The 72,089-nt window shown below is 32.4% G+C and overlaps 2 protein-coding genes across 8 annotated transcripts; one reads left to right on the forward strand and one right to left on the reverse strand.

Moving 5' to 3' along the window:
• The first annotated feature begins 1,586 nt into the window (after positions 1-1,586).
• Positions 1,587-14,972, forward strand: LOC107910033 (putative 1-phosphatidylinositol-3-phosphate 5-kinase FAB1C). Of its 7 annotated transcripts, none has more exons than XM_041088816.1 (14): positions 1,666-1,926; positions 2,309-2,362; positions 8,452-8,733; positions 8,896-8,930; positions 9,104-9,696; positions 9,811-9,964; positions 10,065-10,409; positions 10,718-11,452; positions 11,538-11,869; positions 11,951-12,077; positions 12,162-12,311; positions 12,419-13,882; positions 13,996-14,262; positions 14,411-14,972. In XM_041088816.1, the coding sequence occupies exons 4-14, from the start codon at positions 8,907-8,909 to the stop codon at positions 14,663-14,665; spliced, it is 4,446 nt and encodes a 1,481-aa protein (XP_040944750.1). In that variant the 5' UTR covers positions 1,666-1,926; positions 2,309-2,362; positions 8,452-8,733; positions 8,896-8,906; the 3' UTR covers positions 14,666-14,972. The 7 variants fall into 7 exon arrangements, with proteins under 7 accessions (XP_016693255.2, XP_016693257.2, XP_016693258.2 ...); XM_041088817.1 differs by having other exon boundaries at positions 9,107-9,696; XM_016837766.2 differs by having other exon boundaries at positions 1,587-1,926; positions 8,896-9,696.
• A 7,767-nt stretch (positions 14,973-22,739) lies between these two features.
• On the reverse strand, positions 22,740-27,120 carry LOC107907940 (uncharacterized). Its single transcript, XM_016835237.1, has 7 exons — positions 26,995-27,120; positions 25,023-25,126; positions 24,627-24,761; positions 23,808-24,309; positions 23,168-23,489; positions 23,012-23,074; positions 22,740-22,864 (listed from the first exon to the last, which is right to left on the reverse strand). Exons 1-7 carry the CDS (start codon positions 27,118-27,120, stop codon positions 22,740-22,742), a joined length of 1,377 nt encoding a protein of 458 aa, XP_016690726.1.
• Between the last annotated feature and the right edge of the window lie 44,969 nt (positions 27,121-72,089).

The following is a 72,089-nucleotide window of genomic DNA, read 5'->3' on the forward strand; positions in this document are numbered from 1 at the left end:
GGAACATCCCCTGACATCGCGCTGACGTGGACGCGATTTCGAAGAAAAGGGCCCATTCCGATAAATAATAAAATACTGAGCCAATTTCAATAAATTTTTAAAAAAATAAACTTTTTTTGATAAATTACCCGAAAACAAAACCTTATTTTTGTTTATAGTTAGATTTGACATCACATCATCCAATAAAAAAGTCCATATATCTCTATTCCCTTTCTCATTAGCAGTGTGATGATATATTATTAATTGAAAATTAATTTATGAAAAGTTTTTTAAAACATATCAAAGAATAAGTGATTCATGACTTGTCATATCGCTGGGTTGATGAAGGGAATCATATTTGCAAATACACATATTGACCATCTAATATTAAAAAAAGTAATTATGTATTCTTCTAATTTCTTTGAACAAATCATTGATACGAAAGCACAACATTTTACTCCAAATTTATGAACCATTCTATCGATGTATACCAAAAGGGTAATGTTTTCACTTTGGGACTAATTATTTCATCATAAAAGTGAATGATGACACTATAACATCGTGCCAATGCTTCCTTAGGATTTCAACTTGTTGCTACACAACGGATCAATAAAATTCGAACCGTCTGATAAATTTTAAATGGAGTAAATTTTATTTTTCAAAAGGTAAATGTGGAATGGAATAGGGTAGATTGTTTTTTTCTTGGATGGTGGGTATGGAGTAAATATGGTAAATATGAAATTATCGTTTTATCTTTATATATATAATTATTAAAAGCGTAAAATTGTAATAATATTTTATAAAAAAATATATATTTTATGCTTAAATGTTTACTTAACTTTAACAGATTGAAAATATTAAAGATAATTAGCAAAATTTAAATTGAAGCGAAACAGGATGGGATGAGATAGATTCATCTAACATCCATGGAGGTGATATTGGTTTTTAAGATTATATATTCATATTGGAGTGGGATGGGTAGTGAAGCAGAACATGCCAACTGTAGAATGATGGTGAATTTAGTAATATTTACTTGTATAATTTAATTATTTTAGATAAATTTATATTAAATTTTTTAATTTGGATATTCTTTTAAAATTCTTTCAAGTTTGAATTATTTCTTTTTACTTTATTTTTCATTCCATGTTCCAAAAGAAAAATAAAAAAATTATTATAATTATCAAAACATAGTAGGGTTAATTTAGGATTTTGGGGTTTTTTTCTTTTAATATTTTCCCTGTCACTAAATTTCAAATTTTAGAATAAAGGAAATGCAGAAGTGGGGCATTTATTGTCTTGATTTGACAAGAATAATATTTTAATAGATGGGCATGGGTTCTTACACCAGCCATTGCAAAAGTGAAATCAACCCATGTAGTTATGATGATGTGATGAAGAAAAATGTGAAGGGTGGGCGGCTTACTCTACTCTTATCCTTTTGCTTTTAAGTGACTATACTTGTATAAACATGATGTAATTGGAGGGGAATCTACTCACTCATTATCACCTTCTAATTTGGCCTCATTATTTTGTACCATGATCATTTTTCAATAATGTATCATTCAATTCTTTCTATTTAAGTTTTGAATCTATAAAAAAAACACTTCAGCTTTTTAATATTCAACATTATATAAAAAGCACCCAAAGAAAATGCCAACAGCATAATAATATTATAAAGAATGCAGAAAAAATTGAAAAAAGTAGGGAGGAGAGAAAGCAACATTTATAGGCAGAGGCAGGACATAGTCATACACACCTTTGCAGATGCAATCTTCTCACCAAACCAAATGCTACCAAACCCACCTTACCTGTAATAAACTGAATCTGTTTTTTGGGTTCTTCACTTCTTCCTTTAAGGCTGCTACCATTTAGAAAGAGAGAAGCAATGATCGTGGCAACCCATCATACTATAGTTGTCCCTAACCTCAGTCCAATCTATGATAATAGGTATTGTTTACATAACTTCAACCTTTGTTCAAACCTATACTTTGATCTAAACCGGTTTTCATTGCATGCTTCATTTATTCCTTCTTCTCTGGCAATATCTCTGTTGAGTTCTTTCTCTTTTTTGTTTCTTTTCTTAAGGGGAGCTCTTCTTGAGTTAATGCATGTTTTCCAAGTTTGGGGTTGTGTTCTTGCTTGGTTGCCGAAATCAATTAGAGGAATTTTGTATCAAATTTCAAAGTTCCCTTTCTTCCTTCTTCTTCTTGTTATTTGGTGTTTCGATTCTCCCTATGATTTGTTTCCGCATTGCCTGCACTAATGAATTGATTTAATTTGCTATGGGGAAGTGAAATTGTTTTTTGTTTCTTCCATTCAACTTTTACAGGGGTTGATAAAGAACTCTTTAGGGGTTGATCAACTGTTTGGATCTAATTTTGAGGTTAGTTAAAGTAAAATTTTAATATAAAATATATATATTTTTTGTTATCTAAACCTAGAGATATCATGGTAAAGTTGATAAGTTTGATAATAAAAGATGGATTCCTAATTTTAGCCTACCCGAATGTTGGACTGAATTAAGTGAAAAATTTTTGAGTTAATCGAGTTGACGAGCTTTATTTTATCATCTAACTCGATTTAAAATTTTTTTGAATTAAGTTGAGTGAAATGAAATTTGAGTCAAGTCAAATAGTGTGAAATTGTTCGAGTTAAATTAAAAAATTTAAAAAAAAAGATACTTTAGTATGATAAACTTGAATCATTAATTAACCTATATAGGTCCCAAAATTATTATTTTAGAAAAAAAATTAAAATTTTAACTTTCTTTATATATATTTTTAGAATTTTTTAAAAAAAATTAGAATTTTTATAAATATTTTGAATTTAAAAAATTATTTTGAATTTTTTTGTAAATTTTGTTGAGAGACCAATTTGCTCATTTTCAAAATTAATAGGGACCAAAAGGATATTTGCATCAATTTGTTATTCAAATTATTCATGTTATTCAAATTGTAAAATTCAAACTCGATTCGAATTTGAAACTAGAGTTATTTATTCAAATTTGTCAAATAACTCGAATTTATTTTTTATTTTCTAAATCAAATTTTACCCACCCATAAGTCTTAGCAAATAAAACATGATATCCGTCTATAATTTTTAGCTTGAGCTATCTGGGTCTAGAGGTGCTCATGGGTTGAGCCGGGCTGGGCTCAACTAAAAATTCAGGCTCATTTATTAGGCCCGGCCAAGCATAAAAAATGAGCCTAAAATTTTGCCTAAACTTGACCCGGATAAAAATGCTAAAACCCGGGCCCGACCCGGCTCGCCCTTATTAATTTTTTATATTATATATATATATAATACATCAAAAATACTAAAAACATTAAAATAAATATTTCCCAACAAATTGAAAATAAATTTTAAAAAATATGTAAACTTAAATAACACTAAGATAAATGTAACTTAACAAGTAAATGTCTCTAAAATAATAACAAAATTAACAAATGCCTTTAAAACAATAATAAAATTAACAATAAAATAAGTTTTATACAATATCCAAACAATAACAACAAAATAGTAGCAACATAATAGTAAAATGATAGCAAAATAGAGAGAAAACAATAAAAAAATATTCAAAAACAGAAAAAAGAGTAATTTTTTATCCTTTAGTGAATTTAGGTCGGGCCAGGCCCAAACAAAAAATGTTTTACCCGAGGCTTGACCCGTTTTTTAAAAGGGCCTTCGGGTCGAGCTGGTGACTCGACCCATAATCAGGTCTATCTCAATCATCACTCTAGTTAACATTAAATTGATCTCACCATATCCATGATTAGAGTGGTACAAAACAATAATAATGATGCTTTTGTATAACTAGGTCCGAGGATCAGTAAAATTTACCAATCACACCATACTAATGATGTATTTAAAAAATATCATCCCATAAGCAACAATTTATGTAGCTTGCTCGGTAGGGAAAGTACTAAAAAAATCAATTTTTAAAAAAATTAATAAATATTATTATGAATTATTTTTGTTTTTTTTTATATTTTCATATAAAATTTATAAGAAAAATACAATTTAATCCCAAAATAAAATCACATATGATAAACATTTGAATTTAACAAATAAAAAATTTCAAATCTGCAACCTTACCTAAATAAAATTTTATATAAAATTTACACATAAAATTTGTTTTCCACCCTGTATAATAATCTAATAAATTTTAAATCTAAATAAAATTAATCTTTTACTAAATAAATATTTTCTATTTAAAAAGCTTGTTATACAAACATTAAGGATACATTTGGAAAATCACTGGTAATTGAATTTTGGTACAATTGTTTGTAATTACACATTATTTATAATTACACATGTATAACATGTTTGGGTAACCATTGTATTTAATGAGTTTCGATGAATTGAGTGCAATTGGAGCATCTCAAATACACATGTGTTACATGTTTAGATAATTATATATTATTTTATTGGTATCATGTAAATAATTTGAATTCTATTGATGAGAGATAATTTTTCATATATTTTGATCTACTAAATATTTAACTAAATTGCATGCAATTTATTATAAATTATTTAAATTAATTTTAACTAAATTACATAGTATTTATTGTTAATTATTTAAATTTGATTAAGGACCAATCGATGATGACAATAAATGTATGTTTAATGGCAGAGAGAATAGTTTAATAAATATGGAATGCTAGAGTAATTCGATAAAATTGCATAGGATGTTTATTTTACTTTTTAATTTTATTAGTACTTATATTGTAGTATACTCCATTGCTCTAACATATTAGATATGATTAATGTAACTTTTTTAACTTATGAACTTGGCAACTAAGTTCACTTTAGTACTTAAACTTTTTTTTATTTATATTAGTCTTGAAACTTAATAGCTTTCTCAATTTGGTCCTTAAACTTGGATTTTGTTAAGGTGTGATGATGTGACCTTTTTAGATTGTATCGCATCTTCACTTGAAAATTTTAAAAATATTTAGATTTTATATAATTTTTTAAAATTTTAGGTGATGACATAGTACAATCTTAGAGTGTCGCGTCCTCACACTTTAGTGGACTCCAAGTTAATTCATGGAATAAATTGAAAAAAATTACCAAGTTCCAAAACTAACGTAGACAAGTATCAAAGTGGAGTAGTTGTCAAATTAATGGGTCAAGAATTTACATCAACTCTATTATATATGATGTTTTGATTTTAAGCTTTGTTATTTGTTTAGAGAAAAAAATTTCTCAAGTATTATTGATAATTTTTATAATAATTAATATTCTTTTTTAGAGTTTAAAATTATGTAGTTGTGTAATTATAATTTATACTATCAAATATGACACAGTAAATTACGATGTAATTAACCTCTGTTAGTTAAACACATCTAGGAAATTAGAAGTTATTATAAATATAAAAAGACGTAATTACTAAATTTTTAATTACATTTTTATTCAATTATTATGTGGTGTCTAAACATACCTTAAAAGATAAATTACTCTTTTTTAAGAAGAAAGAAAAACTTTTATAAATGATATGTAAAATTCAGATAAGTATCATCTTAAAAGTAATTTTTTATTGATAAAACTTAAAAGTAAATTACTTTATTCAATATTTTCAATACAGAGTTGGTATCACTTTTAACCGAGTCCCAACTAAGTTGTAAAATTACCAAAAGCTCAAAATTTTTATAAAGCAACAAATGTAAGTTTTGAATTTATTTTTGTCTTTTTATATAGAACTTGAAAAATAGATGCACATAATGAGGTTTGAACCCAACCACATTTAATTTTCATATCAGTCTTTTATAGGTTTGTTACATAAAATTTTTTACCTAAATTATAGGTGTGTGAAGTCCCAAACAAGGGAGTCCTTTATGTTTGGTTGGCCAATAGGAATTGTAGAATTAATTCTATCTTCTTTTTAATCAAAAAGCTCATCGATCTTCCACTCACGATCTTCGGGATTAATTAGCTGGTGAACAAAGACTGGTCCATTTTTCTCTTAAAGGTGTCAAAGTGACTTTAGAAGTTGGCTGACGAAGGAGCCATTTATCATGCCATATTAGGATATTCGAACCATTTCTTACATCCCGTCTAGTGCCTAAGCTCAAAACTTAAATACCTTCGTATAAGCTTTACGATCCCCTTGATCCTTTCCGGGTTTTTTTGCTTGAAGCAGTTCTTTGTTTGGGAAATAGACAAAAGTAAGGTTTCATACGGGTAGCCAATATCCTAGAAATGATCTTATAAGCATAGCAACAAAGGCTTATCGGCCTAAACAGCAACACCATTTGGGGGGCTCTTTGTTCTGGTATTTGGACAATGCTGGTGCTATTAAGATCTTTTGGAAGTGTCCCTCTTGTTACCAATTTGAAAATATCTTCTGCAATTAAGTCCCAAAATTATTGAAAGAAGAGTTGGGGAAAACCATTCGGCCTTGGGGCTTTGTAAGCTCTCATCCCAAAAATGCCCTATTTAATTTCTCCTTCGAGCTAAGGTCATTGTTAGCCTCATCCATTATGACTTCATTTACGAATTTAAGAACTTCATCATCAATCACAGCACCTTAAAATAATTTTAGATACGGGCAGAAATTTCTTCTTGTTTTTCAACCCATCCACCGTTTTCAAATTTTTAATCTCTAGATTCTATTTCTTCGTTGATTGAAGACTGTAGTGGCATGGAAAATTTCATTGGTGCCAATGCATTTCCTTCTTTTTCCATCTTTTATCAAGATCCTCTTTGAGCTCTTCTAATTCTCCCCTTATCTCGCTAGTAATCAGGCTTTGTTATAGGGTGTTTATTCATTTATAAATATTATCTATTTCTTGGTTATTACGGAATTTATTAGAGCTCCAATTTTTAAGAGAGTTTCTTATGTTGTTGAGTATTTCCCAAACATTCTCAATAATATTGGCACAATCATTGCCCACAGACCATTTTGGTTCAACTCCAAACACCCTCTTTCCTTGTCAAAGCTCAAAATAGGTCGGATGCTATAGCAACCTCCGCTATTCCCGCCTCGTGTGGAAAGAGAACTCCAGTGCACGTTGCAAAGAATTCTACTCTAATGAAGTTTTCTTCAATTCCATTGTCTGCCCAAGTAAACTCCCCTCCTTATATAGGGATCTTAGAGAAGTTGCAATCATCTTGCTCAAGTGTTGCTCCTTATTTTACTTGTTGGGATTGAATTCCGTTGATATCGCCTAGGCAAGGGACTATTAGTTTAGGAGATTAGATATAAGTTGAATATATTTGTAAAAGGATACATAAGAGCAGAGGTGGGGTCAAAAAGACTGGCCAACCTGACCCAGTAGAAATGTAGAATGGTCAATTTCTTCTGGACGAAGTTAAGGGAAGGGCGTTAAAGCTGGTTAATTAATCACTCAAATCCTGCTTTACCACCACAAGTCTTAATCCTTGTAATCCATAGACTTTAAAATACTAAATTCTATTAAATGATTGATTTTTTAGTGTGTTAATATAAATATGTAATTTTGAAAAAGTATTTGTACTAATGTTTTCAAATAACTGCATTTCTAAAATAGAAAAATTTTCATATTTTAAATTAGTAAAGGTAAATTTGCACTTTGTCCCCCTAAAAATGATAAAAGTTTGATTTAACCTTTTAAAAATTATAAAGATAGAGACTACTAAAATGAAATTATATTTTTACTATGCCCTCCTAAAAATAATTTCTAACTTCGCCCCTGCATAATAGTTCACTTTCAGCTAATAAATGCTATGTTAAGTTGTCTTTGTATTTTTAAAAAATGTAATTTACTTAATTCATTTAATTTTAGTGAATGAAATTTTTGTTGAATGGTAAAAAAATACATTTTATTAGTAAAACATATAAAATATTAAAAAGTTAAAATAATAATAGATAATAAAATGCAGAAGAGTTGTACAACATTGAAGCTGACCAATGAAAAGAGAGCTTTTAGATAGAGGGTTTAAAATAAACAAAAAAGGAAAAAAGAAAAGAAGGTATGGTAATGGTATTTAATATGATGGGCTAATCAGGAACCATTTTTTCTGAATAAAAATATAATACCCATAAAAAATTCCTAATTAAATCAAAAAATTAAAATAAAAGGATAAAAGAATAGAGATAAATAATAATATTATAGTATTGAGAGAGAGCGAGGGAGAGAGTGGCAATAAGAAAGGAATGAGCTAAAGAGAAAATTATAGTAAGAAAGGGAACTGGTTATGGTAGTAGAAATAGTATTATAGTAAGCAAAGAGGAAAACAAAGAAAGTGATGCTGTTAATGTTGTTGCGATACAGAATTTTTGAGCTTATATTTGTTGTGGGAATTTCAATTTTTTTGTTTTATTATTGATATTATTTTTGTGAATTTGATGTGTAAATATTGATTTCATGATTAGTTTGTGTTGAAGTTGTTTGTTTCCTTAAGGAGAATATTTTGTATTTCTTTGGAGGATTTTTAGTTTCATTTCCTTGTTGATCAATCATATAATGTGAAGATTAATATTTATTCTAGGATGATGAGTACTAAATTTTGCAAGTTTTGTTGTGATGGGGTTAACGTGAGGCGTGAAAGTAGAGGAATGAAGTACTGTGATAAAGTGCATCCCTCTCTCTGTGAGAGCTCGGAACCACCGTCCCCATGTTTTGTGAATCCCGAAACCATCAAAAGTGATAGTCTTGCCCCATATCTTGAAGCTTATGATTGTGAGTTTACAATGCAATCGGTAACAAGCAAGAGTATAACTTCTTTTAGTACTCATTCTTCTCCAGTATCTATTTGCCGATCTGCCTGCAGGTATGTATTGGTTTACATGACAATAAAGATGTTGAAACATTTTCCTTTTTTTATGTAAAATAGAAGAAACCCAATCCTCCTAAAGTTAGTTGTTGTTGTTTTTTACCTTATGCTTCATAATCTTTACCCTAGTAGTTAATGTGCTTATTTGTGTATTTACAGGTGTAGGAGTGATGAAGAAGATGCTCATGATTTTGGTAAGCATTTTTTGAGCCCTTCAACTAAATATTGTCAAGATGTTTCAAATGTAGATTCACATAGTCTTAGTGGTAGACATGACTTTTATAGTTGTAAGTCTGTGGGATCAAGTCCTTCAGTTAGCCCCTTTAGGAACAATTTTACTCCTTATAGAGTTGGGATTTCTGTACAGAAGAAGCAAGAAGGGAGCCCGATGGCTCAATATGTTGCTCCCTTTTATCAAGAAAACATGGATGCTTTAAGAAAGCCAAATATAGGGACCGAGGAACCTGATAATATTTATGATTACTCTGATGATTTTATTTTCCAAAATCAAAATGAAAAGTCACAAAAGCTTTTGGATTTTGAAAACAATGGCCTAATATGGTTTCCACCACCACCTGAGGATGAAAATGATGAGATAGAGAGTAACTTCTTCACATATGATGATGAAGATGATGATATTGGGGATTCTGGTGCAATGTTCTCATCAAGTAGTAGCCTTTCAAGTATGTTCCCAGCAAGGGAGAAACAAAATGAGGGAAACAAAGAGCCCCTTAGAGCTATAATACAAGGGCATTTTAGGGCTTTGGTGTTGCAGCTTTTACTAGGTGAGGGTATCAAAGTTGGTAAAGAGGATAATGCTGGGGATTGGCTTGACATTATCACAACGATTGCATGGCAAGCTGCAAAATTTGTGAAACCAGATACTAGCAAAGGAGGCAGTATGGATCCTGGGGATTATGTAAAGGTTAAGTGCATAGCGTCAGGAAATCCCAGTGAAAGGTATTGGATGCTTTAACTATATAAAAATTTCTAAATTCAAATTGTTTTATTGTTGTCCCAATTTGGATTCTTATTATACAAGCTTTTAAATTGTGACTTCCATCATTCTCACAGCACCCTTGTCAAGGGAGTGGTATGTTCCAAAAATATAAAACACAAGCGCATGACCTCACAATACAAAAATCCTAGATTACTTCTTTTAGGAGGAGCCCTTGAATTTCAGAAAGTTCCAAATCAGCTGGCATCTTTTAGCACATTACTTCAACAGGTTTGTTAAAAAAAATTGATCCATTTATACAAGTCAATATTCAATAGAAGGTTTTTGTCTGATTAGCAATTGTATGTTGTAAATGTTTGTGACTTAACAGGAAAATGATCATCTCAAGATGATCATTGCAAAGATTAAGGCTCTTCACCCCAATGTTTTGCTTGTAGAAAAGAGTGTGTCTTCATATGCCCAAGAGTATCTGCTTGAAAAGGAAATATCATTAGTTCTCAATGTGAAAAGGCCATTATTAGAGCGTATAGCAAGGTGTAGTGGTGCTCTTGTTTGTCCATCGATTGATAATTTATCTATTGCACGATTGGGCCACTGCGAATTATTTCGAGTCAAGAAAGTATCAGAAGAACATGAGATTTCCAATCAATTGAACAAGAAACCATCAAAAACATTGATGTTCTTTGAAGGTTGTCCCAGACGCTTAGGTTGCACGGTAATATTTTCTTTTCATTCATATGATTTATATGTTATGTCATTGTGGAAATTTTAAACCATGTAAGCTTCTATCTTCTTTTATAGATGTGAGATGGTATTCCTTATGTCTCCACATATTTCAATTTTGGGCATTTTGATGTTTTAATTGTTTCCATTCTTGGAACTCTAATGCATTTCCATTGTTTTGATTAATTTGTAAACATGTATTTATTAATCTGTAACTAGTGAATTGTATTAAATCTTGTCAGAATTTCTAAAGGTGTTTAGTATGATTCTTTAATCAAATCACTTTACTTCTCTTTATAGGTCTTGTTGAGAGGCAGATCTCGTGAAGAACTAAAAAAGGTTAAACATGTTGTCCAATACGCTATTTTTGCAGCTTATCACTTATCGCTTGAAACTTCCTTCCTTGCTGACGAAGGTGCTACTCTGCCTAAGATGAAAGTAAAACATTCAATTATTAGACCAGAGAAAATGCAGTCTGACAATGTCATTTTAGTTGCCCCTAGTTCCTTTTATCCTTCCAATTTCAATGCAATAGGCAATTCCTTTGCTCAAAATGATGCATCTCCAAGTCTTAATCCAAAGCAAGGAGGTTTAGAATCATTTCCTAATCAGGATGATCAAATTCATATTTCCCCATCTTTTGGTGGTTCTATTCTTGGTACATGCAATGATGATTTAACACCTATTGTTGATATGGATTTGTGTTCTTTGGAACAATTGAGTCGTTTACAAATGCCCCCTATGTTTCCCTGTGATATTAGAGATTTTCCCCAATCTGAAATGCGAGACACTATGACTGAAGAGGAGAGGCATAATATGCATGAATTGGAAAAATCTGAAAAGATTATAGAAGATGAAGCTTCCAGTGGATGTTTTTTAGCCACTGACACACACCAGAGTATATTGGTTTCATTTTCAAGTCGGTGTGTTCTAAAAGGAACTGTGTGTGAACGTTCACGACTTTTTCGAATAAAGTTCTATGGGTCTTTTGATAAACCACTGGGAAGATACCTTCAAGATGACTTGTTTGATCAAGTAAGTCTTTACAAACTTTGAGTGTTTTTAGTTGGAAATACTAGTTCTATGTTTCAATTATAATTTAATATGTTTTTTTTTTCAGGCATTTTGTTGCCAGTCATGCAATGAGCCGACTGAAGCTCATGTCATATGTTATACTCACCGGCAAGGAAACCTGACAATCAATGTAAGGTGCCTTTCCTCTCTTAAGCTACCCGGTGAACGAGATGGGAAGATATGGATGTGGCACAGATGCCTTAGGTGTGTTCATATTGATGGGGTTCCTCCAGCAACTCATAGAGTGGTTATGTCTGATGCTGCTTGGGGACTTTCTTTTGGAAAGTTTTTGGAGCTTAGTTTTTCAAATCATGCAACTGCTAATCGTGTTGCAACTTGTGGTCATTCCTTGCAGAGGGACTGCCTTCGTTTCTATGGGTAAATGTTCTAATGTTTTAAATCTTTATTCCTTTTTGAAGGTTAAGTATGATGCTTATACCTGTGAGTATGATTTTACAGATTTGGCAACATGATAGCAATTTTTCGCTATTCCCCAATTGATATATTATCAGTACATTTGCCGCCGTCAATGCTTGAGTTTAGTGGGGATATTCAACAAGAGTGGATAAGAAAAGAGGCAGCTGAGGTTTGTTATTTATTTCCACTTTGTTTTTATACTAGTGAAATCCATATATTCTGAACTTACTAACTATTTTGTCTCCTTCTATAGCTAATGGTCAAAGTGGAAATGTTATATGCGGAGGTACTGGATGTACTTGACAACATTGAACAAAAGAATAATTCATCAAATGCAAGTGACTTATCAAATCGTATTATGGAACTAAGAGATCAGATTCAAAAGGAGAGAAATGATTACATTGTAAGCGCATTGAATATTAGTTACTAAAACGATTGAGTGTATTTCTCTGATCAGTGTTGTTGAAAAATTAATTTTATTATTTGCTGACTATGGTTTTGTTTTTATAGAGTTTGTTACAACCAACTGTTATCGAGACATCACACCTTGATCTGACAGCTACGGACATCCTAGAACTGAATCGCTTAAAGCGTTCACTTCTAATTGGTTTGCATGTATGGGATCGACGACTTAATTCATTGGATTCTCATCTTAGGAAAGGTTCTGCATTCAAAGGTGAACTTGGTCTCTCCAAGGATGGGAAACTTGATGCTTATCAACAAAACACCTACAAATCCGCAGATTCACTGGAACCTCCTAAAAGTGACGCACGATTGGAGCAAAACTCTAGTTTGCCAACCTTTGAATCTGATGTGCCAAAAGAATTGGACCTTGCATTGTGTATTGAAAATAGAGAGGAGAATGAGGAAACAGATGAAAGCATCCATTCTCCTACATCTACTTTATCTGAAAGAATAGATTCTGCTTGGACAAGTACTGATCTACTTACATTAAAAGTTCAATCTCCAGAAGCATTTCAGGGAAATGAGCTCCAAACTCGTTTGGTCAAGCCAACAAGTAAAATCGATAATCTTCCTTTGAGAAAGGTAGCTTCTCCAACGAGGGTTCATTCTTTTGATTCTGCATTGAGACTCCAAGCAAGAATTCAGAAAGGATTGCACCCCTCAACATTGCATTTATCAACACTTAAATCATTTCATGCTACTAGAGATTATAGGACTATGGTGGGAGATCCTGTTTCTAATGTGACAAGTACCTACTCTTATACATTTCCATTTGAGGCACAAAAGTTGAATTTGTTACTTCGATCCACACCCACGTTAATCAATTGTGCATCTCATGTGGCTGAAGGGGCTCGGCTACTTCTTGTGCAAAGGGGTCCTAGTGATATTGTTATTGCGGTTTATGACAATGATCCCGCAAGTATAATATCATATGCTCTTATTTCAAAAGAATATGAAGAATGGGTTGATGATAAGTCCATTAAAATAGGAGGAGGTTGGAGTGTTGCTGATAGGAGCAAAAAAGATTCTGCAACTTCCAGCTTTTCACCCTGGCAGTCATTTGGTTCACTTGACATGGATTATACACATTTTGGAAGTTTTGGCTCTGAAGATACTTCATCTTCCATTGGTGCCATGTTTACTAATACAAAAAGGTCTCCACATTTAACAGTTTGTTTTGAAGATGACTCTTATGTTGGTGGTGGCATGGTGAAGTTTTCTGTTACTTGTTATTTTGCAAAACAATTTGATTCTCTTAGAAGAAAATGTTGCCCTAATGAAGTGGATTTTGTACGTTCCTTAAGTCGCTGTCAGAAATGGAGTGCACAAGGAGGAAAGAGCAATGTGTATTTTGCCAAATCGTTAGATGAGAGATTCATTATAAAGCAAGTACAAAAAACAGAGCTAGAATCTTTTAATGAATTTGCACCAGAGTACTTCAAGTATTTGTCTGATTCTCTTAGCTCAGGAAGCCCAACTTGCCTTGCCAAAATTCTTGGTATTTATCAGGTTTGCCCTCTTACTTTACCTTTTGAAAGCTTTGTTTTTATGTGTCCAATTGCTTTGTGGAGGGTTTGGTATGTCATTTTAATTGTAACTAATTTTGGCTGGCTTGATGATAGGTCTCTGTAAAATACTTGAAAGGTGGGAAAGAAACAAAAATGGATCTTGTGGTGATGGAGAACTTATTTTTCAGAAGAAGTATATCTAGGACTTATGATCTCAAGGGCTCTGCAAGATCACGATATAATCCAGACACATTAGGAAGAAACAAAGTACTATTAGACATGAATTTGTTAGAAACATTGCGAACAGAGCCTATTTTTCTTGGAAGCAAGGCAAAGAGAATTCTCGAGAGAGCTATTTGGAATGACACGTCTTTTTTGGCAGTAAGTTTCTTTTTATCATAATATTATAAGAATGGGTTCTTACCTTCCAAGTTTTGAATGTGATGTTGTAAAAAAAATTCATACCATTAAGCATGTTATTCTATTTTTATTTTGATTCTAGTATTAATGTATTGAATGTTGTCTTCAGTCTATCGCAGTCATGGACTACTCGTTATTGGTTGGAGTGGATGAGGAGCACAAGGAGCTTGTATTAGGAATCATTGATTTCATGAGACAATATACCTGGGACAAGCACTTGGAGACATGGGTTAAAGCATCTGGGATACTAGGTGGGCCAAAAAATGCATCCCCAACAATTATTTCTCCCAAACAATACAAGAAAAGGTTCCGAAAAGCAATGACTACATATTTTCTCACAGTACCTGATCAATGGACTTTGTGATTTGTTTCATCATTGATTCATTGGTTCATTAATAAGGCTCAAGTAATTTTAATTGTTGATAAATTGATAAGGGGCCTCTATTCTCTCAATAGCTGTAGGTTTTTCTCATTTATCCTCTTCTTTTTCTTTGTGGGTACAATTTTCCTTCCATTTATGCATATGGAGAAGGAACATAGTTTCTTTTAGGGGACTCTTTTTAATGACCTCTAAACGAAAGGAAGAGTTGAGGGGCTCCTTTGTAATTTGTATATTTTTTCTCTTTAATTTTGTGCATGTGCAAATAATAATCATAGGGTTCTTTTATCCATAACATGCTTCATTATAGTTGCATACATACATACATACATACATACATACATACATACATACATATTACCTCTTTAGGGAAAGAAACAGGTGCTGAAGGAAGAACTTGGATCTTAAGATGGTCGTCATCCATGTGTGCGTGTAAATTTGACAAGAATTGTAAAGAAACTTTACTTTTAGGTTGTTAAAAGGTTTTGAAATGGTGTATAAAGGTTTTTTGACATTTAATTTTTTTGGTTTGGATTCATTGTTTCTGGCTTTGCCAAGATTATAGGTGAAGTTGTTAATATTGCAAGATGATAATTATGTGCGGGGGAATTGGAGGGAGATATGCGTTCATTTCTTCCTAATAATAGGTTGAACCTTTACGAACATGAATTTCAAGTAAAGATAAAAATTTTTTTTGAAGTAATCAAAAATTTCTTTTCTTTAATAATAAACCCAAAACCCATGTCTTTAAAATTTAATTGAATAAAAAAAATTACAAATTGAAGATGATTAAGATAGAAAGTGTCCTATAATTTCTTTTATTTTTATTAAAAGAAAAATTAGTTCAAAGCTAAAAAAAGGGAAATTTTAAGGAAAGTTGCTAAAAATTTGCTTATGAAGAAGTTTACTTAAAACCTAAACCATGGGAAATTTACTTAATTTAAAATGAGTTAATCATCTTTAAATTATGATAAACAATCAAATTCGAGTTTCAATCGAGCTTATGAAAACTCTTTTGATAACTCGAGCATGAAATATGACCAAATTGTAAAGTTTTAAAACTTTAGGGCCAACATCGTGATGTCATCAAAATAGTATGTCACATCATGACTTCAGGCCGCTCGACGTCACAGCGTGACTCACTATTTTGGTTGACATTGCGATGATCTAAGTTACAAGTCGAGACATATACTTTGTTTTTTATAAAATTTAAGCCATTTAGTACCTATGATGCGTCGTTGAGAGCACCAAAAATATCCTATCCCTATAAAATAACGAAAAGAATAGTATAAGGGAAGTAGGGTCAAATATTCAGGGACTGGATTTGCACAAGTTCCTGTTCCTCAAGATCCTAGGTAGAGTCGTGCCCAAGAAAAACGACGTGCTTGGAAAAAGAAAATTAAAAAACAAAATTAAAAGTTTGGTTGAATTGAGATTGCATAAATTGAAATTGAAATTGTAAAAATAAATAGAGTTGAGAAAAGAGAGTTTTTGATGGAGAGATTCCAACCTTCGGTTATCTCGATCCTCTTTGGGTTAAATCCTAGGCTTTTAGGTGATCATTTTCGAACAGAATAAGCCAGTTATAGTGGAAGAGGATGCCTACGACCACCAGCTCCACTTAGATTTTAAGACTTATGATTTAGAGGAACCTGACTCTAGCCAACCGTCGCTTTTTTAGGACCGTCTTACACTAGATCATCACTTCTCAATGGCGAATGCCACGCCGTTTTGTCTCTTGGGCTCGACAACCACTGACGTAGTAAGCTAACGAACCGACTGTGCAACCTTCCCAAAACATACAAAGCAACACAAGATGAAAAGATCACTTTTAAGGGGATATGGACCGAAGTGTCAGCCCCGTAATGCGGAGAAACGATGAATATTTGTTGAGAAGGCTAAGCGCGAATTCTAAGCCTCATGAACCTTTTTTGGGGAATCTCGATAACCTTTGGTTAGATGAATTTAGTGGCTCACGCTTTTTGAGAAAAAAGAATAAACTTAATAAAAATAGAATTTTATTGAATAAATGAAATGAACAAAAGCTAGAGCTTTTTGGAAGAGGGAGCTTTTACAGAAAAGATGAGTGAAATTTGTGTCACTCCATCCCTTATTTGTAGTACTCAGACAACCTAGTCTATCCCTATCTAAATTCTAAAAGAAAAATAAAGATAAAAGCTAAAATTAAATCTAAATAATAATCTTAACAATAATCCTAATATAATTAAAATTTAAATAGAGTCTTCCATACTTTGCATTTTTGCCCCCAAGTCTTCCATACTTTGCATTTTCGGTACCACTTCTTTCCTATTTCGCATGCTGACCTATTTTATCTTTAAATTCACGTTTTTGCCCCTAAATTTCTTTTTTCCTTCAATTTAGTCTCTAGAAGATAAAAAATCATAAATAGCTCAAATTAGTAGGATCATACTCAAAATAAATATGTAATTAATACATAAAAATATGTCATTCTAGGTATAATCAACCTTTTTTAAGCTTCCACACAAACTTATCATTTTCTGCATAAATGACTAACTTCTCCTGCACTGAAATACTTCAAAACACATACCAAAGCAAGTACAAATAACACAACCAACTTCCTATCAGTTTATATCACCTAATCAACTAGTAGACATATCATCTTATTACCATGCCATATATATATCAAACAATCACCTAAATACAAACTTTTCAACACCAATTCATATTCAAATATGCCAACTCAATTTCCACATACACATCTCAAACCATTTACCAAAACATACCATTTCATCAAGACATTAACATTGCCAAAATTGTGTATTAGGTTGATTTTAACTATGTTCAACATTCAAAGTTAACATATACAAAACACCTATGTACATGCCACAAATTTGTACCTAAAACGATAAAAATCTACTGATTCAAAAATGGGATAGTGTGAGCTCCAAACAATCCACTTGACATTTTTTCACAAGGTGAAATCTACAAGGAAAGGGAAAACAAGGGGATAAGCATAATGAATGCTTAGTAAGTTCATATGAAATTTACTTAACTTACCTTAATAATTCAATAAGCTAATTGGCTATCAATATGACATTCTTTGGCATATGTTGGCTAATGCATAACACCATATACAACCAATATGTTAGTATAATTTTCATATCAAGAACATGTAACAATGATCATATACAACAACTAAATTTAGAAGCATGTACCATTAAATTTATATGCAAACCATTTTAATTTTTTCAATTTCATTAGGTTAAGTTTTACCCGGGAGAACCTTAGTAAATCGAACTTGGATGCACGGGACTATTTTGCTTACACAAGCTGTCATAGATCAAGATTTCTCACACAAGATGACATTTTATGAATTGTCTCACACAAGTTGACATCGTATCAAGGTTAACAGTTCAAACTAAACCAACGATATATATAAATTGAGAATCCGTAACAAATTTTGGATCTCATATCATCATGTAAATCCTTGATCAATATCATATTTAATCCTAATGACATGTTATACATATCCTAATCTTTTATTAAGTTCACATGGGCATCGTTATCGTAATCGTCTCATTTCAATCCTGTATCAGTAAACACATGTCATACATATCCTGTAAACATTTAACATTTATATTGGTACTTTGTACCCTTTCGTAATAGTCAATAATTTCATGTTTTACAATTCAGTCCAAAATAAGCCAATTATGCCAATTTCACCAATTTCATTTGGGACTAAACATGTCAATAGAATAAATACAATACTATATAACATAAAAAATTGTAAGTTTCATATGAACTTACCTGGCAAAACAACAAGCAAATTGTATCTTTAAGGACTATTTCACAATTTTGTATTTTCCCCGATTATTTTCGATTTGGTTCAATTCCTGATCTATACAATTATTCAATTCAATTTATCAATACCAAAATTTTTTATATCATTCCATAATATCCATGAACCAATTTAATTTCATTTTTTTGAATGCCTCTAAATTTTTACATTTTATTTAATTTAGTCCTTAAACCGAAATAACAATATCTTTCAATTTTGAGCTTCAGTTTCGTAATCAATCTCAACCACATCCTTCTAAGACCCTCTATTATCTATTATTATAGAAATTTCTCAAGAATTATACAATTTATACACTTTGGTCCTTTTGAACAAAACTAACACTTAAACTTTACAATTTAGTTTTTTTTTCACATCTAGGCCTAAAATCTATCAATTTAACACCAAATTTTTTAAGAAATCAACAATGACAACTTTCAAAAACTTTAACAATTTTGCAAATACATGTGCTAGCTAAATCAAGCTCCCATGACCTCATAAACATAAAATTTACAAGAAAATGACTTAATTAAGCTTACCAATTTTAGGCCAAAAGTTTGAAGCTTTTGAAACCCTATTCTTCTTTTCACAATCGTTGGAGAAGAAGATGAATAGAAAATGACTTGTTTTTCTTTGAATTTTAACTTATATACTTTATTTAAACTAAACTAATCATAATTAATTTAATTAAACTATAATTAAATAATCCTTAATCATAATCCTTAAGCCAATTGGTTTAAATCTCTTTGCAATTTAAAAATCTATAGTGATAATACTTTTACAATTTAGTCTTTGTACCTTAATTAACTATCAATTCAACAAAATTACTGGACCAACGTTAATATATTTCTATAATAGCCTCGTAAATATTAAATATTAATATTTACAAACTCGGTTTACGAAAATGAGATTTTAAAATCACATTTTTCGAAACCACTAAAAATCAAGTTGCTACAGCCTTAATGAATCTTTAAGAAATAATGAGAGTTAATTCCTTAATGGGTACCTCAAACCTTAATCGGTATTTAACAAATAATGTAATTCCAAAATCATGAGAAAATTACATAATTTTTTAAATGCTACATAAAACGTTAAAAGAGTCTTTAAGAAAAAAAAGTAATCTGGCAAATTCACTTAATTTATTAAGAGTTACTTAAAACCTTAAAGGCTGTTAAGAAATTACGTAATTCCTAAATAATGAGAAAATTGCATAATATCATCATAAAAGTTACTTAAAACCTTAAAATGAGTTTAAGAAATTAAGTAACTCCTAAATCATGAAAAACTTACTTTCTTAATGGTTATTTAAAACCTTAAATTGCATTTCCCTTTTAAAAGAACCCCTTAAAGTGTATTTAAGAAATTAAGTAATTTCTAAACCACAGGAAAGTACTTAATTTTTAAAGGTTACGTAAATCCTTAAAGGGTCTTTAATAAATTATGTTACTCCTAAATCAAGGGAAATTATTTAATTTCTTAAATGTTACTTAAAACCTTAAAAGTGTAATTAAGAATTCAAGTAATTCCTAAATCATACGAAAGTTACTTAAAACCTTAAAAAGTCTTTAAGAAATTATGTTATTCTTAAATCAAGAGCAATTACTTAATTTATTAAAGGATACTTAAGAAAATAAATAATTTCTAAACCATGAGAAAATTAATTAATTTCTTAAATGTTACTTAAAATATTAAATTGCATTAAAGAAACTAAGTAATTCTTAGATGTTAGGTAAATTAAACGTTATTTAAAACAGGAATTTTAAGAAATTAATAATTTAAAAATCATGAGAAAATAATTTAATTTTTTAAACGTTACTGTTACTTAAAACATTAAAGAGCATTAAAAATTAAGTAATTCAAAAATCATTGGAAAATTAAATCTTAGATAAATTACTTAATTTCTTAATCGTTCCTTACAACATTAAAGAGCTTTTAAGGAATTAAGCAACTCTTAAATCTAGGGTAAGTTAATTTTTTAAGCGTTACTTAAAATGTTAAAGAGATTTTAAAAATTTTAAAGAATTAGAAAATCATAGAAAAATCTATTAATTTTTTATACCTCACTTAAAACATTAAACGACTTTTAAAAAATTAAAAGAGTTCGAAAATCATAGAAAAATCAATTAATTTCTTAAATGTTACTTAAAATATTAAAGAGCTTTAAACAAATTAAGTAACTCCTAGATCTTGGGTAAATTATTCAATTTCTTAAAGGTTAACATTAATGCACTTTTAATAAATTAAGTAATTCAACATTATTTAGTTTCTTAAAGATTACTTAAAATATTGTTTTTTAAGAAATTATGTAATTCTTAATCATACAAATTTATTTGGATTGCATTTGTTTTCTCACACCTCAAAATATAGGGAGTTAATTGTAATAGATAGATAAAAAAATGTATAGGATTGAGTGGTTAAGTGTTTACTGTCCTCCCTAAAGACTCAAGTTTGAGCCCCCTTCCTCCCATTTCCTTTATTTACGGTAAAGTCACACATTGAAATAAATTTATACAGTTAAGAAATAAAATTAAGAAATTAGTTTGAGAGGTCCCAAGTTCAAATCCCTCATTTTCCTTTTAGTTTTGTGATTTCAACGAATACACCCCAAAACGTATATATGATTAAGTGTCTAAAATAAGATATAGGTTGAATGGTTAAGGTGTTAGTGCATCCTCCTTAAAAGCCATGGTTTGAGCCACTCCTTCCCCTTTTATTTGGAATTTTTTGAAGTCTCCAGAAAAAAAAATGTACAATTAAATGTCAAAAACAATAGTAGTAGGCTAAATGGTTAGGGCGTCATCCTCTTTAGAAGCTAAAGTTCAAGCCCCCCCTCCCACCATTCATTTTAATTTCAACAATTTCGACAAGGATAGGGGAAATTTGCAAATTGCAGCCCTTTGCTCCTAATTTGGGTAACTTGCATATGACGTCCCTAGGGTTTACAAACACTAGATGTTTAACCAATTTTTTTTAATTAGAATTTATATCTTGCAATTCCTCAAAATTCCAATAAAAAATAGAGTTCGTCATATTTTTCTCTTCTTTTCCTAATTAGATTTTCATATTGCCCCTTTTTAAATCCTAATAGAATTTGTTCTCCAACTTTCTATTTATTGTCTTTTTATTTTCTTTCCCTCTTATTTACATTATATTTTCATCTTTCTTGCTATTGATTTATTTTGCTTCCTCGAATTAAAACATTATTGTAACACCTTAAACCCTACCTAGACGTTACGGTCAGATTATGAGGGTTACAACCTTACGTAAAAATATCACATTTATTTTTCGTAAAAACTTGATTTTAAATTCAAAAAAATAAAGTTATCAAATTTATCAAAACCATAAATATTCAAATGATCGTGTGAAAACACCATGTCGAAAACCATATTATACCCAATTTTACCAAAGCAATCCTGTATACTTGACCAATTGAGTTGTAAAACATTATATCAGATTTCAAAGATTTTGCAACGAAGAAATATTTTAGAATTTTGTCTTTTAAAATCATAGTATATTTTTGATTATGCCATCTTGATTAAAATTCTGATTACGAATAACACGTTTGCAAATTAAATACCAAAAACCAATAATAATTTCCTAAAAAATATTAAAAGTTTGAAAAGTCCGGAAAAAGGTCCAAGACATACTAAACTAATAAAGTGCAAACCGAGCTCTAAAGTTGTAGTCCAATCCTAAGCATGAGGATCACCTAAAATGAAACAAAACAGACAGGTGAGCTAGAAGTCCAGTATGTGACTTGGCCCACAATAGAATTTACTTACGGAGTTTGCAAACACAAATAAATAGTTTGAAATTTTCATATCATATAACATATCAGACATATCCTACCCCTATTTGCTACAAAATACCATCACTGTTAAACTCTGAAGTCTTATCATCATCAATCTACTGAACCTTACTGATTAAAGACTCATTCAGAAGCTACTTACTCTTAATCTTATCCAACCAATATAGTTTAACTTGCAACTTAGCCAGCATCCTACCATCATCAAACAAACTTAGGCGAGCAAACATCGCCCTCAACTCGGACATAGATCTTCAATTAAGAGCATCGACCACCACATTGGCTTTACCAGGATAATACTCAATCGAACAATCATAGTCCTTAAGCAACTCGATCCAATGACACTGCCTAAGATTCAACTTCTTCTGAGTGAGGAAATACTTAACGCTCTAATGATTAGTATAGATGATGCACCTTTCACCTTACAAGTAATTCTTTCAAATCTTAAGTTCAAAGACAACTGCGACAAGCTCAAGGTCATGCGTCGGATAATTATCCTCGTGCTGCTTAAGTTGTCTAGATGCATACGCTACCACCTTACCCTGTTGCATCAGCACACAACCTAAATCGGTATGAGACGCATCACTATACACAATGAACTCCTTCCCAGATTCTGGCTAAATTAGAAATGGTGCCTGAGTAAAAACCGATTTGAGCTTTTCAAAGCTCAATTGCTACTTAACAACCCAAACAAAGGAACCATTCTTACATAAAAACTTAGTCAAAGAAGCTGTTATCAGTGAGAACCCCTCGGCAAATCTCCGATAGTAACCTGCCAATCCAAGGAAACTTCAAAACTCAGTCACATTTCTAGGCTGCTGCCAATCTAGAATAACCTCTATCTTTTTAGGGTTCACTTTTATACCCTCAACAGAAATCACATGCCCTAGAAATATAACCTCACCCAACCAAAGTTCACATTTACTCAACTTAGCATAAAGTTCCTTCTCAAGGAGAATCTGAAGAACTACTCTAAGATGCTTATCATGCTCATCCTCGGTCTTAAAGTATACCAAGATATCGTCAATAAACATGACGAAAAACTGATCCACATATGGCTGAAAAACCGGACTCATAAGATCCATGAATGCAACCGGAGTATTATTCAAACCGAGTGGCATGACAAGGAATTCATAATGCCCATAGTGAGTTCTGAAGGCAGTCTTATGCACATCGGCCTCCTTAACCTTCAACCAATGATTCCCTGAATAAATATTAATCTACGAAAACATAGACGCCCCACGAAACTGATCAAATAAGTTATTGATCCTTGAAAGTGTATACTTATTCTTTACTGTCAATTTGTTTAACTGACCATAATTCACACAAATTCTCATAGAGTTGTCCTTCTTTTTGATAAAGAGGACCGGTGCTCCCTACGGGGACACATTAGGTCGAATAAACCCCCAATCAAGAAGTTCATGAAGCTACAACTTTAATTCCTTCAGCTCCTTCGGTGCCATTCGATATGGGGCGATAGACACCGGAGTTATCCTTAGTAAAACCTCAATTTGGAACTCAACCTCTCTATTTGGAGGTAAACCCGATAACTCTTCAGGAACGACGTTAGGAAAGTCCTTAATAGTGTGAATACCTTCGACAGTCGAACCCACAATTCTCATACCATACACATATGCTAAATATGCATCACATCTTTTACAAACCAACTTTTTGGCTACCAGAGAATAGATCATATTAGAGAGGTACTCTCGACACTCGCCGACCATTACAACCTTCTCACCATCTCCAACCCTAAAAGTTACCCTCTTAGGTTCACAGTCTAATCCAACCCGATGCTTTGCCAACCAATCCATTCCTAGTATCAAATTGAACTCTTGGAAGGGCAAGTCCATTAAATTAGTGAGGAATACAAAGCCTTGAATCTCAAGCAAAAACCTCCTGAACACTTTACTAACCTGAAGAGATTGTCCTAAAGGACTCACTATAGAAAGCTCACTACTAGTGTTCTCAGCAAAAATCCCCAGATTACCCGATACACTACAAGGTCTGTAAGAATGCATAGAACCACAACCAATTAATGCAAAATAAGGAATTGAATGCATAAAAAACGTATCGGCAATCATATCGGTCACATCCAAATTCTTTCGGTGCCTCACCGCATAAACTAAGGCTAGCTATCTAGCCACCGTACCTCTGCCGGGAGCCCTCTGACCACGTCCACCACCATTACCTCCTCTCATCTGACCACGACACCTAGCAGGCTATTGCACAATCCTTTAAGGTTGAATCTGACACTAAATCAGTGCCTGAACTAGATTAACCATCAAGGAAACTCACCAATCTTATGCTCAATAGACCCACACCTATAGCAAGCCCCAATCCTCCTCCAACACTCGCCCGGATGATGTCTATTATAAAACCCACAGATCGATACCTGCTCAACTCTAGCAACAGGCTCAACTTTGACAACTAGCTCTGGCTCTTGAGGTATCTCGTACCTAGCCCATTTCATAGGTCACTAAGAAGAACTAGAAGGACCTGAATCCTTCTTCTTCTTGTTCTGACTCTTCTCTTTCTATTTTTTCTCACGCTTAGCGCAATTAACCTCTTTGGTAATTTTTGCCTTCTCTACTAAGGCTTCGAAGACTCGCTCCCACTAGGGAGCTATCAGAACCTTAAGGTCGTACCTTAACCCTTCCTCAAATCAAATACTCTTATCGTAATCAGTCTCTACCAATCCACGAGCATACTTACTCAACCTCAGAAATTCGCTCTCATACTCAGCCACAAATCTATCACCCTGAGTCAGCCCCATAAACTCGCGTCTACGGGCCTCAACATACCTCGCCTCTACATACTTATTCTAAAAGGTATTCCAGAAGTAAGCCCAAGTCAACTGCTTAAGTTGCGTGCCCTCCTCCACAGTCATCCACCATTGATAAGCCTTGTCACGAAGCAAGGATACTGCACCCTTTAATTTTTGCTCGGGGTGCAATCAAGATTATTCATAATTCTCTCTATGGCTACCAACCAATACTCAGCCATGATCAAGGCAACCCCAGCGACACCCTTGAACAATTCAACCCCATTGGACTAGAGTCGTTCAGTTATTGACTCTTAGCTCCCAAATCCAGTATAGGTCTCCACGACCCTATCCAAAACCCTCAACATAGCTTGGGACAGTGTGTCATCCCCAGCAGTCTGAGCCCTAGACTCAGTCTCAGCAGTTGGAGTTCCTACAATTTCACTTGTGTCTAATTAGGGTATACTGCCCATAAAAAATAGCTCAGCTCGAGCCCCTCGATGGCGACCACCGCACCCTTAGGTACCACGTCTTCGAGGTCTATGAGTGCTCATTTTCTTATCTACAATTTTGAAATTTTATGAATCAGTTGAAGTTTTAATATCTTAATTTTTAAAGTTTTATCGAAAATACTTATCAGAACCTAGAGAGTGTATTATTGTACTACAGTTGCTAAAGGCAAATATTTATACTAAAGTATCTTATGTAGAAATATCTAAAGCATAACTAATGTTCAAATTTTTTACTTAGATTGGCACAGGAGTCTCGGTTTCACTTTTTGAAAATAAAAAATTATATTTTAATGGGATTTTTATTTAAAACCAAAATTTATCTTTCCAAAACATTTTTTTACACAAAATACACAACCCAAGTTTTGAAACCTGCTTTTGATACCACCAAATGTAACACCCCAAGCTCAGCCTAGACGTTACGGTCAAATTATAAGGGTTACATCCTTACGTAAAACATTCACGTTTATTTTTCGTAAAAATTGATTTTAAATTCAAAAAAATAAAGTTATCAAATTTATCAAAAACATAAATATTCAAATGATCACGTGAAAACACCTTGTCAAAAACCTTGTTATACCCAAGTTTACCAAAGCAATCCCGTATACTTGACCAATTGAGTTGTAAAACATTATATCAGATTTCAAAGATTTTGCAACGGAGAAACATTTTAGAATTTTTTCTTTTAAAACCATAGTATATTGTTGGTTGCGCCATCTTGATTAAAATTCTGATTATGAATAGCACATTTGAAAAATAAATACCAAAAACAAATAATAACGTCCCCAAAAAAATTAAAAGTCCATAAAAGGTCCAAAACATACTAAACTAGTAAAGTACAAACCGAACTCCAAAGTCGTCATCCAATCCTAAGCATGAAGATCACCTAAAAATGAACAAAACAGATGGGTGAGCTAGAAACCCAATGTGTGACTTAGCCCACAAGAAAATTTACTTACAGAGTTTGAAAACACGAATAAACAGTTCGGAATTTTCATATCATATAACATATCGAAACCATATCGTTTAACAAATCAAAATTATATCATATAGCATATGAAACATATCATACCCTCATCTGCTACATATCATTTCTGACCAACCAATCACACCAATTTGTGGTGGTATGCCACTCATAATTATGCAGCTAAGCTTCCTGACAGAAATTATAGTTTAATCGCCATAAGTGCAGTAAAACTGCCATATTACACATTCTCCATCATAACATAACCTGTCCCAATGCATAGGTATAATCATAATCATAGTATCATACATACATATATCGTAAGTCGTATGGCATGCATACCTAAACACATATATATTTATTTACCGAGATATAGCATAGCATATAATTTTAAAAAATAGAACTTACTTAACATATTTCTAAGCTTACCCATTTGTATATATACTAAAAATTACGCTTTTCCCAGGCTTATATAATGCCCATGGACCTAACTTTTGAGTCCCTTTATCATCCCTTAATCGAGCCTGAGAATTGGTGAAAAGGCCCACAAGACCCAATAAGCCAACTCGTGTTGTCCGCATGGCTAACCTGTTCAGGCTGTGTAATCACACACGGTCGTGTGCTCCATACAGCCTGGCACACGACCAACTATACGACCATGTGGTGCACAAGGTCTGTCAAATGACCTGCCACACGGCCGTGTGATGTTGGGTAGTTTTGAAAATGTCCTATGTTTCGATTTAATCAATAAGGAAGAAAACCCAAGGAAAAAAGAAAGAAAAAACAAAAGAGTAAGAAGGAGGGAAAAGAAAGTCGGCAAACTTGGGGAAAAAAAGAAAGAGAAAAAAATATGCAATAGGTGGGAGGTTTGGACAGTTGAAAGTAGGAGAGAAACTAGCAATTTGATAAATTCAAAAATAAAAATATTTTATTTTAATCCAAATCCTAACCTATCAGATTTTAAAGAATTCAAATGAAACTCTACTTCCCAACAAAAGCTGAAGTAAAAAATATTTCACATTTGCGCACCAAGAGATTCGAACACAAGAACAAAGAGTAAGCTAACAAACACCTTACCATTAAACTAGTAGGCTCATTTTGCCTTAATTTGCATGGAAATAAGATTTAAGTCAAAATAATAGAGATAGAAATTGAGCTAAAAATTAAAAAAAAATTCAAGGGAAGGACTCAAACCCAAAACCTCACACACACCACCACAACACTCAACCACTGAACCAAATTAAATTATTTGCTATAATTTAACATTCCATACTAAAGAAAATTTAAGGTGTTACAATCCTCCATTCGATCATTCTTTCCATCGGGTTTATCTTTGTGTCAAAAGTATCCCTATTCTTGACAAGAAACGAACAGATTTTAGGTACGCCAAACCAGAATCGAGTGTAAGGAACGTCAATTTGACTCTCAGTGAAAGGTTTGTGTTCTTTACTAAGTGAACCGAGGCAAATCGTGTCTAGGATTAGGGCCACACAGTCTCCCACACAGGTGTATGAACCACACAGCCACCATATGGCCATACGCCATTGTTACATTAGGGTACATCATTTTACACACAACCTGCCACACAATCGTGTCTCCCTTGTAGGTTAATTTTTGCATTTGCCACATGACCACAGTCTATTATAGGGCTAGCCACACGATTGTGTAACCCTTCCACACGGCCGTATGACATATGTTTTACAATATTGCCCAAAAATTCATGTTATGTTCACTTTAGTCCTTGTATATTCCTTGAATTATTTTTAGAGTTTTTATTTGCTTAATTAAGTCCCAGATATTGTGTTAATTTTGGAATCTATGATTTAATTCCTAATTTTTTTGTTACATCGCATGATATGCAAATATTATATGCTTTATGTTAAAGTAAAACTGATAAACTACTAGTGAAAATATTGTTACTACCCTATTGAGAACATGATAAGCATGTCTACTGTTAATGATGAATTGAGTACATCTTAAACATGTCTACTGTTAGTGATGAATTGAGTACATGTTATTGTCTACTTCTAATGTTGAAATTTTCTATTACAAAGCATGACATACTATATTGCATGGGGTGGGACGGTATGTACAGAAGAAGAATTGGCAGTTTATCTACAAATTTGTTGTGTACCCATAACCTATTGGTAGTTTTCATCTACGAAATTTTGCTGTGTATCAGAGTTCTAGGGAGCTCTTACTGTGGTGTGTAGTAGAGTTGGGTAGGATCTTTTCTGTTAAAGTAAAACTGCATTGCATTCATAAGCATGATATTGTGTTTAGTTTATCTGAAATAACGATATTTTGAATTGTTATTCGATTGTGATTATTCTATGTATTGTTATTCAGTATATTTTATCTATTGTTTGTACTGATTTTTTTGTGATTGAACTCACACTGAGCTTTATAGGCTCATTGCCCCATTATTTCTATATTTATAGATAACCCACTAGGTTAGGATGCAGACTCGACATTTGGAGGATCTCTGCTCGGAACATTTTTTTTATTTAAAGTGCTTTAGGTTTATTATCCACATTTTTTATTATTCAAGACACTATATTTTTTTATGATTAAGTTGTGGCATGGGACTTAGGTTTTGGTTTTATATAGCATGCATGACATTTAATTTGGTTTTAAAATGATGAAATATGAATTTTAATTATTTGTGCATGGCATATAATTTTTATTAAAACTAAGTTAAATATCATTTTTCCGTTGCTAGACTATAAACAAATTTTGAGTAATTAACAAATTAGAAATGAACTAAGTTTTCAAAAGTAGTCATCGTTAGAGGAAAAGTATTTTACTTAACCAAAGTTTTGTTAACTCGTGAGATTTTCTAAAACTAAGTTAAGTATTTTTCTAAGATAAACAAATGTTTTAAAATGATTGGTTTATAAACTTCGATAGCTTATTGGGTCATTTCGGTGGTAAATGTAATCTTTCAATTTCGGGTCTAACGTCTAGGCTGAGTTTGGAGTGTTACATGTTTCATTAAAAACAACTTCCATAAAATGATTTTCGGAAAATGTATTTTTTTTAAAACTTATATTTTTTGGTGTTTGGATGATTCTGCGTAAAATATTTTCTTTTGTTTGGAAAAGCTTCTAGAAATCATATTCCAAAAGTTGTTTTTAGTGAAATAAATACAACAAAAATATATTTGTTACGAAAAATTATAGTAGCATTTCCTTTTGACAAGAGAAATTCATTTTATAATAAGCTAATATAATAATTAATATTGTTAAAATTAAGTGACTCAAATCCTTATTTAAATTAAATATTATGGTAAAATAAAATAAAAGAAGTATAATAAGGTTTTTTAAACCTTATTAAACTCCATCTATTTAATATTATTAGAATAAGGAGTTTCACTCCTATTAGAATAAGGTTTAAAAGCCTATAATAGGCATAGTCTACTCCTCTTGTAATTAAATTCGAATTCGACATAGTGAATTTTCTTCTCCTCTGCCCGTGGTTTTTTCCCGAAAGGGTTTCCACGTAAAATCTGTGTGTACTTTATTTTTCTATTTCTTTTTCTTTGCAATATATTGTCATTACCGACATTATATTTTTCTCAAATTGGTATCAGAGCTTCCGGGTTGTTCATCTCAAATCACAGTGATGACGTATTTGAAGTACGAAATTTCGCTGTTGGATCGCAACACCAGATTTGCGTTGTGGCAGATAAAGATGCAGGCAGTTCTTGCACAGATGGACTTAGAGGAAGCCCTGCTAGGGGTAGATAAGATGCCTTCAACATTGACGGAGGAAGAGAAGAAGCACAAGGATCGAAAGACGTTAACACAGTTACATCTACATTTGTCTAATGAAATTTTGCAGGATGTGATGAATGAGAAGACCGCCACTGGATTATGGAAGAGGTTGGAACAAATATGTATGTCAAAAACTCTAACTAGCAAGCTGCATATGAAGCAGTGTCTTTATGCTCATCGTGGAATGCATATTTAATGACAAGATTGGAATGCTGATGATGATCGTGGAAGGACACAGGAACGGAATCCTCGCAGTAAATCTAAAGGTAGATCGAAGTCTTCAAACAGAGGTAAAACTTGTAACTTTTGCAAGAAGAAAGGGCACATTAAATCTGAGTGCTATAAGTTACAGAATAAGATCAAAACGGAGGCTGCGAATCAAAATAGAAAACAACTAGAAAATTCTGGTAAAGCTGATATTGTAGAAGATTACAGCGATGGTGAACTTCTAGTCACTTCTGTCAATAATTCTAAAGTGAGCGAGGAGTGGATCCTTGATTCGGGTTGCATCTTCCACATGAGTCCCAATCGGGATTGGTTTACAACTTACAAAACAGTGTCTGAAGGTATTGTGTTGATGGGAAATAATGCTTCATGTAGAATTGCAGGTGTCGGAACAATTAGAGTTAAGATGTTTGATGGAGTTGTCAGAACACTTAGTGACGTACGACATGTTCCAGAATAAAAGAGAAATTGAATTTTGTTGAGTACTCTTGATTCAAAAGTGTACAAATACACAACTAAAAGTGAGGTTTTGAAGATTTCCAAAGGTTCCCTCATTGTGATAAAAGGGCAGAGAAAGACTACCAAGTTATATATTTTACAGGGTTCTATTGTTACTGGTGATGCAACTATCTCATCCTCTTCCTTGTCAGATGATGATATTATTAAAATTTGGCATATGTGCCTAGGGCATATGAGTGAGAATGGCATGGCCGAATTGAGAAAAAGAGGACTTATTGATGGGCAAGGAATTTGCAAACTGAAGTTCTATGAGCACTGCATTTTTGGGAAGCAAAAGAGCGTTCGATTTACCAAAGGAATATATAACACGAAAGGAACATTGGAGTATATTCATTCTGATCTCTGGGGGCCATCCAGGGTGCCTTCGAGAGGTGGAGCTAATTATATGCTAACTTTTATTGATGATTTTTCCAGAAAAGTGTGGGCGTTCTTTCTGAAGCAGAAAAGTGATGTGTTTTTTGCATTTAAGTATTGGAAAACCATGAATGAAAAACACACGGGAAAGCAAATAAAATACCTCCGCACAGACAATGACTTAGAGTTCTGTTCTGATGAGTTTAATAAATCGTGCAAGTCAGAAGGGATCGTGAGACACTAGACAGTTCGTCATACTCCACAGCAAAACGATGTTGTAGAACGAATGAACAGAGCGATCATGGAGAAGGTTCGATGTATGTTGTCAAATGCTAACTTACCAAAGTCATTTTGGGCCGAAGCAGCCTCTACTGCATGTTTTTTTATCAATCGATCTCCATCTGTTGCCAATGAGAAAAAGACTCCACAAGAGGTATGGTCTGGTAATCCTGCTGACTATTCTAATTTAAAGATTTTTGGTTGTCATGTGTATGCTCATGTTGATAATGGAAAATTGGAACCAAGATCTATTAAATGTGTTTTTCTTGGTTATAAAGCTGGTGTAAAAGGGTATAACTTATGGTGTCCTGAAAATAGAGCAGTTGTGATTAGCAGAGATGTTGTTTTTGATGAAACTACTATACTACTTAACTTATCTCTTAAAGACTCTTCCAATAAAGAAAATCAAAAGCAGGTGGAGCATCAGATTAATCTAGAATCTACAACAGAATCAACTACTAAAGCCAGTACAAAAATTCAAAATAGAGTTGCTTCTTCGCCACAATACTCTATTGCCAAAAATAGAACTAGAAGAGAAATTAAATCTCCAAAGAAGTATGCAGAGGCTGATCTAGTTGCTTATGCTTTAAATGTGGCTAAAGATATAGATGCAAACCAAGAGCCATCTAATTATTCTAAGGCGGTGAGTTGTGAAGACTCAGAAAAGTGGATGTTTGCTAAGCAAGAGGAGATGGAATCACTACACAAAAATAAAACATAGGATCTTGTGAAACTTCCTAAAGGTAAAAAGGTTGTTCGTTGTAAATGAGTGTTTAAGAAGAAAGAAGGGACTGCAAGAGTTGAAGAACCCAGATATAAAGCAAGGCTTGTTGTAAAGGGTTACAGTCAAATTCCAGGAGTGGACTTCACAGATGTGTTCTCTCCAGTTGTGAAACATAGTTCAATTCGAGCTTTGCTTCATATTATGGCCATGCATGATTTAGAGCTTGAGCAATTATATGTAAAAACTGCAACAACCAGAGGGTTTTACAGTCTCAGAAAAAGAGGACTATGTTTGATTGCTGAAAAAGTCCCTTTACAGTTTGAAACAGTCACCAAGACAGTGGTATAAGAGGTTTGATTCCTTTATGACTTCTCATGATTTTAAAAGAAGTAGCTTTGACAGTTGTGTTTACTTTAAGAAAAACAGTGATGGTTCTTTTGTGTATCTACTCCTTTATGTTGATGACATGTTGATAGCAGCGAAGGATAAAGGAGAGATAAGAAAGGTCAAAGCCCAACTAAATGAAGAATTTGAGATGAAAGTCTTGGGACTAGCAAAGAAGATACTTGGTATGGAGATTCTCAGAGATAGAAAAATAAGTAAATTGTACCTAAGTCAAAAGGGGTACATTGAGAAAGTTCTTTGCTGATTCAATATGCAGAATGCTAAGCCTATTAGTACTCCTTTAGCAGCCCATTTCAGACTTTCATCAGCTTTGTCTCCACAATCAGATGATGAGATTGAGTACATGTCACATGTTCTGTACTCTAGTGCAGTAGGATCTCTCATATATGCCATGGTTTGTTCATGTCCAGATTTATCATATGTAGTTAGTGCAGTTAGCAGATACATGGCGAATCCCGGTAAAGAACATTGGAAAGCAGTTCAGTGGGTTTTAAGAAACTTACGAGGTACTATCGATGTTTTCTTACAGTTTGGAAGAACTAGAGATGGAGTTATTGGGTATGTTGATGCTGATTTTGCTGGAGACGTCGATAGAAGAAAAACTCTCACAGGTTATGTCTTTACAATCGGAGGTTGTGCAATCAGTTGGAAAGCCACTTTGCAAACTACAGTCGCTTTGTCTACCACTGAAGTTGAGTACATGGCGATTACTGAGGCTTGTAAGAAGCTATTTGGTTGAAGGGACTCTTTAGTGAACTCAATGAAGACCTTCAAATCAATACAGTATTTTGTGACAGTCAGAGTGCCATCTTCCTTACAAAAGATCAAATGTTTCATGAGAGAACAAAAAACATTGATGTTCGGTATCATTTTGTTCGTGATATTATTGCTCGTGGTGATATTGTTGTGAGCAAAATTAGTACCCATGAAAATCCTGCGGATATGATGACCAAGTCACTTCCTATAACCAAGTTTGAGCACTGCTTAAACTTGATTGGTGTTCATTGTTGAAAATAAACCCTTAAGGGGTTTTATGGAAGAGGTGGAGAAACTTGTTCGTTTAGAGTTTGTGATGAAAAACTTGTTCATTAAAAATTTGTGTCAAGGTGAAGATTATTAGAATTAAGTGACCCAAATCCTTATTTAAATTAAATATTGTGGTAAAATAAAATAAAAGTAAAATCCCTATATAATTATACTTCTTTTATTTTATTTTAGAATAAGGTTTTTTAAACCTTATTAAACTCCATCTATTTGATATTATTAGAATAAGGAGTTTCACTCCTATTAGAATAAGGTTTACAAGCATATAAATAGGCATAGTCTACTCCTCTTGTAATTAAATTCGAATTCGACATAGTAAATTTTCTTCTCCTCCGCCCATGGTTTTTTCCCGAAAGGGTTTCCACGTAAAATCTGTGTGTACTTTGTTTTTCTATTTCTTTTTCTTTGCGATATATTGTCCTTACCGTCATTATATTTTTCTCAAATATCATATATAAACTTAATAATAAAAATGCCAAATTGATACTTAATTTAAATGATAATATTTATTTAAGCGTAATTTAAAAAAATATTCATATTTATATAATTAAAATATTTAATTAAAATATTTGAACATTACTATAAACATTTATAATATGAAATATTTGTAAATTTTAATATAAATATATTTATTTTTAAAATATTAATATAAATATTTTAAATAATATATTAAGAATATTATTTTTAAAATTTATTATTAAAATAAAATTTTAATATTATATAATTTATCATATTATTAAGTATACATATTTATATAATTATTTATATTTAATAATAGTCCTTAGGATCTGAGGATTGAGTGAATGGAAGTCGTAATAAAATTTGAGAAATAAAATTTGAAAACTTAAAATGAAACTTAAATTTGATTTGCTTGAAAATAGAAATTTTGAAAAACAAAATAGTTTCAAAGCGATGAATATTTATGAAACAAATTTTTGATCTCTCTATTGAGTGTTTGAAGTCATGTCTTTTATTACAAATATGAGAGCCTTTTATAGAGGGCTCTTGCCTCTTTACAACATTTTTCTTGGGGAATTCAATTCGTTACATTATTGCAAAGATTGCATAATATATGCTTTTTAGATTATTAGTATAATTTGCAGAGAATATATTTTCTGATTACAATATTTTTTGCAGGGAATCTCACTGTTCATTCTTGGTAGGGAATAACTCCTATTCATTTTTGTTTTTGCTCTGCAGGGAATCACTATTGTTCATTTTTGTCTTTACTCTACAGGGAATCTCATTGTTCATTCTTGGTTGCTTTTGGTAGGGAATCACTTTTGTTCATCTTTTATTTTTTTCCTTCATTCATCTCCTAGCTTTGCAAAATTATCATAATTTTTTCTTAGTTCTGGTGATAGTTACTGAGGTAGTATCGTTTGCAAGATCCATTGTTTTAATTGAAGACGCTGTAAATTTCTCGTCTTTTGAACTAGAATCCATTGAGTTGAGCATTTCAGCCATGAGTTTTTTATATTCCTTCTTGGTCTTGGCATGAGCTAACATTGCATTAGTAGTTGATTTTGCTTGAATGAATTCTGTTGTAATTTGATTCGGGACCGCGTACTTACATAATCTTGGATTTTTATTGAAGAAATTATCCAAATAAATGGAATCATATTTTTCAACATCAAAATTTTCCCACCATTTCGTTCTGAAATTTAGAACTAATAGTGGAAATCCAACACGTAGATCTTGTTCATAAGCATAATTCCAAGACACAATTGAATAAATGCACAATTTTGAGAAAAAAATGAATTGTTCAATAGATGTGATTTTGGTCTATTTAAGTTGGAATTTGTCAAAGAGTTTGGGTCATAAATTTTGAATTTTTTCTAGTAGGATTTTGGAAGATGATGGTCCATACCAGTTCCACCATTATTGGAACCAATTTGGGAATTTGAATTGGGTACCATATTTGGAATATATGAGTCAGGAATGTCTCATATGTTAATTGTTCATTAGGAAGGCATTGTATCAAGCCATTTGGTAATCCCAATATGTGAAATATGGATGGTGGTTTATTTTGGTGGTAAATTTGGCTGAAAATTTCTTTGGAGAATTTGGGTTTTCACCCAATATCTTGGTCGAAGAATTTTAATTATTTAGGCTATTGAATGGGTGATAATTTTTAAATCTTTTGGGTTTGTATAGTGTTTGAACAATACTGATCCAGTTTGAACCGGTATGTTTTCATAATACTACTGAGGTTTTTGAGAATCTGGTGGCTTAAAATGCCATCCATTAAAAAGTTCTGTTACAAGTATATGTGGAGGTTTTTTTGAAAATTCTTCCTTCATAATAATAATTTTTTCAAAATACTTATTTGGAAAATATTGTGAGGTTTTTTGGGTAGCAGTCTGTGCAGACACTGCTACTTTTGGGAAAACACCCTGGAGAGATGTTTCTTTTAAAATATTTTTGAGATATTTTTGTTTGTGTAAAAGAATCTCTTTCTGTTTTGAAATCTTTGTTGTTTCACCAGCAATTTGTTTGAGAGGAATTTCCTATTTTAATTGAGAAAAGATTAATACCACTTTTGGGGATTAAGAAAGGGATTCAATCCAATTTTTTTTATTTGTGAACCAATTCCATTTGGATCTTGTGCATCCTGATGGGATGCATTTTTGGAGGATTTTGATGAGGATGAAAATCTCTTATTTTCTTCCTCAAGACAAATTTCATACCACAACTTAATTGGTTTAGAGAAAATTTGGGTTTTTCAAGAAGGTTCCCCTATTTTTCCTTTTCCTTTGTCTCTGAGTTTGGGTGACATTTTTGAAGAAACTCTCTGGTGAGAAAATCAGACAAAAAAGTAGTTTCTCTGATGTATTCAATATCAAAATCAAATATGCTTAAAATTGTCTGCCATTTTGCAAAAATATATTTTTAAGCAATATTTTGAACATCTTTTTGTAAAACTTCTTTTGCTGATTTGCAATCAATTTGTAAAAGAGATTTTTGATTTAATAAATCACTTTGAAATTTTTTAATGCATAAAACAATTGATAAAATTTCTTTTTGAATGTTGAGTTGGATTCCAATGTCTAGAGGTAAACAGAACTATTTGCTCTTTTCCTCCTTTAACTTGTTTTAGGATCACCATACCCTATTTCAGAAGTATCTTTTTCTACTATCTTGGTGACATTTGGATAAGCTAAATGTAAACAAGGAAGTTTGGTAATCTGTTTTTAATTTGGGTAATAATATTGGTGTGGTCATTCGTCCAAGGTTGTGGATTCTTTTTGAGCCTGTCATATAAGGGTTATATAATTTGCTAAGACCTGGATAAAAGTCTATGACATAATTGAAGCTTCCTAAGAATCTATGCAGTGTGACTTTATCAAGGATTTTTGTCATAATGTTGCCTACATAAGGGTACGGGGGCCTAGTAAGCAAAGCTAGACATGGAGGGCCTAAATTAGCATAGAGTCGCCACTAACCAATTAGGGCTAGGTTGGTTAGCCACCTATCGTCTAAAAGTCTAGAATTAATACTACAAAAAATCCAAAAAGTCTAGACTCGATCTCATGACCAAATTTCGGGTTCGGGAGTGCGGTTACATGTGGGGAAGGTTATTGCACCCCCACAATGCCTATTCGAGGATAGTCCTACGAAGTCTTAGGAGCTAGACTTTTTTTATTATTAAAGCATATTAATATTTTAATCTGGGCTAAAATCTTATGGAATTCTTAAATAAAAACTCTAAAAAAAATGCCTCCGGTTTGCTTGTAGCTCGATTAAAATGTATTCACCAAACTTATTTAATTTGAAACTTAAATTAGAGATTTTTACTTTTAACGGGAACCTTAAAGGATACTTAAATATTTCCAGTAAAATACCTTCAATTCCTAAAATTAATTCTATTTTAGAATTCTAAAAAAACCTAGAAATTACCAATGAATTAAGAGAAATATTAAAATACATCTACGATTTATTCGATCTTTTACTATTATTATTATTATTATTATTTAAAAGATTTAATTAATAAATTTGAACCTATCAAGATCTTACAAAAGTATCCTTTGTCGGGTTTATGATTTATCTTACTTTAAAATTCTTGATCTAAGGTTTAAATTCGTCAAAATCATAAAATAATAAATCTTAAATAACATTTATTAGCTTTCTTAAAAAAATTTCTAAAATAAAATACTTAGAAAGATCTACTCATGATTTACAATTCACCTACAAAAATCTTTAGTTTTAATCTTGAATAAAGTCCTAAAAAATATTTACATATTAACTTAATATTCTAATCCTATATGATATTTAAAACTAATTTAAAACCCTAAAAAAATATCTTACATATTATTTATAATTTTTCTAAGGTAAATGGTAGGTAAGATCTGAAGGACTAACCTAAATTCAAATGTAAAAACCTTATGGTTTCATTAAAATATAACACCTACTTAACTAACTTCATGTCAACAATTATAGGATAGAAAAATGACCTAAAGTTCCCTCTTTTAAAATGACTAGTAATAAAATAGAAAAATTAATTAAATTGGTTAAAGTTAATGAAAAGTTAAAAACTCTTTCAAAATGTCAATAATAAAAAGAAAAATTAAATAAATAAAATAAATAAGACATTAACATGATGATAATAATAATAACAATAATACATCTTATTCATAATACAATAAAAGAAATAAAGTAACATAAATAAATAATATTAAAATGTATGTAAGAAGAATGTGCAATATATATATAAATAGACATGAAAATAAATAAAATTAAATAAGAATAAATAAAAAAAATATACAAGTTTGAATAAATATAAAACATTAAAATAAAATGCATAATTAGCATTAAATATATAATGTATAAATGCAAGTGAAATGGAAGAAATAAGTGTAAATTATTTATTAAAGATGGAAACAAAATGACATAGCTTGATTTTAGGATTAAAAGATAAAAAACTATGAAAAATAGAGGATTGATGTAGCAATTAATTTACTTTTAATTTTTAAATTTCAGATTAAATTGAATGTTTAAATAAATAAAAGAGTTACGGGTGTAAATAGGTTAGAGAGCAAGGGCATTGCTGCAAAAAAGGGATATTTTTTGTAAATTTAAAAAGTAAGGGGGGTGGGAATAAATTACCCATTTTTGGCACCTATAAATGAAAAAAAAACTTATTCATTATTTCATTTTAACCTCATTTTTTTTTAAAAAAAAAACCTCTTCCTCTTTCTCTTCCAACTTCTATGTTGGCCATGGCTCCACCACCGGAGAGCCCAACGACTCTCCTGCCTCCGGTGGAGCCGTCGTGTACGGTGGCCGGATTTTTTTTTGTAAAATTAAAGTTTTCTTTAAAAAAGATAATTAATTTTCTTAAAAATCAAAACATAATTTCGAAATAATTAAAAAAATCAATTTTTTTTAAAATTTTAAATTTTCCTTTAAAATGACTTAAAAAACATATTTTTATTTTTCAAAATCTAAACTTTCTCTTTTTTAAAAAAAAACTATTTTTCTTAAAGATTAAAGCTTTTATTTTAAAGTAGTTGAAAAAAATCAAAACTTTATTTTAAAATTTTAAACTTTCCTTTAAAATGACTAAAAAAAATAGATTTTTATTTTTCAAAATTTAAATTTTCTCCTTTTTTTTAAAAAATATTATTTTTCTTAAAGATTAAAACTTTTACTTTGAAATAGTTGGAAAAAAATAAAATTTGTTTTAAAAATTTAAACTTTCCTTTAAAATAACTAGAAAAAACATATATATTTTTTAAAAAAATCTAAACTTTCTTTAAAAAAAAAATCAAAACTTTTCCCTAAATCAAGCTTTTTCTTTAGTAATAGAAACCTTTATTTTAGGAAGGGGAGGGAAAAAAAGGAGATTTTTGGAGGCTTCTAGGGGTGGAGGATCGACGATCCAATGACGTCCTCTTCATTGGAACCCAAAATCCAATCCCTCATGACATGCCTATGACAAAAAAAGATAGAATAAAAGAAAACAAAGAAAGAAATAGAATGCTTGTAATTGTTGTGTTTTTTTACCTTTTTTTTAAAGACCAAAAATAATGAAAAGCCTCATCTTTTTTATTTCGTTTAATGTTTATATATTGTCTTTTTTAATCTTGATTATTTGTAAAAACTGATAATAATAATATATATCAATAATAATAAGAGTAGTAGTGATGATAATAATAATTTGGGCCTTGGTAGGCCCAAACAAGAAAGAAGAAGAATAATAAAAAAGAAAAATAAAGGTCTCAAATCTAAAATCAGGTGGGCTTCAAATGACCCAAGAGAGAACAAAAATTTAAATGGGCCCTCAGTTGAGCTCGGATAAAAAACAGGTGTCTACAATTTTGTTTGGGAATTAGCTGGCAAATTATATGGACCTTTCTATTGGGGTAATAATTCCTTGGGTAATGTAATGACCTAGAAACCTTACCTTGGAACAAACTTATCTTGGATTTAGGAATTATTAAACCATTGTTTTTATTACTTTCACAAAGATGGATAAATGTTTGAAGTGTTTTTCTAAATTTTTGAAAAACACTAATACATCTTCATTGTATATATTGTAAATTGGGATTATTGGTAAAAAAAATATCATTCATCATTCTTTGAAATTCAGATGGAGCATTCTTTTAATCCAAAAGGCATCACATTTCATTCATATTGTAACGCCCTAAAATTTTAATTTTGGGTATTGTGAATGTGTGACACAAAATATCTGTCTCCTTTAGTGGTTATGTGTTCTGGGTGTGTTTGGAAGGTCCTAAGTTCAAGTCAGGGCTTGGACAAATTTTATCTTTGGTCAGTAGGCTTTTAAGTAGAAGTTGGCAAATAATTAACAAAATGGGTCTGCTGGTCTAGTGGATAAGTGGAGTGTTGGTGTGAAGGAGATCCTGTGTTCAAATCTTGGAGTGGGCATTATTTTTGCTTGTGCATCCAGGAGAGTTTGAGATGGACTAAAAATCTGAGTAGTGGATTTAGTGGGGAGTTTGATGGAGAGAAATAAGAGATCGGGGTGGTTATCAAATATTCTGTTCATGTTTTTTTTCTTTTCCCCAAAATCCCTCTACCCTCTTGCCGTTTTTCTCTTCATTGCTGCCAAATTTCTGCTCTGTTTGACCCTTCATCTTCTTGATTTTTCTTTTCCTACTCTGTTTCGTGTCGCTCCACATTTGTCTGCGATTGTTCGGTAAGTTTTAGATAAGTGATTTGTCTCCATTTGTTAACTTTCTTTTGAAGTGTTCTGTTTATGCCAATTAGGGGAAGATTCAAGGGCTCGTAATCATCAATCGGAGTCTTAGTTTGTGTGGGAATTACTGTTCATCGATTGAAGGTAAGGTTTAGTCGCTTATGGGTTAAAACCTCGGTACGAGTTCAATTTGGGATCACGTTATGTGAGATTAAATTAGTGTTATTTGTTCGATTATAGAATTTGGAGTTCTCGGGAACTATTTTAGCATCAAACAAAACCAGGTGTGTACTCGAAAAGCAGAAAATGGGATTCGCCGAAAAGCCAAAATTACTTACTGTTTGGATAGTAGGAGTAAGCTAAATTTGAAAAATCACCATAAATTGTGGAAATCGAATTAGATAATGAACAAAATATGGAATTAAATATTATTGAGTCTAGTTTCTCATAGAAGAAACGGTGTAGATAATGGAATTGTAAATCATGAAATATAATAAGTTTTGTGAGACAATGTCAGAATGAATTTGAGTTCCCCTGTTCTGACTTTGGAAAATCATCAAAAATTGGATAATAATAATTAGGGCTTAAAATTTACATGTTTAAATTAATAATGAGTATATTTTCAATAGAAACAAATGGTAACATCATCCAAATTTTTTACTAAGAGATGATTAATTTTTAGCAAAGAAAGGTCGAAGCTGTCAGACAGCAGAATAGGGATAAGATTGAAGATTTTACTGTACTTATTAGCTAAACCAAAAATTTAAAAATTTTATGGTAGAAAGCTATTTGAGCCTAGTTTCAAAGACATCAAGCGAACGTTAATTTGGAATTCTGTAGCTCAAGATATAAATAATTTAGTAACAGTAACTCAAGTAGACAACTTTGAAGGAACATATAACTAAATTGTGAAAACATATATGAATATTTAGTTAGCGCGGGTTACATTAAAAATGGACCATGGGCCAAGGCCAATTTGGGTCGAGTGGACCACCCGGGTAGACCACATGGGCGTGTGAGCCCATTTTCACTGAATTGATTGCTAAGGTTGCACGGGTCGCCTAAGTAGACTGTAAACCTACTGTAGGGTTGGTAAGCATCACTTAGACCCCTAATTGTATGAACTGACTGTTTGATTTATATATGTGTTGAGCATGATGATAGTATGCTTGTATACTGAACTGCTTATATGTACTGATGTCTTGAGATAGCATGTCATGACTTGTATGTTGCATTGCATGGGGTTGGGTTAATTATATTTGGAGGAAGTGTATTGGAAGGCTCTAAAGCCTAACATACTGGCAACTCAGTTGCAAATTAATGTTTTGTGCCGCATTCGGTACTACCTAGAGTGTAGGGATGGGTGGGTTGATTTGATCTCCACATGGAGTGTAGGGTTGGACGGAGATGGTGTGTAGAAGCTAGTTGGGTAGGACTTTGTTACTGAATACTGAATGAATGCTACTGAAACAGTGGTGGGCTAAAGCCTTACTGCATATTTGATACTGTACTGAGATGGGCTAATGCTCAAACTGTTACTGATACTGAAAAAGGGCTTAGGCCCAGGACTGCTTTAACTGTGCACCGTGATTTACTATTGTTTGTTTTCTGTGGGATTACACACTGAGTTTTCGTAAACTCACCCATTTTGTTTAAATGTGCACAGGTAACACCCAGATCTAGACGGATCGGTGCGGCGGAGGACTCGGCGGTGACCACAGTTTTGGAGTTTCATGGTTTTTAACCCATATTTATGATAATTGGTTTTATTTCTATTCTATTTTCACTGGCTAAGTTTTTGGGTTGTAATTGGACTTTCGGACCCTGGTTTTGGGTTTTAATTATCTTACCTTATGGATTACAACTGCTAGTAGTAGGAAACCTTGGTTTTCAAAAGAAACAAATATTTTTCCTAAATGCACGATTGTTTAATCTATTTTAAAAGCTTTCGCAAACGAATAACGTTTTGAAACTATCGATTAAATGAGCAACACAATTTTGGAACTAATAAGATATTAAGATAAGGAATTCAATGGAAATGGTTTTAATGCGTCGGCACGATTTTCAAACACCGTATCATGTGACATCGTTAGATCCGGCCATAACATCTGGGCCGGGTTTGGGGTGTTAGACATATTGTTCAAATGGTACAATAAATGTTGTTTTGTATCTTCTTTTATTTGGATTTTTCAAAATCTTGTTTTCATGTCAAATTTTGAGAAAATATTGGCATTGCAGACTTTCGAGTTTTGCATTTTTCATTACATAAAATGGTGAACAACTCCAAAGGGAACTGTTTTTCTTTATTAATTTTTTTATTAAGAAGATATTGTATTTTTTTACAAAATTATTCCATTTCTTTGTTCATTTGTATTGGTATTGCTCTTGTTGGTTTTTGTATTACATCAAAATTATTTTCATATGGTAATGTCACTTCATGTTTTTTTCTACTCCAAAAAGCATTAGGAATGCCAAAATAGATTGTTGATTCTATTTCTTCATTGATTTGATTTATCCTTTTTTGAACTTCTCTTTTTTCTAATTGTTCAATTAATTATTGATTTGCCCATTATGGATGGATAAAGATATTAATAAGTTGAGATTTCTTATTTTGGGTTTTTCTACAAAAAGAAATTCTACTTTAGTGTTTAAAAACTTTGATAGAGATTGAATAATTTGTTACTCTTTATGGCTTGAGTAAGTATATGAATGTGGCTCCTAAGTATATGAATGTGGCTCTTAAGATGACATCTTGGGTAATATCTTTTACTATTACAAAACATGTTTTATATTTTATACCTTTGTTGTAGATTTCTGCATTGGGGATTTTGTAAGTAATTTTGAGTGTTTACCGTTTGTATCTTTAAGAGATTCTGATGTTTTGTTATAATATCTTTTTGGAATAATCCTTTCTCTAATACAATTTTGATCTGCTCCTGTATAAAAAAATGGCTATTATTTCTAATTGAAATTCATTATTTATAATAATATTTATTTTTATTTAATATCTTTGGATAGATACTTCAATGGGAGTCATCATATATTCCTGTGTATTTTTCTTTAGGATCAAGTTCAGTTTTTGAAGAACTATTTTATAGGATTTCATGTTTTAGAGTTTGCATTTGTTTTTTCATTTCTTGTCGTTCAATTTTAAACTGAGAAAGCTCCAATTTAATTTTTTTTTATTTCTAGTTGTAATTCAGAATTTTTAATTTGTCTAGGTTTTGTTTTTTTTCCATATTTATTAAATATTATATTTTGTATATTGTACATTTGTCATTAACTAGAGATGATTTCTTTTTCTTTTTCTAGTTTATCTTTTAATGAGGATTTTGATTTCAAAAGATATTATCTTTTAAGTTTTAGGTCTTGAATTTTATCAATAACTTCAATCATGAACTCTTGGTCTTTGGTTAACATATTAATTGAAGGTTCATTTTCATTAGAGGATTGAGATGTTGTATGTAATTCTTCTATTTGTAATTCATCTGATTCATTAGATGTATCATTTTCAAAGGAAGTTGTTTCTAAAAGAATTTAAGTAATTTTTTGTTCTATTTCTTCATCTAGATTTAAATTATTGATTTTTCTTTTAATCTTGCAATATTTTGAGATGTGTCTTAGTTTTCTACATTTGTAACATTTATTGTTTTATCTATTTTATTTTCTGAATTTTGTTGTTTCTTTTCTTTTCTATATTTTCTATGCTTGAGCTTTTTATAATATTCTGAAATATTCTTTCTCCTATTATTTGGTTTTACAGGGCAACATGTTTTTGAATAAGAAGGTTTATTTCTAATGTCAAATTGGTGGTAGAATGATCTTAATTCTTTCCTTCATTGGTATCTTTCTTATTTAAGTTATTTTTTTATAATTTTAAATCTTGACAAATTCTTAATCCTTTATTTTGGGTGAAACTAATTAGTTCACCATATGAAAGTTTTTCATATGGAATAATACCTCTGTAATTTTCTCTAATTTGATTTCTAACGTTTTCTCCTAATAAAGTCAGAAGTCCTGCTAGAAACTCTTCTTTCCAAAATAGTTGTTGGTTATCAGATCTTTGCATAACTCTGGTCATAATGACATCTTTATACCATTTAATATGATAATAATTCTGAACTTCTATCTTTAAGATGAGAAAGATCTCCTATAAAGTGTTTAGAGATTGAGAAAATCAAAGTTGCTACTGCATCTTGGATTTCTCTTGTTCATCTAAAATAATTCTTCCTTAACTATCTTTTTTTATTGCTTTTAAGATTTCTTCTTGTTGGGTTTTAGTGAGTGCATGGTCCTACCATCCTTTTAATTGACCATTAAATCTAGCAACTAAAAGATTGACTATAGCATGATCAGTAATTTATCCATTTTGGTTTTGAGTTTTATAAACATTTGAAACCATTATCATTTGTTCTAATAAATTGAGAATATTATATTCAGACATTCCGTTTATATTCTATTAATAAATTGTATTAGCATTGTATTTATTTTGGAAAACATGTTTTTCTTCTATATTAAGATTAGGTGCAATGATTTTTGGATAATATACATTTTTTGGTTATTTCGAAGCCATTTTGTTAATTTGTTGTTCATTTGACTGGTCAGAGTCAAATTGGGAAGATTGGCGTAATGTATTTACTGAGTGTTGGGAAGATTGGGAAGATTGGGGTATCAGGTGCAACTAATTCTGACTTGTCACTTTCCAAAGCGTCAAGTCTATTTGGGATTTCTATTAAGAAATCATTTTGGGATTTTTAGAAAGGTTTTGGAATTTCATAAGGTGTAAATATTGGTTCTTTAGAACTCTTTTCAATTATCTCTTTTACTAATTCCTTCTTTATTGGTTGACTTTTTACCAAATTTTCAATATAACCTAATTGTTTTCCTATTGTTGAAGACTGATATTGGTATAGTTGTTTTGTTTTACTATCATTTTAATGTCTTTTGATGAAATTTGTTCTCTTGCACCAGGAGCTCTCATTCTTAAAGGACTTGTTTTTATTCTAGTATTTTTGAGAATATATTGAATCTCCATTAAAGGGGGACTTTATTGGTTTGCCATCTAGTATTATTTTTTATTGTATTAATAAATTCTGAATAATATTCTTCAAACCATTCAAAGAATTTTCTATGAATTTTCTATGAATTTTATGGGTATTCATGAATTCATAATATTCTTAAGGAATACTCTCTTTTTTATTATTATAATTTTTAAATTAATATTCTTCTTTTTTGTTTATTTTTGTTGGAATAGAAGTGTTTTTTATACCATTCTTTATTGATCTAAAAAGATTTTTCTAGAACAAATATTTTTGAAATTTTTTGATTATCTTGCATTGTTAGTGATTAATGAGTATTTGGTGACATATTAGGTGAATTTTGGGGGCTCTCTTCCTATCCGGCATAGATAGGTTGAGCTATATTTGAGGAATTATCTTTTCCTTGTAAATTGGTCCTAAATTTTGCTGGGATAGAAGAGACAGGGGCTCTAGCTATTGATTTGTCGTAATTTAGTGTAGCATATTAAACTAAATTTCACACTTTAGGAGCTCGAAATCAACATTTTCATTAGGTTTTAGTTATGTTTTCGTAAGTTTTCTTTAAGACAATAAAATGTGCAAATTTAGTCTTTTATTAAACTTAGGGGTTGAATGAGGCCTAAGGGTAATGAAATTTGTAAGTGTTCAGAAGACCATTAGATGGAGTAATAAACCGATACTGGTTACTATGTCGAAACATGAAACGATCAATGTCGCAACATAAGGAGCAGAACGAAAAAATCACGAGACTGCCTTCGATGTCGCAATAAAGATTAAGGGTATTGCGACATACCCCTAAAGATATCCTAAGAGAAGTATACTGACTCCTGTTTTGCAACACAGGTCTTAGTGCGTCATGACCTAGAATCTAAATGAGAATTAAATACGAGCCAGAGGGTGTTTTGGTCTACACAATCAAACTTAAAGCCCGAGAACGTCAACTAACCTAGGGTTAAGGATGACGACCACCTGAAATCTATAAATAGGCTCATTTGTCACATGTTATAAACACCAATGACTTAGTCTAAAATTCTACTTTTAATTTTAGTTTAGCTTTTCTTTCTTCTTAAGTTTTGAGATTTATTTTCAATTTTTTCTTTGTTTATCTCGAAAGATCTAATTTGTGGAGAAAATCAAGCTTGTGGATTCACTTCATTCTAAATACAAATCAGGCGTTTTCTTAAACTCTATACTTCGATTCATTCTTCATGTTCTATATTTATATCATTTGTATATTGTTTATGAAAACAATGAGGCACTAATCTTTCTATGGGGGATTAGTGAGTAGAGGTATGATCTGTTAACTGTTTTGTAGGGTTACTCAACGGACCATAGGTTTGACAACCTTAAGAAGTCATCAAGGTGGGAATTAACCTAAAATCGGTATGGCTTATCCATGAACACCTTCAGCCCAAACCAGTCTGGACTGTGAGGTCGGAAGATAAGTAGTCCTTGCCGACTTGTTATTTGACTAGAAGATCTAAAGATCCTACTAGGATAGCGACTAGTTGATTAACGAGGAACCCGAAGCGACGGTTGACGGGGATTATCGAAACGAGCTAATCACCCATAATCATAGTTGATTTATTCTATTTTTCAATCTCTTAATTTGTTATTTCTTTCCCTATTATATTTTATTATTTCTCAAAAAATCCTTTTATGTTTTTGTACTATAACTGATTTAGAGTACTAATTAGATCTTTAAGTGTTTAGGTTAAAATTGATCTAGCACTAGCCTCCCTTGGGTACAATTCTCGGAGTACTTACCTACTCCATTGTAACTATATGACAGTTGGATCTGTATACTTACGGATACTACCTCATTGATATTTCTTTCACAGTAGTATTTACACATTGAACTAACTAGCTTCACCATTACTTATCTGTTTTCTTAGGAAGACCTTAGTGTACATTCAGAATAAAAATTACAACTATAGTAATTGTAGGAGACCGGTCAACAGGAGAATAGATAGTTTCGATTATATGTGGTCAGACGAAGACTTAGATTATGATGGTGATATTTGTGAAGAGGAGGTCTATGAGGACTGGGAGATATAGGAGAACCAACAATTATTAATGCTAAAGTGAAGTCAAATTCAGGGAGAAACCTCAACTCTTTCCCAAAACGATAATTACCACACTAGTATATTCCTAGAAAGGGATCAAGATGTATCAAGTCCAAAATTGAGCAAAGGAAATAATGCCACTATAGATGCTTGTGAGGGGAGGGAACTCCTAGACTATTATCCATCTCAGTAGACAGATGAATATCCAAATAAATTGAATGAAACATAGGTCAGAGAAGGGATAGAGCTAATAGAGGAAATGCCAAGTGAGCAGAAGAATCAGATAGGCATGAAACTCATCGTCCTAGAATTTCGAGTTCTTTTGATAAGGCCGAAACACGAGAGCAATATAATACAAACCCACCAATAAAAACAATGATATTCATAGCTGACTTGGTGGAAGATTATTTGTCGATTCAAGAAGTCACAGAGTAAAATAACGAGAAACCAACAATACCAAATGATAAGCCTGAATCGACTGTCCTTTGTATGTCCTTAATCCTAAACCAGGCACCCCAGAAATTCAATGATCTAAGAATTTTCCAGATACTAAAAAGAATTGGAAAAATATATATTGACAGACTCATGATCACATAGCAAGCCTCAATTGAGTTGGACAACCAATGTGCATAGGCATCGAGCTACGAGCACCACAAAATATTCGATTCTTACAAGAACCATTTGAGAGAATTATCTGCAAACAAGTGAACAAATTCAAAAGCTCGCAAAGCCATAATCCAAGTAACATGGTGCAAAATTCTTTGCCAATTTCTTTGCTAATGATTACCTCAAAAGTATTACTCAAAAGTTATTCCTGATCGATGAAATGGACAGAAATATAATGATCGCCAAGTATGAACTACCATTCTCAACTTCCTTACGAAGCAAGAACGTTAAGCAAAAACTAAAGCGGTTGTGTGGTTACGTGGTCCTACAAATAACTAATAGTTATGATCTGCGGAAAGAGTTGTCAGTGGTTAAGGTAGGCCAAACAGGCAAGCTTAGAGAGAGAGACAATCGCAGGCAAATAGAATGGCACGATGGGTGTTAGACCAACACAAATAGGGACAATTTTCATGGAGCACCTTGATGTATTTTGACTGAGCTGACGGACGAGTCTGGTAGCAAGACTAGACATTCTTATGTAAAAGCTCTTACTAGCTATAAAAAAATGTATATTTTGCTAACCAATTAATTAACATATTACATGAATATCAAAGACAGGGTTAATAGGCACTTGAAACCCTCTGAAGATAAAAAATTTTGGGAAAATAGTGTCAACGTTGTGACACAGACACTTCGTGTCACAACACCCTGGTTGGTAGCAACGAATGACAAAAATCATATCAACGTCGCAATACCATTATCATACGTTGAGACATGGTGGACAGTCTCTCAAAATTTCAAAATTGTTGGGTATGTTGTGACAACGAACCCAGTGTTGCCACATGACGAATCTGCTAGGGACGTTGCGAGACAGAACCTCTTTGTCGCGACATCACTACACATTTTTATAGGGTCAACCCGATCCATTCACGCAACCCAACATTTTAACCTTTCAGATACCTAAATTTTAACTTCGAAAATAATAATTTTAAGCATAAAAACATCCTACTAATATAGCCTGACCTAATTTTAGCATCCAAACTCTTTTAAAACATCTTTAAAACCTATAAGTTCAAAACCCCCTTTATACCAAAAGCCTAGGTTTTCTATCCTTCATTCCCAATTCTAAAGGCTACATTGGGGGGAAAACATATCAATAAATTGAAAAGGAAGCTCACACAAGTTCAAAGAGGTTGAGGTTAAGTATTTTCAATTTTATTTTACGGTTTCATTGATTACTATTCCTTTATATTTTTGTTAGAAATTTTGATTAAAGAATGCCTCCCTGTAAGAGCAAAATAACTACGGTATCAGAAACATCCACTGGTCAGACATTGTAAGATTTCATCATTTGAATGTTGAAAAGTATTTTCTCGGGTCGTAGGGGAGACCTTTCATACATGAGTGAGGGTTTGAATCCTTTATGGTCTATTGCAAAGAAATATGGACCTTAGTCTAATATCATTATTGGGAGCGATTCTGTATCATTCCGAAAGAAAACACAATTATTCCTATAGTTCATGAATTTTATGCTTCTCTTAAACACCAAATAGTTCGAGATGGAACCGGGGTATATGTAACTATTGTCACAATTCGAGGGGTAGAAGTTCCCTTATTCCCAAGTGAACTATGCGATTTTTATGATGCTCCATACTATGAAAGTAAATTTCTTAATGGTACTAACTTGGATAAATTTGGAAATATTGATATGAAGAGTGTCATAAAATATATGACTTAGGGTAGGGGTACTTGAAACTATAAACCAAATATTGGGTTCCCAACGAATTTTAACCGGGCTATAATGTTTCCCATAGCAAAGATATGATGTAGTTCATAGGTACTAGAATTGCACATGCATTGAACATTTAATGTTAATACTTTCTGAGATATTCTTTTGTATAACATTTTGTAGCGAAAAGATGTATGCTTAGGAAGCTAGATCATCCGAGAGATGAAACACTGCATAAGTGGGAAAAAAGATGGACTTTTCTTTCCTCACCCCGCATCGACATTGTGTCAAAAAATAGGAGTTCGGATGACAAAAAACGAGCAATTTATGAAGCCCACAAAAAGCATAATTGGTGATTCATTGTATATCCAATATATTGAGCTCCAAAGAAAATAGGCTACCAAGTGGAACTAGAGAAGGAAGGATAAAATGGATATTTTGGAACCACTTAAACAAAAGAAGCAATCAATGAGAAGAGGAGCAAGTGGAACTCTTGAGGAGAAACTTGATGGGATGATCTGATGGATAAAGGAAACAGGGTCAGTACTTCAGAAATTTGTGAAGCTAAATGGGTTACGAGCCGTGAATTATCCACTTGCCATGTTCAACACAGCACCAACCTATCATGATAAAGGATGGAGTAACGAGGGAGAGGACTCCGAAGATGGAGGGGATGCACAGGATCCCCCAAGAATAGAATATGAGTATGAAGCGGCATTTCAGCTGCAATTTTCTACACCAAAGGGGCTTGTTATTAGAAGCCCAACTCGCCATTCCCCTCGATAGGTGGGAGCTTTCACCAAGAATATGGCTCGAGAAAGGGACACAACAATTTGAACTATTAACGAACAATGGAGGAAGCACCCACCATTAGCAGTTAAAGCAACCACGATCAATCAGGTAACTTTTTTCCTTATCTTTTATGGGTCACACATTGAGGACAATGTGTTAACTAAAGTGTAGGGCTAACATAGAAAATTTGTTTTAAATTTCTATGCTTTTATTTTGATTTTTCTTGTCAATTGTGCGCTTGAGCTTGTAGAAATACAAGTGATTGGTTAGGATCATGTACATAAGTAGCTTGTGTTTACAAATAAATTTGGCATGATGATGGGTGATTTTTAATTTTTTATTATTAGACCACTAATTTCTATATGTTACACTGTAAATAGGCATTAAGCAATCAATTGTACAAGATGATATAGAAAATACAAGGAAACGAGCATGCTAGTATGAATGATAAATGGTTGAATTTGAGTTCGTTTGGTTGATTAAATTTGTGCATATTGAGATATTTAAGAGATGACCTGTAACATCTCTAGCCCATATCCATTGCTGGATTAGGGTTATGAGGCATTATCGTACATATCACAATTCAAAACAGACTTTTGCTACATTTATTGCTTCATAATTTAAACTCATCAGAACACTTATTTCATTCGATTTTAAACTTAAAATTTATATACTAATATCATAGTTATATTTAAGATTATTCAAATATATATTTGTACATGTATCATTACACAACATATACCAAACATTCATGATAACAAATTTTTCATAAGCTAATCATCAAACATAACCTTTTTATAGTCTAAACATGTTCACAAATTAAAATCAATTATCATCTATACAAAAATACAACTTTGATTATTAACCATTATGGCTGAATATACTAATGATTAGTAGCAACCATGATGCGCATTTAAATTCAAACAATATGAACCATATCACATACTTAAGTATCACTCATTTAAGTAGCATTGCACACATTTAAAATAACATGATTTAAAGTTGAACATGTTTCTCTATCAACCATAAAACCATGTGCATATGACCTTGTTATCTTAAGCAAATTTAAGCACAAATAACAACTAAGATTACACACCATTTGCATGCCAATTTATATGCATTAAATCGTGCCAAAAATTTCATTCATACCACAAGCTAAGTTAATCCACAATCAGACAATCAATATAACCTATACTACATAATATATTTATTTAAGTGTTATAAATCAAATATCATGCTTATCATTTTAGCATCATATCCTTAGCCTTATAAGCATATTCACTTTAATTATCAACTAAAACAATCATGTGACATATTCATTATTTATCTTTTACCAACCATACCTAGTTAGCCAATCATTCAAGCATAATATATGTGCATACATTGCCAATACAAACCGAATCAAAATAACCTATACACATTCAAACTTATAATCGTCCTTTTACCCCATTACTAAGCTAAATTATAAATATACATCAAACATCACAAACATTTATATATTCGTTATTAAGCTTGCTAATTTAAACTATAAGCATATACTAAGCACACACACATATATGACATGCATAATACTTAATTCATATATTAAAATTTTATATATATCATTTCTCCTTTTCCAACTCAAGTTCATGTACTCATTCATAGCATAAAACACACTTCCAAAATAGGCCTAAATCATGACCGAAAATACATATTACTTTCGATACAAGCTTAATCCATGACTTAGTTCAATTGATTATTAACAAAACATATTAAACAAGTCACACATAATCATACCATGACTGAATCTAAATAACTCAAGCATCAAATAAATCTATTATAATCATAGGCATAGAAACTAAGCTTAATCAAAAGAAATAAGTCATTTTCGCATGGCTCAATATTATATAACCCAAAAATCAAGCATTTGAGCTATGCTATACATGCCACAAGATCGAATTCAATCTTAAGAAAATACCGAAGGAAGTTGATAGTTTGATAGCCTTCTCTGACGATCCCCGAGCTCATAACCAACTTCCAAAATCTATAAAAGAAATAGTAAACATACACATAGTAAGCTTCCGCAGCTTAGTAAGTCATAAGCGAACATTAATCATATGAACATTAACACTAAATCAAATAGCCAAGTCAATCCAAACCTTAATTAAATATACATATAGCACACTCACAAGCTTATATGTTATCAAAAATAAATTAGCATTTATCATCATATAGCTAAATGCACAAATACTCATAAACATATATATAATTATCACTTTTAAATATTACAACTATATCATTATGCCGAATCACTTATAATATTACAAATACACCAATATACCAAATCACTTATATGCTCAATTTGCTAACACATAATTCATATCTCACATAGCTTTAAATCATCAATTCAAGTATACAACTTACCTTAATTTCATAACATAGTATGAATACATACCTGAACCTTTTAATTCGATTTCACATTCTGTCTTTACTCCACATTGCCCCATGAACTATTTGGAATTAAAAGGATACGTGGATATTCGAAAGGCTCGTACAATGTCAATGTCCCAGACATGGTCTTACATGTAATCACATATCGATGCCACTGTCCTAGACAGGGTCTTACATGTAACCACAAGTCGATACCAACGTCTTAGACGTGGTCTTACACGAAAACACATATCGAAATCCTATGTCATGACATATATATCCAAATAATTCCTAAGGTTTGTACGGGGCTTTTGAACATTGAATCTCGGTCGAATCAAACACGAAATAAAACTTCCTGGCTTAATATACATTCAGTCAATACACATATAATCCACAAAATTTAATTCAACAATTAACCTTTATATATATTTGCAAATTTAACATTATTTATATGCTTATAGACATCTAATTTCATATTTTCACATATTTCATTAATTTATTAAACAATTACTTGGTTTTAACAATAAATTTAAGTAAAAAGGTAATGAATTATATAGGAAAAATCCTATATATTTTTTAGTTTACATGGATTCACTTCATTCTTAATAAAAATTAGTCATTGTCTTAAACTCTATATTCGATTCATTCTTCATGTTCGATCTTTATATCGTCTCTATATTGTTTATGAAAAATATTAGGAACTAATCCTTCTATGGGGGATTAGCGAGTGGAGGTATGATTTGTTAAATGTTTTGTAAGATTACTCAACGGATCAGTTGTTTGGGAAAGGAAGAATCTAAAACCTTAAGCCTAAAAACCTTAGGAAATCATCAAGGTGAGAATTAACCCAAAATTGGCATGGCCTACCCGTGAACACTTTCACCCCAAGCTGGTCTAGGCTGTGGGTCGAAAGATAAGTAGTCCTTGCTGACTCGTTATTTGAGTGAAATATCGAAAGATCCTGCTAGGATAACAACTAGTTGATGGACGAGAAACATGAAGTGACAATTGATGGGGATTAGCGAAGCGAGCTAATCACCCATAATTAGATTTGACTTAGTCTATTTTTCGATCTCTTGATTTGCTATTTCTTTCCTTATTATATTTTATTATTTATCAAAAACTCTTTTTATTATGTTTTCTTACTATAACTGATTTAGAGGACTAATTAGATCTTTAAGTGTTTAGGTTAAAATTGATCTAGCACTAGCCTTCTTTGCGTATGATCCTCAGAGTATTCATCTACTCCGTTATAACTATATTACAACTAGACCTGTATACTTACAAATACCACCTTATTGATATTTCTTTTACTGTAGTATTTACACTTTGGACGTTGGTACGTCTAGAGGCGATCAGCCATCCTAAAATATGACGTTTGTGTTTTTGGATTTGATTTTTCTTCTAAATTTAACCTCCTAAAAGTTGTAGTGTTACTTCCTATTTCAAAGGAATATCTTGCAAATTTCACGTAGTACAGTGTTTCTAATAGAAGTTGGTGCAATAGGGTCTGTAGCACCTTCAAGTTTTCACCTATCAGGAAGTTTGATTTCATGCCATTTCATTGTTCTTGGGATTATGGAGGCATCTATTTTTATTAAAATAGTTTCCCCTTTCGGGCTTTGAAGTAAAGCCTTGGTATTGACTACAAAATAAATAGCTTTGAAGTGGAGCCGATAGACTAAAGTCAATACTTCTGATCTAAAAGCATTTTGTAATTATGGGTATGAATTTAGAGGGTCAAAGATTGTAAAATATTTTTATCGTTTAAAGAAACCATAAAATTTGGGTAACAATTAAAATGTATTGGGTCAGTACAGACGCTTGGTTCTATAATTCCTAGTAATGAATCATTAAACATAATGTGTCTTTGGCCTCTTAAGAAAATTAAAATTTAGGTATTTTTAGTGGCTTCAACACTAAGAGATTTGACACCAACTTGGACTAATCCAAAATGGACATATTTATATTTTTGTTCTTTGAGTTTGTTAATGATGACCTTATCTAATAATTGGATTGTTTTTCATATTTTTTTGAATAGGTAAACTTCTTTCTTTTGTTTTTATAATGTAACTACAAAAAACATTTAAATTTTCAAAAGTTGTTTTCTTGTAAACTTAGTTTGTTGGAACTCTTGGGAGAGTCCAGTTATCAAATATTTGAGGAATATTTTCATAATATTCTTCTTGTTCATTAACAGTGTTATTTGAGGTTTGATCAAACTCTTGGGATTGATTGGAAGCAAAACTTGCAAAAGAATTGGTTCTTCTAAGAAAGGGAAACATTTTTTGTTTTCTTATTTCCTACAAGAGGGTTCTACTATAAGGATTTTTGGATTACTATATTTGCCTATAGGGATACTTTGTCCTTAACATGCCTAACTCATGTCTAACCGGACTGTGTATCAATACTCAACAAAAATAATAATACATTAATAAAGACAGTTAAACCAGAACTCAAAAATATTGAAAATAAATTGAACATTTTCAAAACATAGAAATACCTACCCCTCATTGACTCTGATGCCAGATAGTCTTGAGGATTTGAGGATCGAGTGGATGGAAGTTGTAATAAATTTTGAGAAATAAAATCTGAAAACTTAAAATAAAACTTAATTTTGATTTGTTTGAAAATTAATTTTTTGAAAAAAAAAGTTTGAAAAGCTATGAATATTTATATTATTTATATTTAATAATATTTCACATTTTAATATTTTATTTTTAATAATTTAATATTTTTAAAATTTAAAATATTAGGTTTGATTCAAGTTAATTTCTTTATAAAAATAAATATTTGATAAAACAACTCTTTTCCGAAAAATGACTTGCGCTTTTCAAAAGGATAAGTCAATTTATAGGAAAGAGACTTATTTTTTGTTGACCTGTATAAGTCATTTTTCGTTGGTCACACAATTTTTCATGAAACAAACGCAAGAAATGTCACATTCCAAAATTAGGCCTAGAAGAAATATGAGTAAAATTTTAGACATTTAGTTTTGAAGCATAAGGTAAGAGAACCTAGGATGTCTTAAAAATTATTTTTGTTAAAGAACTTACAAGAATGAGACTATTGGTTCAATGATAAGGCCTTAGCTTACCTTTAGGTCCCAAGTTTAAAAGACCTTATGTGAATTCAACCAAAATATTTTATTTCCTTATTTTCACCCTATAAAATTGTTGAATTTTCAAACTAACCCAGCCAAAAACTATTTTTTTAAAAGTCTAGTCCTTAATTTAAACCAGCACCAATTTTAAAAATAATTCCTAATCCTATTACAATTATGGAAAAAGAGTTTATAAATAACCAAGTTTTTCAAACCCTAGAATTTAACCTAGAGAATTTTTCAAAGAAAATACTCTCAAATTCTTCCTTTTCTCCACCATTACCGAATTAGTTTTCAAGCAAAGGATTCAAGGTTTTCAAAATCATCCCTTTCCTCTCAAGTGGATCGCCAATCCTCTATCCAAAATTAAGATTTTTGTGTTTTCAAAACAAGTGTGGGATCTAAACTTAAAACTTTATATATAATTGAAAGTAGTAGGAAATAAAGAACTAGTATAAGGGAACTCCCAAGGAGAACCTCTGTATCTGCGAGCTTGTGAGCAAGCCCCTTGTATACGAACCTGTGCATGAGCCTTGTGTGAAAAGCCCTTGCACGTGCCCCCTAAACAGGCAAATAGTTTGCATGAAAACCCCATGTATGCGACCTGACTGCGAGCCTTATGTGTGAGCCCTTGGAGGTGAAACCCTATAGGTGAGCCTCTGATACGTGAACCCCTATTAGTGAACCCTCATTATGAACTCATATGTAAAACCATATAGGTTTAAATACATGAGCTCCTAGAATATACATGCAAACCCCTATTTGTAAGAACCATCATACAAACTTATATTACATGCGACCCCTATCTGTTTATGACATGCGAACCCCTATGAATTACATGTGAACCCTAGGTTATTAGATGAAAATGCTATGTGCTTAATCATGTGAACCCTACATGTTGTAAGATGTGAGCCATGTATGATTATAATCTGAACCCTATAGATATAATCATGCAAACCATGTTAGCAGTATTATGTGAACCCATATGTTAATTATGCAAACCCTTTAATGTTAGTATATGAAAACTATACATGTTAACCGTAAAAACTTGCGAACCCTTAAGTGCGAACCCTACTTTTATGAAACCTCAGGTGTGAACCCTCATGTGCAACCCTTCCTATGCGACCTTATATGTGTGACCCCTATAAGTGCGAACCCTACTTATGTATGTGTTAGCCAAACTAAGCATGTTAAATCGCATGAAGTTGTTGAATACGTAATATTTTTTTAATTCACATAAATTAATTACTTATGTAAAATTGAAGTGAATGGATGCATAAACACATGTTGTTTTATGATAAATTTAAGATATCAAATGTAGTATCGATTGTTGATAAATAGCATAACATGTTAAGTATATGTGCATAATTACATGAAAATGGATACGGAGGATGGAGGAGTTTTGTAGAAGATAGAGTCAATTTAAGTCTAGACCGAAAGACAGTACTATACGAAGTAGGCGACAATGTCATCAAAATCGAGCAACTGAGATGGTAAATTATTGTAGTAAAAGTCTTCATCACAGATAACAAGTGAACTATCATCTTCACCGGGAAATCCAAGATGGCTAGTTATTGATATGTGTTTTAGAGTGTTGAGCAATGCTTGAGGGGGGAGATAGAATGGATGGTGGGAATTTAAAATTATAATTGCATTGCATCTTAAGTATAATCTGTATAGGTACATATTTACTAAATATTTCTTATATTATGCTTAATTTGCTATTACACCATAAATTGAATGCTTTACTGTTTGTACAATTATATATAATGGTTTAAAAATTAGACTCACACTGAGTTGTCATAACCTCACTCCGCTTTTCTTTACCTCTCATGTAACACAAAGAACTAGGTCTTGGAATGACATCAGAGGAACCTTAGATTAGCAACTTAGTTTTCCTATTTAAATGTTTTCATTAAAGTTTTTCGTAATCGTTTTGCTTTTGGGTTGTAATTATTAATTATTCTTTGTTTTATATCTTAGGTGCAGGATTGTTTAGCTTATTTATATTAAGCATGTTACTTAATTATTACTCTGATGTTTGCATGCTATTCAGTTTAGAGAACTATTATTTTAAAGTTTTGATAAATATTTTCTTGAAAACTTTAACCTTTTTAGAAACACAACGATTTAACCTTTTTAAAAACACAACGATAATAATATCATAATTAAATTCCTAAGAAAAGTCGAATTAATGAATAAATATTTTACTAAAAATAAAAAAAATATTTTTCCTTGCATATCAATGCAAGAAAAAAAAGTGGCTTTATGGGATGACTTCGGTGATCGAATGTAATGCCTTAGACTTAGCTAAAACTCCTAGGCCAGGTCGGGGGTGTTACATTAAGTGGTAATAGAGCTTAGGTTTTTCTAAACACGGTTTTGAAACTTTGAATGAGTGTGCATACATAGGAATAAATTTTATGATATGAAGTAAGTTTTTTATTGAAAAACTAGTCCGAGGAATCTGATGTCAGGTACTATAGAAATCTTTCTAAGTAGTAGAAGAACTTCAGATAGAAATGTAGCATAAAGTGAAAACTTGAGTTAAGTACTAATTACTTAAAATTGTACAAATATCAGTATGAACACTCAACGTAGAAGTGGTAGGGGTAGACCTAGCAGGGTTGTACCTATAGAACCGCCTATGGTATAGAGAGAAAACCTGACCCAGGATTTCATAAAGAATCTTACAGCTAATGATGGTGGAGGTAATGAGAACGGAGATATGGGAATGGGAAGTCAGAACGATGGAACCGTGGGAGACAATGCTGGGGCTTAAGTTATGTTAAGAGCACTCCAAAGAGTCACCGAACCAAGTAGTGGAAATGAAAAGACGATCACTAAAAAACTCAAGTCTAATGGAGCCAAACTATTCAAAGGAATCGCTGGAACAACTCCCACCATAGTAGAATACTAGATGGAAACAACAGAGAGAATTCTAGAGGACCTTGAATACACTCCAGAACAAAAGCTAAAAGGAGTGTGTCCTTATTGAGAGATAAGGTATATAGATGGTGGCAACCCATTGTTAGGAATATGCTTGCAAAACGAATTACTTGGAATTATTTCCAAGAGGCCTTTTAGAAAAAGCCCTCATACACGAATTCATCGAACTAAAGTAGGGAGATATGTCATTTTTTGAGTACGAAGATGAATTTTTAAGACTAAGTCGTTATACTCTCAATTTGGTAGCAACAGAGGAGAATAAAAGTGCGAAGTTTAAGGAAGGCTTAAATTACAACATAAAAGTAGAAGTGGTACTTCTTCAGAAGAGAAATTTTGAAAATTTAGTTGAAAAGGTCAAAATTCTAGAGGAAATCAAATGCACGAAATGAGAAAGAGGCAAAAAGTTCAAAATTAAAGAGACTCAAGTTCCAATAAATTGAACCACATGCTTGCAAAAAGGGCTAAACTATAATCCAAGTCTAATGACGAACAAACTCCTAAGTATCGATATTGTGAGAAACACCACATGGGAGAATGTTAGAAAAGGATCAACGCTTGTTTAAGTGTGGATCAAAGGAACACCAAATTAAACATTGCCCCCGTTGGAATAAGCCAATTCAATTGCTAAATTAGGGCCAAAACCAGACTCAAGGACAAGGGAACCATGGTCCCAATCAAAGCAACGAAAACTGAGGCTAAAGAGCACCAGCACAGGCTATAAATCGGGTAGAGGCGAGGTAACCAGCCTTAGTTTATACGGCAAAAGGTCTGGAGGATAGTTGATTTCATCAAAGGTACATTCCTTATCCATTATATGCCTTTCTTGCTTTAATCGATGTGGGGTCTACTCATTCATATGTAGTGTTGAATATGGTTATAAAATTAAATGAAAAAGTGGAAAAAGCAAATAATGTTATTACAATAATAAGCTCATTAGGACAAACAGTTATGGTAGATAGAGTTTACAAATAATGTCTGTTAGAGTTACAAAAGGGAATTTTCTCTTCAGTCTCACAGAATTACCAGATGGGGAGTTCAATCTAAGTCTAGGGATGGATTGGTTGTTAGAGCATTAAGTAAACTTAGATTGTGCCTTGAAAAGGGAAACTTTGAAAACCAAAGACGACAAAAAAATTATTATAGTAGGAAACAAAAAGAATTATTTTTCAAAAGTAATCTCAACCATGGTCACGAAAAAATTGGTTCGTAAAGGATATGGGACATTTTTAGCCTATGTCAAAGATGTTAAGGTCGTCGAACCCAAAGTAAGTGACATTCGATCAGTTGGTGAGTTTTCCAACATTTTTTCTGAAGAGTTGCTAAGGTTATCACCGGATTACGAAGTAGAGTTCAAAATTAGGGTGATGCCAAGAATCACACTAATGTCAATAGCTCCTTATCGTATGGCGCCAAAAGAGTTAGACGAACTGAAGATCCAACTTCAAGAGTTATTAGATTGTGGATTCATTAGACCTAATATTTCTTAGTAGGTTTCATCAAATTTGTTCGTGTAAAAGAAAGAAGGATCACTCTAACTTTGCATTATTATCGACAACTAAACAAGTTAGCCGTGGAAATTAAATATCATTTACCAAGGATAGATGATTTATTTGATCAACTCCGAGGTGCCACTATGTTTTCCAAAATCAATCTAAAGTCTGGGTATTATCAACTGAAGGTGAAAGAGGTAGAAGTTCACAAAATAGCCTTTAGAACTCGTTATGGACACTACAAGTTTTTAGTCATGCCATTCGAATAAACGAACGCACTGACATCATTTATGGACTTCATGAACCGCATATTTCAACCTTTCCTTGACCAATTTTTCGTAGTTTTTATTGATGACATTTTGGTGTACTCAAAATCTAAAACAAACACAACGAACACTTAAGGATCGTGTTACACATTCTATGAGAAAAGAGACTTGTCATAAAATTTAGCAAGTGAGAATTTTGGCTTAAGAAAGTTAAGTTTTTAGGTCACATTATGTCTTCCAAGGGAATCCAAGTAGATCCAAAAAAGATAGAAGCAACCAAAGAACGTATCTAAAATTTGGAGTTTTCTAGGCTTAGTAGGATACTAACGAAGGTTTGTCGAGGGTTTTTCCCTAGTGGCCGCCCCTTTGACTAAGTCTCTAAGGAAAGACATGCCTTTTAAATGGATTGAAAATTAGTTCTAACTTAAACACCAATTTTGATTTAGCCTGAATCAAGAAAATATTATGTTATTTACAGTGACGCATCACTTGTGGAACTTGGTTGTGTCCTAATGCAAGATGGAAAAGTGGTTGCTTATGCATCAAGACAACTAAAGACTCATGACAGCAATTACCCTACACAAGATCTAAAGCTAGCCGCAGTAGTCTTTGCACTTAAAATTTGGAGACATTATCTTTATAAAGAAAAGTGCATGGTTTATACAAATCACAAGAGTTTAAAATACCTCCTAACTCAAAAATAACTAAACTTAAAGAAAATAAGGTGGATCGAACTACTAAAAGATTTTGTTTGAAAAATCAAGTACCATCTAACGCAAGCAAATGTTGTAGTAGGCGCCCTAAGTTGAAAAGCGAAAATGAAACTAAGTGCAATGTTCACATGATTGAGCCTTTACGATGATGGAGACATCCTTGCCGAATTGCAAGTTAAACCAATCTTAGAGAAGAAATAAAACCCAAACAACCCTTAGACGTTGAGTTGTTTCTGCACATTAAAGAGTGGAAGAATGATCGACAGAAGACTTCTCAATTAATGAAAGAGGAGTCTTTTGCTTCAGAAAAATATTGTTTCCTGAAAGATCTATAGTTGAAATAAAAGATACTTTGGGAAACCCATAATACCCCATACTCTATACATCTCGGAATTAATGAAGTGTAGCAAGGCTTGAAAGAATTATATTGGTGGCTAGAATTAAAAAGGGATGTGAAAAATTTTGTGGCAAAGTGCTTGACATGTCAGTAAGTAAAAGCGGAACATCAATTTCCATCAGGATTATTTCAACCACATAAAATTCCACAATGGAAGTGTGAAAGAATAACAATGGATTTTGTAAGTGGTTTAGCTCTAAGTCTCATTAGGAAGGATTCAGTGTGGGTGATTGTGGATTAATTCACCAAATTAGCCCACTTCATTCCAGTTCAAATTGATTACCCTTTGAAAAAATTAGCAAAGTTGTACATTGCAGAGATTGTTAAATTACATGGAGTACCAGTTTCAATTATACCAGATCAAGATCCTAGTTTCACTTTGAGGTTTGGGAAGAAGTTACACAAGGAGTTAAGAACTAAACTTGACTTTAGCACAACATTTCACCCAGAAACCAAAGGGCAATCCAAAAGCCCAATTCAAATTATAAAATATATGTTAAGAAGTTGTGTCATTGACTTCTGAGGCAGTTAAGAGGAATTTCTACCACTTGCAGAATTTGCTTATAACAATAGTTATCAAGCAAGCATAAAGACAACACCATACGAAACACTTTTTGGGAGAAAGTGTCGTACACCCTTATGTTGGACGAAATTGAAAGAAAGAAAAATAATGGGTCCCAAGTTGGTACAAGAAACTTAGGACAAAATTCGATTAATTCAAGAACGATTAAAAATAACCTTAGATCGAAAAAAGTCACATGCCAGCCTAAACGAAAAGGAACAACTCCTTTTAAAAGTCTCATCATGGAAGAAGGTTTTAAGGTTCGGTAGAAAAGGAAAATTAAGCCCTTGTTTCATCGGTCCTTGCAACGTACAAAAGCGAATCGACCTAGTAGCTTATCAACTTGAACTACCTCCTGAGTTAAATCGAGTCTACAATGTGTTCTATGTGCCAATATTACGATGCTATCATTCTGATCCTTCCCATATCATCCCCATCAAAGAGATCTAGCTCTATCCAGACTTATCTTTTGAGGTATAACCAATTAGTATAATAAATAAAGAGGTTAAAACTCTTAGAAATAAACAAGTTTCTCTAGTTAAGGTTTTGTGGCAAAACCATGGAACGAAAGAAGCGACATGGGAACTCGAGGAGTTGATTCCTCAACAATATCCTCACTTGTTTGGTTAAGGTAAGTTAGAATTCGAGGACGAATTTCTTTAAAGGAGGGAGGTTTGTCACATCCCAAAATTAGGCCTAGAAGAAATAAGAGTAAAAATTTAGATTTTTATTTTTTAAGCATAAGATAAGAGAACCTAGGATGTCTTAAAAAATTATTTTTGATGAATAATTGACAAGAATGAGTCTGCTGGTTCAATGGTAAGACTTTAACTTACCTTTAGGTCCCAAGTTTGAAACCCCTTGTGTGCATTTAGCCAAAATATTTTATTTTCTTATTTTTACCTCATAAAAGTGTTGAATTTTCAAAACTAGCCCAGACAAAAACTATGTTTTGATTTAGTCCTTAATTTAAATCAACCCCAATTTTATAAATAATTCCTAATCCTATTACAATTAGGGAAATTTTTTTTATAAATAACCAAGTTTTTCGAACCTTAGAATTTAACCGAAAGAATTTTTCAAATAAAATACTCTCGAATTCTTCTTTTTCTCCACAATTACCAAATCAATTTTCAAGCAAAGGAATCAAGGTTTTCAAAATCATCCCTCTTTTCTCAAGTGGATCGTCAATCCCCTCTCCGAAATTAACCTTTTTTTCTCAAAACAAGTGTAGGATCTAAACTTAAATCTGTGTATAATTGAAAGTAGTAGGAAATAAAGAACTAGTATAGGAGAATTCCCTAGGAGAACCCCCGTACGTACGAGCTGTGAGCAAATCCCCATGTATACGAACCTATGCGTGAGCCCTGTGTGCGAACCCTTAGCATGTGCCTCCCAAATATGAGAAGCCCTTGCATAAGTACCCTATGTGTGAGAACCTATGTGAGAGTCGTTGCATGTGAAACCACATAGGCGAACCCCCATTGCGAACTTATATGTAAAACCATATAATGTTAAATACGTGAGCTCCTGGAACATACATGCGAACCCTTATTTGTGCAAACCTTTATACAAACTAATATTACATGCAAACCCATATGTTATTTATGCGAACCAATATATTATTTATGTGAACCCTATATGTTTGTGACATGCAAACCCCTATGAATTACATGTGAACCCTAGGTTATTACATGCAAATCCTATGTGTTTAATCATGCGAACCGTATATGTAGTAAGATAAGAGCCCTGTATGATTATCATGTGAACCCTACAAATATAATTATGCAAACCTTTCTAGAAGTTTTATACGAACCCATTTGTTAATTATACAAACCCTTTATATGTTAGTATACGAACCCTATACATGTGAACCCTAAAAATGTGCGAACCCCTAGGCGCGAACCTCCAGGTGCGAGCCCTACCTATGTGAACCGTTAAATGTACGGCCCTATATGTGTGACCCCTATAAGTGCAAACCCTACTTATATATGTGTTAGCCAAACTAAGCATGTTAAATCGCATGAAAATTTTGTATATGTAATATTGTTTTAATTTGCATAAATTAGTTATTTACATGAAATTGATATGAATGGATGCATGAATACATGTCATTTTATGATAAGTTTAAGATATCAAATGTAGCATCGATTGATGATAAATAGTATAACATGCTAAGTATATGTGCATAATTACATGAAAATGGGTACGGAGGACGGAGGAGTTCCGTAGGAGATAGTGGCAATTTAAGTCCACACCAAAAGACAGTATTGCACAAAGTAGGCGACAATGTCATCAAAACCGAATTAAACTGGAATGATAATTTTAATAGCCATCAAAATCAAGTTACCGGGATGGTAAATTATTGTAGTAAAAGTCTTCATCATAGATTCCAAGTGAACGACCATCTTCACTAGAAAATTTTTAGAGTGTCGAGCAATGCTCGAGGGCGAATAGGATGGATGGGTGGGAATTTAAAATTATAATTGCATTGCATCTTGAGTATAGCCTGTATATGCACAAATTTAGTGAATATTTCTTATATTTTTCTTAATTTTATATTATGCCATAAATTGAATGATTTATTATTTGTACAATTATATATAATTGTTTAAAAACTAGACTCACAATGAGCTGTCATAAGCTCACTCCCCCTTTCTTTACCTTTCAGGTAGCACAGAGAACTCAGTCCTGGAATGGCATCAGAGGAACCTTGAGATATCAACTTGTTTTTCCTATTTAAAAGTTCTCATTAAAGTTTTCCGTAATCGTTTTGCTTTTGAGTTGCAATTATTAATGATTCTTGTTTTTATATCCTAGGTTTGGGATTGTTTAGCTTATTTATATTCAACATGCTACTTAATTATTACTCTAATATTTTCATGTTATTCGGTTTAGATAACTACTATTTAAATTTTTTTCACTGCTTTACAAACTACCTAAAGTTTTGATAAATCTTCTCTTGAAAACGTTAACTGTTTTCAAAATGTCACGATAATAATATCATAATTGAATTCTTAAGAAAGGATGGCTTAATGAATAACTATTTTACTAGAAACAAAAGAGCGTTTTTCTTACATATCAACAAAAGAAAAAAAAGTGGCTTTAGAAGATGAATTCGATGATTGAATGTAACATCTTAGTATTAGCTAAAACTCCTAGGTCGGGTCGAGGTTGTTACAAGGAAATATAGAAAATATTTTTTGTAAGTCATTTTCCAAAAATCAAATACACCCTTAATTTTAAAAAGGAAACTTAAAACAACAAAGGACTTTTAAGAAATTAAGTAATTTCTAAATCTTGAGTAAATAACTTGATTTTTTATGGGTTATTTAAAACATTAAATGATTTTTAAGAAATTAGGTACTAATAACTTATGAGAAAATTACTTAATTTCTTAAATGTTATTTAAAACATTTGGGGTTCGTTTGGACGAGGGATTTCATTTGTATAAAAGTTTTCAAAATTTTAAATGTGAATTTACTTGTTTGGATAAAAAAATGGAAATTTTCAAAGTTCGTGAGTAATTTCAAAAGAGGATTTTAGTAGCTCAATTTCTCTTTTCAAATTCCACAAGAAATTTCCACCCAAGATTTAATAATTGGTTCATTCTTAACCTAGGTAAAGTCCATCGTGTTGTAATAGAAATAAACAAAAACAAATAAGTTTTAGCTAATGTAATAAAGATACCAACTACCGGTCCAATGATTCCATTTATTTTATTTATTTTAAATAGATCAGGGACGAATACGTACGGAATGGAAATATTCCAACTCCCCAAGTAAAGAAATGTTACAAATAACAAATAAAGTAATAGATTTACATAGGAAGCAACGTAAAATAAACCAAATTTGATACCTGAATATTTGGTTTGATACCCTGCTACTAATTCTTCCTTCGCTTCTGGTAAATCAAAAGGTAATCTCTCACATTCTACTAGAGAAGAAATTAGAAAAATGATAAACCTTATTGGCTGACGCCACAACTTCCATCCCTAAAAACCATAGTTTGATTACGCCTCAACTATATCAACTGTACTTGAATTTTTAGATAATTATATTCGATGATAATTGTTGTACGGAAGCGTGTAAAAGAGTAAAATTATTGTACTAAAAAATCACACTAAGTTCAATTCCCAGGAAAGAGAGGTGGATCACAAGGATCGCTTAAGTACCAGGTCTTTCCTAGCCAGAATATCCCTCAATCATAATTTAATAGCACAATAAATCACTACAATCACACTCACAATTCATGCAGAATAATACAATAAAGAACACAAGAATTTAACAAGGTTCAGCAAATTTTGCCTACGTCCTCGGGCACTACCAAATATATTTCACTCCAAAATACAAGTGAGAATTTACAAAGAGAGAGAGAGAAAATAATTCCTTAAGTAGAGAATGGAAAATTTGGGATGATGAAGAAGAGAAATGGTTAGGCTTATTTATAGTTGAGGTTCAGGGATCAAAATTGCAATTATCTTATGCCAAATCTCAGTCCCACTTTTGGTGCCTTAAATCTCAGATTTTGATACCCATATCTTTCTGATACCTATATCTTTCTGATACCCATATCTTTGACTTTCTATAAATATGGATGATTTCCAATAATCTCCACCTTGAAGATTTGATTCGAATAATCTTATCTTCATACAATTCTCTCTGCCTTTGTCAACAACACTTGATAGTGCCTTCTTCAACTATTAAACATGTAGAATATTGATCAAGTTCAAACAATGTTCGAACTTGATTATTGTTACCACCTTGGTCATCATATCTGCGGGATTATCTGCAGTCTTAATCTTCTGAAGGTGAATTTTCCCCTCATCAATAATTTTCCACACAAAATGGAAACGTACGTCGATATACTTTGTACGTGCATGATAGACTTGATTCTTTGTTAAATGAATAGCACTTTGACTATCACAATACACATTAATATGCTCTTGAACCAATCCCAAGGTTCTAACCATACCTTGTAACCAAATAGCTTCCTTTACAGCCTCTATTATAGCCATGGATTCAGCTTCTGTGGTTGACAACGCAACTATAGGCTGTAGTGTAGACTTCCAACTTATTGTTCCTCCACCAAGTGTAAACACATAACCAGTGGTTGATCTTCGTTTGTCCAATTCACTAGCATAATCAGAATCAACGTACCCAATAACACCTTTACCAAGTATAGTATCCTGTTTGAACAGTAATCCAATATCCATGGTATTCTGAATATACCGTAGAATCTATTTCACAGCTTGCCAATGTCCTTTTCTAGGATTATGCATAAACCTGCTCACTATACTAACTGCCTGTGAAATGTCGGGTCTTGTACACACTATTGCATACATCAAGCTACCTACTGCATTAGAATACGGAACTTGTAACATGTATTCTTGTTCCGTATTCGTCGAAGGAGATAGTTTTGCAGAAAGCTTGAAATGAGAAGCCAACGGGGTACTTACAACTTTTGTTTGCTCATTCACGCCAAACTTCTGTAGTACCGTATTCAAATATTGCTTCTAAGACAAACTAACTCTGCCACGAGCTCTATCCCCACATATTTCCATGCCAAGAATCTTCTTAGCTTCACCTAGGTATTTCATCTCAAACTCAAGGTTGAGTTGAGTCTTCAATCTCTCAATTTCAACTTTACTCTTAGATGCTTTGCCCTTTCATGAACTGATCAAATCACTTGTACCACTGCCCCGGAGATTGTTTCAATCCATAAAGTGACTTTGTCAGTTTGCAAACCCAATTTTCTTTATCAACAACCTTGAATCCATCTGGCTGAGTCATATAAATTTCCTCTTCCAAATCACCATGTAAAAATACAGTCTTCACATCGAGCTGAACTAGTTCAAGATCATATTGCGCAACCAAGGCTAGCAAAATCCGAATAGACGAATGCTTCACAACTAGAGAAAACACTTCATTGTAGTCTATTCCTTCTTTCTGAGTGTAACCCTTTGCTACCAATCTAGCCTTGTATCAAACTTCATTTTTACCAGGAAATCCTTCATTCTTTGCACATACCCATTTGCATCCAATTGCCTTCTTTCTTTTGGGTAGTGTCACCAACTCCTAAGTCCTATTTTTATGAGGAGACTGCATTTCTTCATTCATAGCTTGCTTCCACTTTACACCATCAAGGTTACTTCTTGCTTCTATGTAAGTAGAAGGAATATCATCATCTGCAATTGGAAGTGCATAGGCCACCATATCATCAAAGCGAGCAGGCATATGAATCTTTCTTCTTGGCCTCCTATATGCAATTGAATCATGTTGCTGTAGAAGTTCTTAGGTCGAAACTTCTTCATCATTTGTTCCTTAAATATTAGCTGGATCATCATTAACCTTTTCAAGCTCCATCTGCTGCAAAGTGCCACTGGTTTTGTTATCCTTTTGTGAATCCTTGTTCTTCATCATGGTTGATTTATCAAAAGTCACATCTCTACTGAAAACAATCTTCCTTGTATCAGGACACCAGAGACGGTATCCTTTTACTCCACCAGTTATACTGATGAATAATGTTTTCTTCCCTCTTGGGTCTAACTTAGATTCTTTTACATGATAATATGCAGTGGAACCAAAAACATGTAAAGAATCATAATCAGTAGCAGGTTTACCAACCCACCTCTCCATAGGAGTTTTTCTATTTATTGTAGCTGATGGCAACCGGTTAATTAGATAGCACGCATATGTAACTGCCTCAGCCCAAAATTCCTTGCCCAATCCAGCATTGGACAACATACATCGAACTTTCTCTAGTATAGTCCGATTCATACGTTCTGCCACCCCATTCTGTTGTGGTGTATCTCAAACAGTGAAGTGTCGCACAATGCCCTCATCTTGACATACTTGTAGAAATGGATCATTCTTGTACTCAGTACTATTGTCTGATCGAAGTCGTTTGACCTTTCGACCAGTCTGGGTCTCCACCATCTTCTTCCATTTTAGAAATGCATCCAAAACTTCATTTTTCCTTTTCATTAGATACAACCATACTTTTCTTGAATAATCATCAACAAAAGTAAAAAAATAGTGCATACCTTCCAAAGAAGCCACTTTAGTAGGTCCTCACACATCACTGTGAACGTAGTCCAGAATTCCTTTTGTATTGTGAATTACTGAACCAAATTTTATCCTCGTCTACTTTCCCAGAACACAATGTTCACAGAATTCCAATTTGTAATAATTTGCACTTTTCAACTATCCTTGCTTCGCCAAACTCTGCAAAGCTTTTTCACCAGCATGTCCCAATCGCATATGCCATAACCTAGTAGCATCTGAATTTGCATCTTTCGCAAATGCTGTTGATGTTGATCCAATAACTGTACTTCCATTTAAATAGTACAGGTTATTCCTTCTTGTGTCTTTTATCACCGTCAATACCCCAGCTACTACCTTTAGTAATCCATCTCTCAAAGTGATTTTGAGCCATTTAGATTCTAGGACCCCTAATGAGATGAGATTTTTCTTCAAGCTAGATATGTAGCGAACATTTGTCAAGACTTGACTTGAGCCGTCGTGATTCTTCAATTGGATTGTACCTACTCCTATTGTCTTACAAGCACTATCGTTGCCCATAAAAACAACTCCACCTTCTAGTTCTTTAAGACTAGAAAACCAGTCCTTATTAGGACATATATAGTAAGTACATCCCGAATCCAAAATCCACTCATCTGTATGACATGCCATTGCCATGCCAACCAAGCTAAAGTCCGACTCATCATCATGCTCCGCTACACATGCATCAAAAATAGCCTTACCCTTTTGTAACTTAGGACAATTCTTTTTCGAATGCCCTTTCTCACGACAAAAAGCACATTCATCTTTGGCAGGTCTCCCTTTGGACTTATTCATTCTACCAGATTTGTTGCTGTGCGAATGACCTCTTACTGTTAAGACTTCTGTAGTTGTATCTCTGTGATCTTTTTTATCTTTCTTTCGAGTCTCAGATCTATACAACGCACTACAGACTGCATCAAATGTGATTGTATCCTTCCCATGAAGCAATGTGGTGGTAAGATGATCATATTCATCAGGAAGAGAATTCAACAACAGTAATGCCTTGTCTTCATCTTCAAATTTTTCATCCAAATTTAGCAAGTCTGCTAAAATTTTATTGAATGAGTTCACATGGTCATTCATCGACATACCGAGTGCATACGTGAATCGATAAAGCTTCTTTTTCATATAAAGTCTATTTTCAAGACTTTGTGTTAGAAACTTTTCTTCCAATGTATCCCATAACTTCTTCTCTGATGTCTCCCTCATGACAGAGTACTTCTGCTCTTTGGCGAAACATAGGCGAATTGTTCCACATGCCTGTCTATTGATCTTGGCCCACTCCTTGTCATCCATCTTGTCAGGTTTTTCTTCAAGGGCTATATCTAGCTCTTCCTAACATAAGACATCCAGGATCTCACATTGCCACATACCAAAATTATTGGTACCATCAAATTTCTCTACTTCAAATTTTGCATTGGTCACAATAGTCTTTGCTAATGACGATGCCTTTTCCATTTTTCTCCTCAATCCCAGCTATTGTATGTGAACAGTACCGTGAACGATCGTATTCCCCAAGTACGAATCTAGCTCTGATACCAATTGTTGTGCGAAAGCATGTAAAAAAGTAAAATTATTGTACTAAAAAATCACACCAAGTTCAATTCCCAGGAAAGAGAGGTGAATCACAAGGATCGCTTAAGTACCAAGTCTTTCCTAGCTAGAATATCCCTCAATTGTAATTTAATAGTACAATAAATCACTACAATTACACTCACAATTCATGTAGAATAATAAAATAAAGAACACAAGAATTTAACAAGGTTCAGCAAATTTTGCCTACGTCCTCGAGCACTACCAAATATATTTCACTCCAAAATACAAGTGAGAATTTAAAAAGAGAGAGAGAGAGAAAATAATGCCTTAAGTAGAGAATG

Source organism: Gossypium hirsutum, chromosome D02 (genome assembly GCF_007990345.1).
Source record: "Gossypium hirsutum isolate 1008001.06 chromosome D02, Gossypium_hirsutum_v2.1, whole genome shotgun sequence".
NCBI lineage: Eukaryota > Viridiplantae > Streptophyta > Magnoliopsida > Malvales > Malvaceae > Gossypium > Gossypium hirsutum.

What these genes read in the sequence shown, in the direction of transcription:
- LOC107907940 (XM_016835237.1), bottom strand. Translation starts at nt 27,120, where the DNA reads ATGCGGACAACACGAGTTGGCTTATTGGGTCTTGTGGGCCTTTTCACC. An exon ending in AGGTTGAGTTCCAAATTGAG is followed by an intron (nt 23,490 to 23,807) that starts GTTTTACTAAGG and finishes CATTGGTTGAAG; the next exon opens with GTTAAGGAGGCCGATGTGCA. An exon ending in GCATGTGATTTCTGTTGAGG is followed by an intron (nt 23,075 to 23,167) that starts GTATAAAAGTGA and finishes TTGGATTGGCAG; the next exon opens with GTTACTATCGGAGATTTGCC.
- LOC107910033 (XM_016837766.2), top strand. Translation starts at nt 8,453, where the DNA reads ATGATGAGTACTAAATTTTGCAAGTTTTGTTGTGATGGGGTTAACGTG. An exon ending in AAGATGACTTGTTTGATCAA is followed by an intron (nt 11,453 to 11,537) that starts GTAAGTCTTTAC and finishes TTTTTTTTTCAG; the next exon opens with GCATTTTGTTGCCAGTCATG. An exon ending in AGGAGAGAAATGATTACATT is followed by an intron (nt 12,312 to 12,418) that starts GTAAGCGCATTG and finishes TTGTTTTTATAG; the next exon opens with AGTTTGTTACAACCAACTGT.